General features: G+C 37.4%; 3 protein-coding genes across 5 annotated transcripts; 2 read left to right on the top strand and 1 right to left on the bottom strand.

Annotated features, from left to right (window-relative positions):
* Positions 1 to 4,724: 4,724 nt before the first annotated feature.
* On the top strand, positions 4,725 to 13,484 carry LOC110299155 (vomeronasal type-1 receptor 4-like). Of its 3 annotated transcripts, XM_085842234.1 has the most exons (5): positions 4,725 to 4,825; positions 5,071 to 5,127; positions 5,865 to 5,958; positions 10,051 to 10,132; positions 11,219 to 13,484. In XM_085842234.1, the coding sequence occupies exons 4-5, from the start codon at positions 10,096 to 10,098 to the stop codon at positions 12,160 to 12,162; spliced, it is 981 nt and encodes a 326-aa protein (XP_085698360.1). In that variant the 5' UTR covers positions 4,725 to 4,825; positions 5,071 to 5,127; positions 5,865 to 5,958; positions 10,051 to 10,095; the 3' UTR covers positions 12,163 to 13,484. The 3 variants fall into 3 exon arrangements, with proteins under 3 accessions (XP_085698360.1, XP_085698358.1, XP_085698359.1); XM_085842232.1 differs by lacking the exon at positions 10,051 to 10,132; XM_085842233.1 differs by lacking the exon at positions 10,051 to 10,132 and having other exon boundaries at positions 4,798 to 4,934.
* Positions 13,485 to 29,769: 16,285 nt separating this feature from the next.
* Positions 29,770 to 36,351, bottom strand: LOC110299496 (vomeronasal type-1 receptor 4-like). The gene is made up of 2 exons (XM_085841037.1): positions 36,255 to 36,351; positions 29,770 to 33,000 (listed from the first exon to the last, which is right to left on the bottom strand). The coding sequence occupies exon 2, from the start codon at positions 32,133 to 32,135 to the stop codon at positions 31,221 to 31,223; it is 915 nt and encodes a 304-aa protein (XP_085697163.1). The 5' UTR covers positions 32,136 to 33,000; positions 36,255 to 36,351; the 3' UTR covers positions 29,770 to 31,220.
* Positions 36,352 to 69,178: 32,827 nt separating this feature from the next.
* Positions 69,179 to 70,114, top strand: LOC110299205 (vomeronasal type-1 receptor 3-like). The gene has a single exon (XM_021168842.2). It carries the CDS (start codon positions 69,194 to 69,196, stop codon positions 70,112 to 70,114), a length of 921 nt encoding a protein of 306 aa, XP_021024501.1. The 5' UTR covers positions 69,179 to 69,193.
* The last annotated feature ends 1,975 nt before the right edge of the window (positions 70,115 to 72,089 follow it).

The following is a 72,089-nucleotide window of genomic DNA, read 5'->3' on the forward strand; positions in this document are numbered from 1 at the left end:
ATGTCTCCTTTTTCATGTCTGATTTTGTTAATTAGGATACTGTCCCTGTGCCCTCTAGTTAGTCTGGCTAAGGGTTTATCTATTTTGTTGATTTTTTCAATGAACCAGCTCCTGATTTGGTTGATTTTTTTTTGTATAGTTCTTTTTGTTTCAACTTGTTTGATTTCAGCCCTAAGTTTGATTATTTCCTGCAGTCTAATTCTCTTGGGTGAATTTGCTTCCTTTTGTTCTAGAGCTGTCAGGTTGCTAGTGTATGCTCTGTCTAGTTTCTTTTTGGAGACACTCAGAGCTATGAGTTTTCCTCTTAGGACTGCTTTCATTGTGTCCCATAAGTTTGTGTATGTGGTGGCTTCATTTTCAATAAAATCTAAAAAGTCCTTAATTTCATTCTTTATTTCTTCCTTGACCAAGTTATTGAATAGAGTGGTGTTCAGTTTCCATGTGAATGTTGGCTTTCTATTATTTATGTTGTTATTAAAGACCAGCCTTAGTCCGTGGTATCTGAAAGGATTCATTGGGAAATTTCAATATTTTTATATCTGTTTTAGCCTGTTTTATGACCAATTATACGGTCAATTTTGGAGAGGGTACAATTAGGTGCTGAGAAGAAGGTATATCCTTTTGTTTTAGGATAAAATATTTTGTAGATATCTGTTAAATCTATTTGTTTCATAACTTCTGTTAGTTTCACTGTGTCTCTGTTTAGTTTCTGTTTCCAGGATCTGTGGAATTGATGAGAGTGGGTTGTTGAAGTCTCCCACTATAATTGTGTGAGGTACAATGTGTGCTTTGAGCTTTACCAAAGTTTTGTTTTTTTAATGAATGTGTATGACCTTGAATTAGGAGTGTAGATATTCAGAATTGAGAGTTCATCTTGGCAGATTTTACCTTTGATGAGTATGAAGTGCCCCTCCTTGTCTTTTTTGATAACTCTTTGGGTTGGAAGTCAATTTTATTTGATATTATCATGGCTAATCCAGCTTGTTTCTTGGGACTGTTTGCTTGGAAAATTGTTTTCCAGCATTTTACTCTGGGGTAGTGTCTGTGTTTTCCCTGAGGTTGGTTTCCTGTAAGTAGCAAAATGTTGGGTCCTGTTTGTGTAGCCAGTCTGTTAGTCTATGTCTTTTTATTGGGGAATTGAGTCCAATGATATTAAGAGATATTAAGGAAAAGTAATTGTTGCTTCCTGTTATTTTTGTTGTTAGATTTGGGATTCTGTTCTTGTGGCTATCTTTTTTAGATTTGTTTAAGGATTACTTTCTTGCTTTTTCTAAGGCATGATTTCCCTCCTTGTGTTGGAGTTTTCCCTTTATTATCCTTTGAAGGGCTGAATTGATATTGAAAGATATTGTGTGAATTTGTTTTTGTCATGGAATACCTTGGTTTCTCCATCTATGGTAATTGAGAGTTTTGCTGGGTATAGTAGCCTGGGCTGCCATTTGTGTTCTTTTAAAGTCTATATAACATCTCTCCAGGATTTTCTGGCTTTTATAGTCTCTGGTTAGAAGTCTGGAGTAATTCTAATAAGCCTGCCTTCATGTGTTACTTTACATTTTTTCCATACTGCTTTTAATATTCTGTCTTTATTTAGTGCATTTGTTGTTCTGATTATTATGTGTTGGGAGGAATTTCTTTTCTGGTCCTGTCTATTTACAGTTCTGTAGGCTTCTTGTATGTTCATGGGCATCTCTTTCTTTAGGTATGGGAAGTTTTCTTCTACAATTTTGTTGAAGATATTTTCTGGCCCTTTAAGTGGAAATCATCGTACCTATTATCCTTAGGTTTGTTCTTCTCATTGTGTCCTGGATTTTTTGGATATTTTGAGTTAGGACCATTTTGCATTTTGCATTTTCTTTGATTGTTGTGTCCATGTTTTCTATGGAATCTTCTGTTCCTGTGATTCTCTCTTCCATCTCTTGTATTCTGTTGCTGATGCTCACATCTATGGTTCCTGATTTCTTTCCTAGTGTTTCTATCTCCAGAGTTATCTCCCTTTGGGATTTCTTCATTGTTTCTACTTCCATTTTATGATCTTGGATGGTTTTGTTCAAGTCCATCACCTGTTTGGTTGTGTTTTCTTGTAATTCCTTTTGGTATTTTTGTGTCTCTTCTTTAAGGGCTTCTACGTGTTTAGCAGTGTTCTCCTGTATTTCTTTAAGTGAGTTATTAAAGTCCTTCTTGATGTCCTCTACCAGCATCATGAGATATGATTTTAAATCAGAATCTTGCTTTTTGAATGTGTTGAGGGTATTCAGGACTCGCTGTGGTGGGAGTACTGTGTTCTGATGTTGCCGAGTGGTCTTGGATTTTTTAAATAAGATTCTTAAGTTTGCCTTTCACCATATGTTCATCTCTGGTGTTAGATGTTCTAGCTGTCTCTGGCTGGAGCTTTTTCCTCCTATGATTGTATTAGCCTTTGTCTGCTCTCCTGGGAGTCCAACTCTCTCTTGAGACCCAGTGGTTAGAGAACTCTCTGTAGGCAAGCTCTCCTCTTGCAGGGAAAGTGCACAGAAGTCTGGAGCTCAGATCCACCTCTTGAGTCCAGAGGTCAGCGCCCTCCCTGGAGGCCAACTCTCCTCTGGTGGGGAAGGGGTCCAGGGGTCTGGGTCTCAGCTCTGTCTCCTGGCTGAGGATGAAGGCCCGAAGGTACCCTGTCTAAGAATCTTTGTTGCTTTTGTTCCCCACATGCTCTCCTGTGTAGACTGGTCTCAGTGATCCCAAGATCCTGGGTGTGTTAGGACCCCCTGAGTTCATGCCCAAGATGGCTCCGGGCTGGCACTGACTGGAATGAACCCCAGCCACTGGTCGGGCAGGTTTCCTTTGTCCCTATTCCTGCTGGCACAAGACCTTCTGGGATTTTTGTTTTTGTTTTTGTTTTTTTGGAATAGACGTTGCGTTCCACTGACCAGTAATCCCAAGATTCTGGGTGTGCTAGGCGCCTGCAGTGTGGAAAGTCCTCTCAGGACCTGGGGACCCTCTGCCGAGTTCGTGCCCAAGATGGCGGGGAGCTCATATGAAGTCTTCTGAATGGAAGATTTCCTTCAGTGATAAGCATTGTACATTTTTAGGCACATTCATCTTTCTTTCCCTGAGCAGATGTCACAGAAAGAAGGAATTTCTATGATTTAAGCACCTGACACTTGTCAAGACCCTGAATTTAATGTTGTCTAAACTCAAAAGATAAAAGCTGCCCAGTGACTAGTTACTTTTTATTTTTTTAAAAAATATTTACTTTTATGTGTTTGAATATTTTGCCTTATTCATGTATGTGTACTATGCATTTGCCTGGTGCTCATGGAGGTCAGAAGAGGAAGTGGAATCACCTGGTATGGCTACTATGTAACAAGTGGATACTGAGAATGCAGATGAGTCCTATGCAAAAGCAACAACTGTTCTTGACTTCTGAGTTATCTCTACAGCTCCGGGGTAACTAGTTTTAGGAGAATATCTTTTTTCATGTACAAATATTATAAAGAAAACTTCCATTCATCATGTTTTAGGAGAATGCAGGTGAGAATAGAATTTTGTTAATTTCCAAAACATAGAGTTGAAACAATTTAAAATCCTGCCATTATCAAGAGTCAATAAAGACAGATCAAAGAGCAACCGTTTGGTTCTGCTGCTACAATGTGACTACTATGGATGTGAGTTTTTAAATCTTGTGTCATTATTTTGAGAAAGGCAAATCCCAATAATTAATGGTATTTAATGAAAGCTGTCCTCTTAGAATTCATGACTACATCCAGCTGTATTCAATTACAGCTTTTTACAGTAGCCTTCTTTATCATGGCTCACACTAATAGTATCTATGCACCAACTGTAAATATAAGTTGTTTTGTAGGCATACAATGGCATTCTGTACATCATGAAGGCCAATGAAGTATGACACACAGGACATGGGTAAGTCACTGACCTGGAGGATACAATGTATACCCATTCATGGCCTCTCTCTTTTCTCATACCCCATAATATTTGGAAAATTTTGAATGAAAATGTGGATATGATTACTCCAAGGTATCAATGAGGAAAAGATTTTTATTGTAAAGATGAGGGACATAAGACTCAGGCATCTGGAAGTGTATAGGGCAGGGAAGGAATGTAGTATACAGACAAGGCTAGTAGACTGAACTGTGCCATGAAAGGAGAGATAGGTGGTATAAGTGAGATAATGGAAGAGAGGTCCAAGGGAATCAAGAGAACAATGTTGTCAAGAGAAGAACCAAAAAGAGGAGGAACAAGGGAAAAACCAAGAGCCCAAGAGCACCTGGCCAAAATGCGTTTATAGAAAAAATAAGCAAAGAAAAGAAGTGAAGCTCATGAGCCTGAGAAGTTTAGGGTCAAGAAGCAGAGAGAAGCCAGGACTCTGTAAGAGGTATTTACTATACCGTAAGATTCTGGCAGTCAGAAAATGCAGTTAATTTGGCTTCTCAATTAGCCATTATCCTGAGTATCTTTGGGACCAAACAATTTTAAGGTGTTGAAACTGTCTCAGATGCTGGGTGATAGAGAAATGATCTCCAGAGGCAAGGCCATGCAACTTAATTATATTTTGATAACAATGAAGTTTCTTCTGCATGCCTCTCTGCCATACCCTTTGTTCTCTAAAGGATGACAAAAATGTTTCCATTGTGATTCCTAATTGCTTCCTTGGAGTTGCTGATGTAACTTGCACTTTTTTGTTTTGTTTTATTTTCTTCCAGAAACTCAGGTCCAAGGTGTTTAAAAGTTACTTCACACCCTTGTGGAGATGTTGTCATGAATTTAGGGTTGAGTTGAAAATCACCAATCTTCTGGGATGGAATACCAAGGAATCATGAGCCTTTAAGTCAGTGCAAATATCTCACCATTGTTTAGTAGAGACTCACTTGCCATAGCAGCATGCACCATCATGATATCTTTGAGCACTAAGATAAAGTGACCAGAACATAGATGTAGTAAGACCTAAAGACTTTAAAAAACACTCCTTGGAGAAGCCACACTCCTGTTCTCAGATGCATTTTATTTTTTTCCCAAATGACTTTTTAAAATAGTAGTTGTACTTAAAATGTTTATTATTATTTTTTTCTACAGATATGCTGAAAGGTCGAAAGAAAAGGAAGGAGTAAAGGAAGAAAGAAAGAAGTCAAGGTGGGCAAGAGTAACTTGATTTAAGGAGTGGGAACTTGAATGAGTTTTTGTATGAAATTGAGATATTTCAACACGGGGCAGAGTAGACTTTCTCTAATCCTCCCTAAACTGTGTGAACCCTGTTCCTCTGATAAGCTGCTACTGAATCTTTATCACAGATAAAACCTTGTTTTCTTCTCTCCTTTCTTCCCTTAGCCTCTGTCCCTCATCTCTGTCTTGTCTCTGTATCTTTCTACCTCTCTCCATCTCTTTCTGTGACTCTTTTCCTAAATGTTAGTTTTAAAAGGAAGATTTGATGGCATTCTTCATTGCTCCTTTACTGCTGGCACTAAGGGTCACAGCCAGAGCTTTGCAATGGCTAGACATACTGTGATTCAAAAGTACCTTTGTAGTTTTCAATCCTCACATTCACCTACTTATATACTTCTGGAAGTGATGCATTCTGTTTTTGTGTCTAGGTAGTTAGATTATAGGAATGAGCAAAATACAATACTAATACTAGTAAATTAAATTTTTATCAATGATAGCATTATTTTTTTTCTACTAGAAAAAAGTAAATTTTATGGAAGACTGGGATTGAGAGATAATTGAATGAATCACAAGTAAGGGGTAAATGCATGTTAAATTCATATTTAATGTCTTGGTTCTTTAGCGATTCTGAAATATGATAGATGTTTTTCTGATTCTGTTTCTATGTTTTACTAAATATAACTGAAAATTGTTTTTTATATGGTTAGCTCATGTGTTACCTGCAAGAACACAAACATACAGTGGTCTTCTCATATGAAGTCTGTCCACATATCCCTTTATACTTCTGGAGAATAGACACAGGTATGTTTGACTTTCTTTGTTCCTATCATCATGGCCACTGTCTAGAGTTTCTGAAGCTGTCATATACCTGCTTGATGTTAGAGATTTCTGTTAATACATAAAACTCAAACCAAAACAACAAAACCAGAGCTCTACCACATTATACACCTGACACTCTTCCAATTCTTCTTTATAGACAAAATGCAAGCATCATTGTGACTCTAAATTTGATATCACTAAGCTAAGAGCCCATGTCAGCTATGACTTTAGTTGACTGTCATTTCTGTAGCTCTATATCATACAACATAACCTGAACTTCATATATTAACTATAATTTCCTTACATTGAAGATTAGAACTAATGTCAAACTACAACATTTATCATGTTAAACTTTTTTAGTATATAGTTAGTTCAGTAATGTGAAAAGTGATCTGAATGTATTGCAGGTTATTTCCAGATTTCATTACAACCTAAATCTAGGTGACCATGAGTCAAATGTCTATCACTTTCTCCTTGTAGCCCCATAAATCATCATTCTAGTGTCTTTTAATGTTTCATTACATAAATCATATATTGTTAGGGAGGGAATGTCCACCTTAAACAGGATACAGTGTGGAGGTTAGAAAACATGATTTGTGAACTTGGTCTCTCTTTCCAACATGGGATCCCTGATAGAACTTTAATTATCGGAATAGGTAAAAGCACATTTACCCACTGACAAGTCTTGATGGTCTCATCAATTTAGTTCCTATATATTTTTGTTGATCACTGTAATTACATGAAACAATCATGCAGCAATATAATGGGCCATAGCCCTTAATAGGAGATCTGCTGTGGTTGTCTATGTTGTAGTATGTATCAACCTTCTTTTCAAAGGATAAATGCTTTACCATTGTGTGTACTCATCATGTTTTCTCCATGAGTTTGTTGCTGATGGACATGTGGAATGATTGAATCTCTCATGGTTTTTGAGTGACTCTGTTGTGGAAGAGTCTAAGAAGGTACCTCTCCTAGGCACAGCTTTTAATTCTTTTTAAAATTATACTAAAAATTGGAATTTGTCAACGAAATAGCAATGCCTCTTTCATATGAAAAAGTATTTTCTACCATAGGACATTTATACCATAAGAACTTTTAGAAAGGTATTTATAATATAAACAAAATTAATAAAGCATAAGAAATAGGTCACCAGGCAATGGTGGCACACGCCTTTAATCCCAGCACTTGGGAGGCAGAGGCAGGCGGATTTCTGGGTTTGAGGCCAGCCTGGTCTACAGAGTGAGTTCCAGGACAGCCAGGGCTACACAGAGAAACCCTGCCTCAGAAAAAACAACAACAAAAAAACAAACAAACAAAAAAAAGCTATAAGAAATAGCTTTTAGGAGGACAATGATTACAATTTAAAATAAACTGTATAAAGCACAAGGGGAATGTACATTTATACTATGTTTTTCAGAGAAAATATCAGGGACTCAGCCAATACTTTTTTTCCTCAGATGATTTCATGCTGTGGGTTAAAATGGTGTCCTGCGTCCGGGTTGGGCTGTGAGAAGTCAAGTCGCAGGACCCTGCTCTGGAGGTGGGAAAGCACAGTCTGTGGTCCCTATGGAACTGCTGGAGTCAGGCTCGTGGGTCCCTGGGCCCCTCAGAGGCCAGGAATGGCAGGTTCTAGCTTTTCAGCACTGCAGACACTGCTGAGTAAGGCTGAAGAACTGAGAATGGAGTGGGGGTTGGGGGGCTGCAGGGCTAGATCTAGCCAGGGGCCAGAGGGAAAAGGGGAGTGGAGAAGACAGGATGAGAGTCTTTGGCTTGTTCAGGAGGATAGCTTGGTTTGGCGGAGACTGGCTGAGAATGCAGACAGGCTTCCTGCGTGAGATTAGACATGGCTCTTTAGAGAAGTCCTGCTCCATTGTTCCCCATGGCAGGTTTTGATGAGAAGAGACAGTCCGTGGTTTTAAGGCGCTTATTGTCCTGGCAGAGAGTTGTGATGAGTGAAACCATGCCTCCCTTTATCAGAGTGGGCCTGAGGTTAAATACATTTTGCAGGGAGGAGTGTCTGGGAAGGAGAGCTTAATTGGCTAAGTCCTTCAGGCCTTTAGATACCTCATTAAAATGGAGATGTGCCTTGAGGCTATGTTATCTGTAGTCATGTCCTCTACCTGTGGAGGGGCTTGGGGTGTTGCTCTACAGGACTGATGGCCACAGAATTATGGAGAGCTGAGGCTTCCTATCAGGAGCCTCGTGTCTGGTAGCATGGCAAACGCCTTCGGTTCCTTTCAGGAATACCTGCTGGGTCTTTGGGGTTTAAACCTAGCTCAACCAGAAAAAGGCTACCTTTCATGGTCCCACACCATGCATAAAATGACAACACAGTCACTGTATCACCAAAAAATAGGGATTACAAATATCATTCTTCTACAACTTTACATGCTGATGAACATTTATACAAAAAGAATAGAACTGTGTTCATCTTTCATTCACTACACTTTGGGTTTGATCCCCAGCACTTCCAATATAATAAAATTCCTATAGAAGAGAAGTAAGACAGGATTGATCATGGCAATTTTAAGTATTGAACATAAGACTGTAACATTGCATTGATTATAAGAACTGTCATTAAATAGCAAATTAAAAAAAAAACAAAGCAAAAAAATAGCAAAATTTGCTATGAAACCATAATCTTTTTTTAAAATTTGCTTTGTTTTTAAAAATTATAATTATCATTCATATTGTTTCATTTCATTATGACATTTTCAAACAAATTAATTTTGGAGCCTGTTTTTTACTTTTCTCCTTCACTCTTCAGACACCCTCTTGCCTCTCTCCATATCCTTGATAAACCATTTCAGTTTATTGACACCCTGTCCTATTACCTCCCCTTGATTCTTCAACACCGCTGTTTTCCCCTTACCTTTTTGACTTTTTTTTGCCCTAATCCACTTTTTTCTCAACAGTTACTACATATGAACATTGAGATCTATGCCTTTGTTTGAGAAAGAAAATATTTTTCCTCTGAGTCTATGTCACCTTGCTGAATTATTTGCTATTCCATCTAGTTCCTGAAAATTATATTTCATTTTCATTTTAGAGATGAACAAAATTCCACTGTGTATTGGTAATGCTCTTCTATTATCTGCCTATGTACTCCTAGAATGGACATAATTTCCTTGCTATTGTGAATAAATCAGCAGTTTACATGGATGTATCTCTATGTTAGGACACAGAATCCTTTAGGTATATGGGAAAATTATATAGCTATATTAGATTGTAATGCTAATTTAATTATTTGAGAACTCTTTGTATTTACTTCTTTAATACATGTAGTACGTTACCATCCTACTGGTAGTCATTCTAAAGCATGTGATGAAGTCTCAAACTAGTAATTTGCATTTTCCCAAGAGCTAAAGAAGTTGAATACTTGAGTAAAAAAACAAAACAAAAACAAAACAAAACAAAACAAAACAAAACAAAACAAAACAAAACAAAACAAAACAAAACAAAACAAAACATTCAGTGCACATTTGTGCTTCAGTCTTAAGGAAATCCTTGCCCATTTCATTAACCTGTATGTTAACTGAAAAGTTTGTGGAGTGTTTAATCTTCTTTTCCTTTGTACATCCTAGGTTTTAAGCTCCTTGCTGAAATACTCAAGTCAATGATTTTTCTTTTGATATGTGGATTGTATGTCTACTTGACTGGTAGTTTTCTTTAATGTGCAGAATATTTTTAATGTAGTTCTACACATTGACTCTTGGTACATTTCCTGTGCTATTGAGTTCTGTTGCCTCTCTACATCTTATATTAGTAAAATGTTCCCCTGAAAGTTTTAGCATTTCTGGTTTAGAATAATTTAACATTAATTGTTATGCAAGGTGAGGAGATAAAGAGGCAACACAGTTTGTCTGCATATGGATATCTATCCACTCAGGATCAGAAGGTCTGAGCACCTAGTCACATCAAACGTTCAAGAAAGAAATGATGGTATATTTGCAAATTCTTCCTGAGAACTGCTGAAACTCTAAAGGGCAATGGCAGAGAAAGGCAGATTCCTCTTTTCTCCTTACTCAACACTGGTCATTTACAATGTGATTCCTTATCTTCTCATGTCCCCAGATCCGTCTCCAGCATTTTTCATTAATAACAAGTGTTGATAACTAGATGATTAGAGATGCAGTAACACAACATTTGGAACTTGGTAATTATTTTACAATTTTGTTGAAGAAAAAACCGCTAACTTGCATAATTTCTATATTTTACTTTCCTATAACTCTGCATTAGGGTTCTTATTTCTCCATATGCTCAGCACTTCTGCCTTTATTTATGTGATTTTTCAACACCTGTTTATATTAGATGTGATGATTCCTCCTTGGATGGACCTTTGTTTTGCATCCCATCACTGTAGTCCCTTAATTATTGCTGATGCTAAGCCTCATTTTGCACACATTATGGACATTTCTGAATTGTCTATAGGCAATTAATGCAAGTCATGCACGCATTTCCCACTTGTTTTATATTCTATGTATTTTCAATTTTACTTTTAAATATTCCTTTTAGGGTAAAGAGATGAGTCATGGTTAAAAGTATATACTGCCTCTGGTCTCTGCTCTCACTCACACTCACATGCAACCTTCTCAACATACACACATAATTAAAAGCTTGCAAATAAACACAAATCTGAAAATAAGATATTCTTTACATATTCTGATATTCAATCATTCATCATAAATATGATTTTCAAATATTTTCTGGTTTTTTTGTCTTGGTAAATTTTGAATTCTTTTTCATGTGAATTTTAGAAATAAATGGCATATTTTAAAAATTCTTTCTTTGAAAATTGATCCCAAATTATTGTGTTTAGTCAAAAGCAATAGATACATTAATCTTTTTGCTTTTATTTATTTATTTATTTATTTATTTATTTATTACTTTTTGAGAATATGATTCTTTGCATATAGCTATGACTGTTCTGAAACTGTTTCTGTAGACCAGAGTAAGCTTAGAATTATAGTTCTGTCTGTTTCTGAGTCTTGAGTCCTAATATTAAAGAGTGCACCACTATATCCAGGAAAAACTTTAAACTTTAGTAAACATAGCCAATATTTTTCATTTTAATAATAAGGAAATATCTACTTCTATAAAGAAAAAATGAAATATTCTTCAATGCTAGTGCTATATAAATAAGTGATGACTATTTTATTCTAGCTAACTTTACAAAATAATGCATACTTAATATATTAGCAGGATTTCTTAACCATAATAAATTTATTTACCTTTTCAATAGGGATGAAAATGACATCTGCAAACTTGGTAGTGGGAATATTACTCTTCTCCCAGATTGTAATGGGAATGCTTGGCAATTCCTCAATACTATTTTATTATGCCATTTTGATATTCACTGGGAAGCATTTAATGCCGAAAGACCTGATTATAGAGCACTTGACATTTGCCAACTGCTTGTCTATCATCTCAAAAGGCATTCCACAGACACTGTCAGATTTGGGATTTAAAAATTTCCTAGATGATATTGGATGTAAACTGATAATGTATATTTATCGAATAGTGAGGGGGATGTCTCTGTATGCCATGTGCCTATTGAGTTGCTTCCAAGCAATCACAATCAGCTCCAGGAACTCTAGGTTGATGATACTTAAACACAAAGCCACGAAGTACATTGGTCCCTCCTGCCTAGTTAGTTGGCTTGTGCACCTGCTTCTAAACATTATGACTCCAGTAAAAGTGATAGGCCCCATTTCTAGCAAAAATATGACGAACATGATGAGTTATGGGTACTGCTCATGGTTCACTTCCAACAATGTTGCAACTGCATTGTATATGTTCTTACTGTGCTTCTGTGATGGCCTGTGTCTAAGTCTAATGACATGTTCAAGTGTTTCCATGGTGAGTATCCTTTACAAACATAAGAGACAAGTTAAGCATATCCACAGTGCTCAGCAATTTTTGAAAGTCTTGCCTGAGGACAAAGCCACCCAAATTATTCTCATCCTGGTGTGCACATTTGTCATCTCTTACTCAATATCTTCTATTCGTGTAATCTTTACAACCTACTCTGAGGGATCAGTGCTATGGGGAGTAAGTGTATTTATATTTCTAGAAATATGCTTCCCCATATTTTGCCCCTTTGTTCTCATCAGCAATATCAAGTGTAGTTTCAAACTGTTTATACCCTGCTGTGGTAAGAGATACCTTCCTCCAAATATTACTTGATACATGGTCATCTTTATTATACATTGCCATAGTTATTATATTCTTTTGTAAAATGTAGTTCAGTAACACTGCACTTCGAAAATATCAATCATCTTTTAACTGACTTCTATTAATGTATTTTGATCACTAGGTATTTTATCATAAAGTATATTTTTTACAGAATTAATTATCCAATAGTGAGCAAATTTCAAATACATAGAATCATCACAATATACAAGTTACTATGTGATATTATACAAAAATATAGGAGAATATGAAAAAATATCTGGGGACCAGACCTTATCTGAAGTCTATAGAGTCAAGTAATGATTTCTTGACACCTCCTTTCTGTCTGTCTGTCTGTCTCTCTCATACACACACACAAACATAAATACACATACAAAAAAACACATGCTCCCACATGCTCATATATGTGTATGTGTGTACCTTTATTTTTATGTGTTTGTGATTTTTTCTGCAAGTATGTTTTTGCACCACTTGTACAAAGTATCTTCAATGATCAGAAGATGCATTAAAAATTGTAAATCTGCAGTCACACATGCTTGTGTACCAACACTGGGTGCTGAAATTAAAACCTGCTGGAATAGCATAGTCTTCTGGACTAGCAATCAGTGTTCTTATCACCAATTTGTCTTTTATACAATGAGTTTTTTCATTTAAATTTTTTTAATGTTGTGTATATGTGTGTGCTTCAAAACAACTATGTGCATCACATACAATGTCTGCTGTTGATAGCTGCAAGCAGAGCATGTTGGATCCCCTGCTACTGGAGTTACATGCAGTTGTGAGCTACCTGAATTGCTTGCTGGAAACTGAACTCAGTTTCCTTTGCAAAATCATTATAAGATTTCCACACTTAGCCAGATTACTAGCTCCAAATTGTTGTTTATTACTTCTTATGTATAGGTACTACAATTCTTCAAATAGCATTTGGCCTGAAAATATTACAGAAGAATAAATGTGACAGAGGTCATCTTAAAAATATTGTCAGTCTCAGAAAAAATATTGCATTTTCTTTCATGTAAAATCAAGGGACAAAAAGATATCAGAGGAAAACATGAACTACTGAAAAGAGGAAAAGAACAGGAGAGTAAAAAAGAAGGGGTATACAAATGAGATAATGGAGGATAAATATGATGCAGTCACAAAATGTACAGCCATGAAAGCATCACGATGTAATCCATTTCTATGTACAATTAATGAATGCTTTAAAATATAAAGTAATTAAAACCTGTTACAACCTCCTGTTACATATTTGGTTCCTTTTATAACAACTATTGCCATGACTCTATCTCCTACATGCCATGTACTATAATATCCACTTCATAAAAGGTTCATCAAAATATTTTAATTGTGTGTAAATTATTATTCTTTGAATATATTTGTATCTTCAGGAAAATATACCTCTGGGTTCTTCCTTTCTCCCGAGGAACTGCATTACTAATATACTTAGTTCATAATAACTTTTAGTAAAAAAAAAACAAACATTCTTTTTCTGCAAAGAAGAGATATGCCCTTTAATCTCCTAGATCTAGACATGGCAATAACCCAAGTACTAGCCACTGATCTTCTAAAAGCTCTGTCATCTCCAAGGGGACTGCAACATGTAACACATGGAACTTGGTGGAGAGACATTCAGAATCTGACTTTAGTGCCATTTGCAGTGAGAATTTTGGTTTCTTTAAAGATACAGAAATATTATAAGAATATGTTATCCTTTAATCCCAGGTGTATGACATGGGGCTGCTTCAGATTGTGCACAGCAGCAGAGTATGGTCCATTGTACGCTCTAGCAAGGAGCATCCCATATTTTCTGGCATTGTATAGTGTTTGGGATTCTGGGGACTTTTCAGGAGGAATATAAATGCTAGGGCCCCAAGAGGCATGGAGGGTTGCTGGTTGATTGTTGGTTTTTGGTAGTTGCATTTGGTTGAGGTTTGTTAAGTAGTCATGCACAAAGAAGAAACAACAAAAAAGAAACTAGCCTGACAGTGACAATCAAACTTACCCCAAGGAACTAGACATTCCTAATCAGCAGGAAGTAGTCTAATGATAATGTTACCCCCATTTCCTTCTACCCTTTTTCTCTCATATCTAGTGTACTCTACTTGATTTGAGCCTTTTTATATGATCTGTATATACTTTTAAGTTTATTTCATTTAGATATCTCATCTTTAGTTTTATTTCCATTTGTCTTTCACAAAGCAAGACACTTTTGCTTATTTTTTTTTTACTTTTAAAAAAATGATTTATTTATTCATTTTATGTATATGAGTACACTGTAGCTGTCTTCAGGCACACCAGAAGAGGGCATCGAATCCCATTACAGATGGTTGTGACCCACCATGTGGTTGCTGGGAATTGAACTCAGGATCTTCAGAAGAGCAGTCAGTGCTCTTAAATTAACCACTGAGCCATCTCACCAGTCCCCCCCCCCCCCGCCCCGGAAGTTTATTACTTTTTTTTTTTCTGTATATATATTTTTTTAATTAGGTATTTTCCTCAATTACATTTCCAATGCTATCCAAAAAGTCCCCAATACACTCCCCCCCCCAGCCCCCCACCCACCCACCCCCACCCCTTGGCCCTGGCATTCCCCTGTACTGGGGCATATAAAGTTGGCAAGTCCAATGGGCCTCTCTTTCCAGTGATGGCCGACTAGGCCATCTTTTGATACAAATGCAGCTAGAGTCAAGAGCTCTGGGGTACTGGTTAGTTCAAAATAATGTCCCACCTATGGGGTTGTAGTTCCCTTTAGCTCCTTGGGTACTTTCTCTAGCTCCTCCATTGGGGGCCCTGTGATCCATCCAATAGCTGACTGTGAGCATCCACTTCTGTGTTTGCTAGGCCCCGGCATTGTCTCACAAGAGACAGCTATATCTGGGTCCTTTCAGCAAAATCTTGCTAGTGTATGCAATGGTGTCAGCGTTTGGAAGCTGATTATGGGATGGATCCCTGGATATGGCAGTCTTTAGATGGTCCATCCTTTCTTCACAGCTCCAAACTTTATCTCTGTAACTCTTTCCATGGGTGTTTTGTTCCCCATTCCAAGAAGGGGCACAGTGTCCACACTTTGGTCTTCGTTCTTCTTGAATTTCATGCGTTTAACAAATTGTATCTTATATCTTGGGTATCCTAAGTTTTTGGGCTAATATCCACTTATCAGTTAGTACATATTGTGTGAGTTCCTTTGTGAATATGTTACCTCACTCAGGATGATGCCCTCCAGATCCATCCATTTGCCTAGGAATTTCATAAATTCATTTCTTTTAATAGCTTAGTAGTACTCCATTGTGTAAATGTACCATATTTTCTGTATCCATTCCTCTGTTGAGGGGCATCTGGGTTCTTTCCAGCTTCTGGCTATTATAAATAAGGCTGCTATGAACATAGTGGAGCATGTGTCCTTCTTACCGGTTGGAACATCTTCTGGATATAAGCCCAGGAGAGGTATTGCTGGATCCTCTGGTAGTATTATGTCCAATTTTCTGAGGAACCACCAAACTGATTTCCAGAGTGGTTGTACCAGCTTGCAATCCCACCAACAATGAAGGAGTGTTCCTCTTTCTCCACATCCTTGCCAGCATCTGCTGTCACCTGAATTTTTGATCTTAGCCATTCTGACTGGTGTGAGTTGGAATCTCAGGGTTGTGTTGAGTTGCATTTCCCTGATGATTAAGGATGTTGAACATTTTTTCAGGTGCTTCTCTGCCATTCGGTATTCCTCAGGTGAGAATTCTTTGTTCAGTTCTGAGCCCCATATTTTAACGGGGTTATTTGATTTTCTGGAGTCCACCTTCTTGAGTTCTTCATATATATTGGATATTAGTCCCCTATCTGATTTAAGATAGGTAAAGATCCTTTCCCAATCTGTTGGTGGTCTTTTTGTCTTATTGACGGTGTCTTTTGCCTTGCAGAAGCTTTGCAACTTTATGAGGTCCCATTTATCGATTCTCGATCTTACAGCACAAGCCTTTGCTGTTCTATTCAGGAATTTTCCCCCTGTACCCATATCTTCGAGGCTTTTCCCTACTTTCTCCTCTATAAGTTTCAGTGTCTCTGGTTTTATGTGGAGTTCCTTAATCCACTTAGATTTGACCTTGGTACAAGGAGATAGGAATGGATCAATTCGCATTCTTCTACATGATAACAGCCAGTTGTGCCAGCACCATTTGTTGAAAATGCTGTCTTTTTTCCACTGGATGGTTTTTGCTCCCTTGTCAAAGATCAAGTGACCATAGGTATGTGGGTTGATCTCAGGGTCTTCAATTCTGTTCCATTGGTCTACTTGTCTGTCGTTATACCAGTACCATGCAGTTTTTATCACAATTGCTCTGTAGTACAGCTTTAGGTCAGGCATGGTGATTCCACCAGAGGTTCTTTTATCCTTGAGAAGAGTTTTTGCTATTCTAGGTTTTTTGTTGTTCCAGATGAATTTGCAGATTGCCCTTTCTAATTCGTTGAAGAATTGAGTTGGAATTTTGATGGGGATTGCATTGAATCGGTAGATTGCTTTTGGTAAGATAGCCATTTTTACAATGTTGATCCTGCCAATTCATGAGCATGGGAGGTCTTTCCATCTTCTGAGATCTCCTTTAATTTCTTTCTTCAGGGACTTGAAGTTCTTGTCATACAGATCTTTCACTTCCTTAGTTAGAGTCACACCAAGGTATTTTATATTGTTTGTGACTATTGAGAAGGGTGTTGTTTCCCTAATTTCTTTCTCTGCCTGTTTATCCTTTGTGTACAGAAAGGCCATTGACTTGCTTGAGTTAATTTTATATCCAGCTACTTCACCGAAGCTATTTATCAGGCTTAGGAGTTCTCTGGTGGAATTTTTAGGGTCACTAATGTATACTATCGTATCATCTGCAAAAAGCGATATTTTGACTTCTTCTTTTCTGATTTGTATCTCCTTGATCTCCTTTTGTTGTCTAATTGCTGTGACTAGGACTTCAAGTACAATGTTGAATAGGTAGGGAGAGAGTGGGCAGCCTTGTCTAGTCCCTGATTTTAGTGGGATTGCTTCTAGCTTCTCACCATTTACTTTGATGTTGGCTACTGGTTTGCTGTATATTGCTTTTATCATGGTTAGGTATGGGCCTTGAATTCCTGATCTTTCCAAGACTTTTATCATGAATGGGTGTTGGATTTTGTCAAATGCTTTTTCAGCATCTAACGAGATGATCATGTGGTTTTTGTCTTTGAGTTTGTTTATATACTGGAATACATTGATGGATTTTCGTATATTGAACCATCCTTGCATCCCTGGGATGAAACCTACTTGTTCAGAATGGATGATTGTTTTGATGTGTTCTTGAATTCGGTTAGCGAGAACTTTATTGAGGATTTTTGCATCAATATTCATAAGGGATATTGGTCTGAATTTCTCTATCTTTGTTGGGTCTTTTTGTGTTTAGGTATCAGAGTAATTGTGGCTTCATAGAATGAGTTGGGTAGAGTACCTTCTGATTCTATTTTGTGGAATAGTTTGTGAAGAACTGGGATTAGATCTTCTTTGAAGGTTTGATAGAACTCTGCACTAAACCCATCTGGTCCTGGGCTTTTTTTGGTTGGGAGACTATTAATGACTGCTTGTATTTCTTTAGGGGATATGGGACTGTTTAGATCATTAACCTGATCTTGATTTGACTTTGGTACCTGGTATCTGTCTAGAAACTTGTCCATTTCATCCAGGTTCTCCAGTTTTGTTGAGTATAGCCTTTTGTAGAAGGATCTGATTGTGTTTTGGATTTCTTCAGCATCTGTTGTTATGTCTCCCTTTTCATTCCTGATTTTTTAATTAGAATACTTTCCCTATGCCCTCTAGTGAGTCTGGCTAAGGGTTTATCTATCTTGTTGATTTTCTCAAAGAACCAGCTCCTCGATTGGTTGATTCTTTGAATTGTTCTTCGTGTTTCTACTTGGTTGATTTCACCCCTGAGTTTGATTATTTCTTGCCGTCTACTCCTCTTGGGTGAATTTGCTTCCTTTCGTTCTAGAGCTTTTAGGTGTGTTGTCAAGCTGCTAATGTGTGCTCTCTCTAGTTTCTTTTTGGAGGCACTCAGAGCTATGAGTACTTTTGCTTATTTTTGTCTGTATAACTTATAGAGTCCACCACCAGCAGAAAAACAGGGCATCTTTGGAGGGATGGGGCTGCCATCCCACAGTCAAAAACTCTGACAAAGAATTGTTCTGGTCTAAAAGAACTTCAGGGACAAAGAAGGTCCAATGACAGGCTCAACTTTGGATCCATCTCAAAGGGAGGATCCAAAGGTCTGACACTATTAATGATGCTATGGTGTGTTTACAGACAGGAGTCTAGCATGACTGTAACAACAAGGCCCAACAGACAACTGACTGAGATAGAAGCATACACTTACACCCAATCATTAGACTGAAGTCAGGGACCCCTTTGGCTGTATCAGGGAATAGCTGAAAGAAGCTGAGGAGGAGGGTGACACCATAAGAAGATCAGCAGTCTCAACTAATGTGGACCCCTGAGATCTCTCAGACACTGATCCATCAACCAGGCAGCATATACAAGCTGGTCAGAGGCCCCTGACACATAAATAGCAGAGGACCGCTTGGTCTGGCCTCAGTTGGGGAAGATGTGCCTAGCCCTTGAGAGACTTGATGAGATTTAGTCTGGTTTGGACTCATACAGAATTTGTGCATGCTATAACAGCCACTGAGTTCACATGTACAGCTGCCCTGATGTGTACAGAAAACACCCTTTCCTTATACTCAATCACCATCTGTAGATCTTACACTCTTCCCCCATCTTTTCTGCAACAATTCCTGAATATTTTGGGGGAAAGGGAAGTGACAGAAACATCCTGTTTTGGGAAAATCATTATTATACATTCTTTTTTTCTCTGCACCTGGTCTTTGAGTTAGTCACCATCTACTGCTAGTAGACCCTTGTCTGAAGAGAACTGAGAGATGCATTAATCTATAGCAAGTTAATAGGACTTAGTTTAATACTATGTCCACTTATTAGAGTAAAGGTAATAGGTTCTCTATAACCATAAAACTCATCTAGGCATGAATTCACCTTTTAGAGCAAGACTTAAGCCCAATCAGAAAGTAACTGGTATCTATATCACTGTTATACCCGTAGGCATGTTACAGTACACACTGTCAATGCTCGGTCTGACTAATGATTAATCTGCTTCACCAGCAGTAGAACACCGCTACATTGTGAAAGTTAGCCAGTTCTTTATTGAATAGATAGGGAAAGAGTGGGCAGCTTTGTCTAGTCCCTGATTTTAGTGGAATTGCTTAAAGTTTCTCACCATTTAGTGTGATGTTGGCTACTGGTTTGTTGTATATTTAAGCAATGGGCCTTGAATTCCTGATCTTTCCAAGACTTTTATCATGAATGGGTGTTGGATTTTGTCAAATGCTTTCTCAGCATCTAACGAGATGATCATGTGATTGTATTTGAGTTTGTTTATATAGTGAATCATGTTGATGGATTTCCATATATTAAACCATCCCTGAATCCCTGGGAAGAAGCCTACTTGGTCATGATGGATGATCGTTTTGATGTGTTCTTGGATTCAGTTTAAGAATTTTATTGAGTGTTTTTGCATCGATATTCATAAGGGAAATTGGTCTGAAGTTTTCTCTCTTTGTTGGGACTTTATGTGGTTTAGGTATCAGAGTAATCGTGGCTTCATAGAATGAATTGGGTAGAGTACTGTTTCTATTTTGTGGAATAGTTTGAGGAGAGTTAGAATTAGGTCTTCTTTGAAAGTCTGATAGAACTCTGCACTAAACCCATCTGGTCCTGGGATCTTTTTGGTTGGGAGACTATTAATGACTGCTTTTATTTCTTTAGGGGATATGGGACTGTTTAGATTGTTAATCTGTATTAATCCTGCCAATCCATGAGCATGGGAGATCTTTCCATCTTTTGAGATCTTCTTCAATTTCTTTCTTCAGAGACTTGAAGGTCTTGTCATACAGATCTTTCATTTCCTTAGTTAGAGTCACACCAAGATATTTTATATTATTAGTGACTATTGTGAAGGGTGTTGTTTCCCTAATTTCTTTCTCAGCCTGTTTATCCTTTGTGTAGAGAAAGGCCACTGATTTGTTTGAGTTAATTTTATATCCAGCTTCTGTGCTGAACTCGTTTATCAGGCTTAGGAGTTCTCTGGTGGAATTTTTAGGGTCACTTATATATACTATTATATCATCTGCAAATAGTGGTATTTTCAATTCTTCCTTTCCAATTTGTATCCCCTGGATCTCCTTTTGTTGTCCAATTGCTCTGGCTAGGACTTCAAGTTCTATATTGAATAGGTATGGAGAAAGTGGGCAGCCTTGTCTAGTCCCTGATTTTAGTGCAATTGCTTCCAGCTTCTCACCATTTATTTTGATGTTGGCTACTGGTTTGCTGTATATTGCTTTTATTATGTTTAGGTATGGGCCTTGAATTCCTGATCTTTCCATGACTTTTATCATGAAGGGGTTTTGGATTTTGTCAAATGCATTCTCAGCATCTAACAAGATGATCATGTGATTGTATTTGAGTTTGTTTTTATAGTGAATCATATTGATGGATTTCCATATATTAAACCACCCCTGAATCCCTGGGAAGAAGCCTACTTGGTCATGATGGATGATCGTTTTGATGTGTTCTTGGATTCAGTTTAAGAGAATTTTATTGAGTGTTTTTGCATCGATATTCGTAAGGGAAATTGGTCTGAAGTTCTCTTTCTTTGTTGGGACTTTATGTGGTTTAGGTATCAGAGTAATTAATTGTGGCTTCATAAAATGAATTGGGTAGAGTACCTTCTGTTTTTATTTTGTGGGATAGTTTGAGGAGAGTTGGAATTAGGTATTCTTTGAAGGTCTGATAGAACTCTGCACTAAACCCATCTGGTCCTGGGCTTTTTTTTGGTTGGGAGACTATTAATGACTGCTTCTATTTCCTTAGGGGAAATGGGACTGTTTAGATCGTTAATCTGGTCCTGATTTAACTTTGGTACCTAGTATCAGTCTAGGAAGTTGTCCATTTCATCCAGGTTTTCCAGTTTTGTTGAGTATAGCCTTTTGTTGTTATGTCTACTTTTTCATTTCTGATATTGTTAATTAGGATACTGTCCCTGTGCCCTCTAGTTAGTCTGGCTAAGCGTTTAACTATCTTGTTGATTTTCTCAAAGAACCAGCTCCTGGTTTGGTTGATTCTTTGAATAGTTCTTTTTGTTTCCACACAGTTGATTTCAGCCCTGTATATGATTATTTCCTGCTGTCTACTCCTCTTGAGTGAATTTGCTTTCTTTAGTTCTAGAGCTCCTAGGTGTGCTCTCAGGCTGCTAGTGTCTGCTCTCTCTAATTTCTTTTTGGAGGCACTCAGGGCTGTGAGTTTTCCTCTTCGTACTGCTTTCACTGTGTCCCATAAGTTGGGGTATGTTGTGGCAACATTTTCATTAAACTCTAAAAAGTCTTTTAATTTCTTTCTTTATTTCTTCCTTGACCAAGGTATCATTGAATAGAGTGTTGTTCAGCTTCCACGTGCATGTTGTCTTTCTATTATTTATGTTGTTATTGAAGATTATCCTTAGTCTGTGGTGATCTGATAGGATGCATCAGATAATTTCAATATCTTTGTATCTGTTGAGGCCTGTTTTGTGACCAATTATATGGTCAGTTTTGGAGAAGGTTCCATGAAGTGCCAAGAAGAAGGTATATCTTTGTTTTTTAGGATAAAATATTCTGTAGACATCTGTTAAATCCATTTATTTCATAACTTCTGTTAGTTTCAATGTGTCTCTGTTTAGTTTCTGTTTCCATTTAGGCTCTGTCCATTATTGAGAGTGGTATATTGAAGTCTCCCATTATTATTGTGTGAGGTGCAATATGTTCTTTGAGCTTTACTATAGTTTCTTTAATGAATGCGGATGCCCTTGCATTTGGAGTATAGATATTCAGAATTGAGGGTTCATCTTGGAAGATTTTACCTTTGATGAGTATGAAGTGCCCCTCCTTGTCTTTTTTGATTACTTTGGGTTGGAAGTGGATTTTATTTTATATTAGAATGACTACTCCATCTTGTTTCTTTGGACCATTTGCTTGGAAAATTGTTGTCTAGCTTTTTACTATGAGCTAGTGTCTTTGTCCTGAGGTGGGTTTCCTGTATGCAGCAAAATGTTGGGACCTGTTAATGTAGCCAGTGTGTTTGTCTATGTCTTTTTATTGGGGAATTGAATCCATTGATATTAAGAGATATTAAAGAAAAATAATTGTTGGTTCCTGTTATTTTTGTTGTTAGAGTTGGGATTTTGTTCTTGTGGCTATCTCCTTTTAGGTGTGTTGAAAGATTACTTTCTTGCTTTTTCTAGGGCATAGTTTCCCTCCTTCTGTCGGAGTTTTCCCTTTACTATCCTTTGAAGGGCTGAATTGATATTGAAAGATATTGTGTGAATTTGGTTTTGTAATGGAATACTTTGGTTTCTCGATCTATGGTAATTGAGAGTTTTGCTGGGTATAGTTGCCTGAGCTGCCATTTGTGTTCTATTTTGTCTGTGTAAACTCTGTCCAGGATCTTCTGGCTTCCATAGTCTCTGGTGAGAAGTCTGGAGTAATTCTAATAGGTCAGCCTTTATATGTTATTTGACCTTTTCCCCTTACTGCTTTTAATATTCTATCTTTATTTAGTGCATTTGTTGTTCTGATTATTATGTGTCAAGAGGAATTTCTTTTCTCATCCTGTCTATTTGGAGTTCTGTAGGCTTCTTGTATGTTCATGGGCATCTCTTTATTTAGGTTAGGGAAGTTTTCTTCTATAACTTTGTTGAAGATGTTTACTGGCCCTTTAAGTTGAAAATCTTCTGTCTCATATACTCCTATTATCTGTAGGTCTGGTCTTCTCATTGTGTCCTGGATTTCCTGGATGTTTTGAATTAGGATCTTTTTGCATTTTGCATTTTCTTTAATTGTTGTGTCCATGTTTTCTATGGAATCTTCTGCTCCTGTGATTCTCTCTTGCATCTCTTGTATTCTGTTGCTGATGCTCACATCTATGGTTCCTGATTTCTTTCCTAGGGTTTCTATCTTCAGAGTTGTCTCCCTTTGGGTTTTCTTCATTGTTTCTACTTCCATTTTATGATCTTGGATGGTTTTGTTCAGTTCAATAACCTGCTTGGTTGTGTTTTCTTGTAATTGTTTAAGGGATTTTTGTTTCATTTTTTTTTCTTTTTCCAATTTTTTATTAGGTATTCTCTTCATTTACATTTCAAATGCTATCCTGAAAGTCCCCTATATTCTCCCAACCCTGCTCCCTTACCTACCCACTCTCATTTCTTGGCCCTGGTGTTCCCCTGTTCTGGGGCATATAAAGTTTGCAAGACCAAGGAGCCTCTCTCTTCTCAATGATGGCTGACTAGGCTATCTTCTGCTACTAGAGACACGATCTCTGGGGGTACTGGTTAGTTCATATTGTTGTTCCACCTATAAGGTTGTAGACCCCTTCTGTCCTTTGGGTACTTTCTCTAGCTCCTCCATTGGGGGCCCTGTGTTCCAATAGATGACTGTGAGCCTCCACTTCTGTGTTTGCAAGGCAATGGCATAGCCTCAGAAGAGACAGCTATATCAGGGTCCTTTCAGCAAAATCTTGCTGGCGTATGCAATAGTGTTTGTATTTGGTGGCTGATTATGGGATGGATCGTTGGGTAGGGCAGTCTCTGGATGGTCCATCCTTTCATCTCAGCTCTAAACTTTGTCTGTGTAACTCCTTCCATGGGTATTTTGTTCCCCATTCTAAGGATGGACAAAGTATCCACACTTTGGTCTTCCTTCTTCTTGAGTTTCATATGTTTTGAAAACTGTATCTTGGGTATTGTAAGATTCTGGGCTAATATCCACTTATTGGTGAGTACATATCATGTGAGTTCTTTTGTGATTTGGTTACCTCACTCAGGATGATACCCTCCAGATCCATCCATTTCCATAGGGATTTCATAAATTCATTGTTTTTAATAGCTGAGTAGTACTCCATTGTGAAAATGTACCACATTTTCTGTATCCATTCCTCTGTTCAGGGACATCTAGGTTCTTTCCAGCTTCTGGGTATTATAAATAAGGCTGCTATGAACATAGTGGAGCATGTCTTTTTATTACCAGTTAGAACATTTTCTGGATATATGCCCAGGAGAAGTATTGCTGGATCCTCTGTTAGTACTATGTCCAATTTTCTGAGGAACTGCCAGACTGATTTCTAGAGTGGTTGTACAAGCTTGCAATCCGACCAACAGTGGAGGAGTGTTCCTCTTTCTCCACATCCTCACCAGTATCTGCTGTCATATGAATTTTTGATCTTAGCCATTTTTAAGGGATTTTTGTGTTTCTTCTTTAAGGACTTCTACCTGTTTAGCAGTGTTCTCCTGTATTTCTTTAAATGAGTTATTAATGCACTTCTTAAAATCCTCTACCAGCATCATGAGATACAATTTTACATCCAAATCTTGCTTTTTGGTTTTTTTGTGGGGGTGTCCAGGACTCTCTGTGTTGGGAGTGCTGGGTTCTGATGTTGGTGAGTGATTTTAGTTTCTATTAGTAAGATTCTTATGTTTGCCTGTCGCCATCTGATAATCTCTGTTTTTAATGTTCTAGCTGTCTCTGGCTGGAGCTTGTTCCTCCTGTGATTCTGTTAGCCTCTGTCAGCACTCCTGTGAGTCCAACTGTCTTCTGAATTTCAGTGTTCAGAGTGCTCTCTGTGGGCAAGCTCTCCTCTTGCAGGAAAGGTTCCCAGAGATCTGGAGCTCAGCTCTGTGTCCTGGCTGAAGATGAAGCCCTGAAGGGACCCTGTCCAAGAAGCTCTGGTGCTTCTTTGGCATGTGTTCTCTCCTGTGCAGACTGGTCTCTGGAGACTGGGGATACAAGATGTCACTCTCTCCTGAGTTCCGGGGCCAGAGCCCTCTCTCCAGCTTTGTTTTAATTTGCCTTTTCCTGATGGGAGCTTTGAACATTTCTTTAAGAGCTTCTTGGCTATTAGAGATTTCTCTGTTGAGAATTCTGTTTAGCAATATACTCCAAATTTTAATTGGGTTACTTGCATTGGGGGTATCTTTTTGAGTTCCTGTAAAATTTGGATATTAATCCTCTGTCAGATATAGTATTGGTGATGACCCTTTTTCCAATCTGTAGACTGCTGAGTTGTCACACAGACAGTGTCCTTTGCATTATAGAAGCTTTGTAGTTTCATGAAGTCCAATTTAAATTGTTTATCTTAGAGCCTGAGCCTTTTTTATTCTATTTGGAGAATTATAACCTGTGCCAATGTGTTCAAGGGTACTTCTCACTTTCTCTTCTATGAGCTTTAGTGTATCTGGTTTTGTATTGCAATCCTTCATCCATTTGGACTTGAGTTTTGTGCAGGGTGATAAGTATGGATCTATTTTTATTTTTTGACATGTAAGCATTCATTTAGACAACCAACACCATTTGTTGAAGATGCTTTCTTTTTTATATTATGTGGTTTTGACTTCTTTATCAAAAATCCAAGCATCTATAGATGTGTGGGTTTATTTCTGGGTATTCTATTCAATTCCACTGATCAACATGTCTTTTTCTGTATCAATACCATGCAGTTTTTGATCACTATTTCTCTTTAGTATAGATTGAGGTCAGAGATAATGATTCCTGTAAAAGTTATTTTATTGTTTAGAATTTTAGGATTGTTTTGGCTATCCTGTTTTTTTTTGTTGTTGTTGTTGTTGTTGTTGTTGGTTTTTTTTTTTTTTTTTTTGGTTTTCCATATGAAGTTGAGTATTACTTTTTCAAAGCGTGTAAAAATTTTGTTGGAATTTTAATGAGGATTGCATTGAATTTGTAGATTGCTTTTGGCATGATGGCCATTTTACTATATTAATCCTACCTATCCATGAGCATGGGAGATCTTTCCATCTTTTGATATCTTCTTCAATTTCTTTTTAAGGAACATGAAGTTCTTCTCATACAGGTCGTTCTCTGGCTTGGTTAGAGTTGCACCAAGATATTTTATAGTATTTGTGGCTATTATAAAGGGTGTTACTTCCCTAATTTCTTTCTCAGTCCATTTATCATTTGTTTAATGAAGGGCTACTGATTTCTTTGAGTTAAATTTGTATCCAGCTACTTTGCTGAAGGTGTTTATCAACTGTAGGAGTTGTATGGAAGAATTCTGGGGGTCGCTTACGTACAGTATCATATCATCTGCAAATAGCAATACTTTGAGTTCTTCCTTTCCAATTTGTATCCCTCCTTGATTTCCTTTAGTTGTCTTATTGCTCTGGCTAGAACTTCAAGCACTATATTGAGTAGATAGGGAGAGAGTAGTCAGCCTTGTCTTGTACCAGGATTTAGTGGAATTGCTTTCAGTTTCTCTTCATTTAGTTTGATGATGGCTGTTGTCTTGTTGTATATTGCTTTGACTATGTTTAGGTATGTCTCCTGTATCCCAGATTTCTCTAATACCTTTAACATGAATGGGTGTTGGATTATAGTAAAGGCCATTTCAGCATATACTTACATAATCATGTGATTTCTTCTATCAGATAGTTTATATGGTGGATTACACTGATGGATTTTTGTACATTGAATCAACCCTACATTCCCTGGGATGAAGCCTATTTGATCTTGATAGATTATGTCTTTGATGTTCTAACCTCACCCTTCACAGGGGTGACACACCTAGTGAGATAGCCAAATCTTACATCAATATTTGTAAAAGAAACTGCCTGGTGATACATAGACAGTCAGCACATTATCAATAGGTCCAGGCTCACAGTGGAAGCTCTGAGCTGTTATGCCAAAATGTATCTTCCCTGATAGTCTCAATACACGGAAGCTTACATTGTCTTGTTCTCTTTACAAACTAAATATTTATGGTTGAAAAAAAATCAATATTTCTGGTCTTTTTCTTCTCCCTCTCCCCCCTCCTTCTGGAAATATCACTGAGAATCTTTGTTCCATTAAGTTTCCTTAAGATTTATATAGTGTACATTATTTTTCTCATAATGCTTCAGCTTTAACTCCTTGGAGATGTGCAGTTTCTTTTCACTGTCAGTAAGTTATTATAGCACAATTTTGCTCCATATCACACATGTCAGGCTTCTCATACTGCCAGTAACTTTAGCTCCAGAGGAATTGAACTCTTTGGCTTCTTCAAACACCTGCACCCATGGGAACTTAACCACTCAGACATAATTAGAAACACACACACACACACACGCAAAATATAGGTGATTTTAAAAATACTTGTAACACTTTGCCCCATATGTAAAGAGAAAAGATAAACAGTAATCATCTTTCAGATGGAGTTGGCTTCAAACATTATTTTTAAAATAGTTTAGCAGCCTTATTTATAATAGCCAGAAGCTGGAAAGAACCCAGATGCCCCTCAACAGAGGAATGGATACAAAAAATGTGGTACATTTACACAATGGAGTACTACTCAGCTATTAAAAAGAGTGAATTTATGAAATTCCTAGGCAAATGGTTGGACCTGGAGGGCATCATCCTGAATGAGGTAACACAATCACAAAAGAACTCAAACGATATGTACTCACTGATAAGTGGATATTAGCCCAGAAACTTAGTATACCGAGATATAAGATACAATTTGCAAAACACATGAAACTGAAGAAGAATGAAGACCAAAGTGTGGACACTTTGCCCCTTCTTAGAATTGGAAACAATCACCCATGGAAGGAGTTACAGAGACAAAGTTTGGAGCTGAGACAAAAAGATGGACCATCTAGAGACTGCCACATCCAGGGATCCATCCCACAATTAGTCTCCAAATGATGACATCATTGCATACACTAGCAAGCATTTGCTGAAAGGACCCTGATATAGCTGTCTCATGTGAGACTAGGCCAGGGCCTAGCAAACATATAAGTGGATGCTCACAGTCAGCTATTGGATGGATCACAGGGCCCCCAATGGAGGTGCTAGAGAAAGTATCCAAGGAGCTAAAGACATCTGCAACCCTGTAGGTGCAACAACATTATGAACTAACCAGTACCCCGGAGCTCTTGACTCTAGCTGCATATGTATCAAAAGATGGCTTAGTTGGCCATCACTGGAAAGAGAGGCCCATTGGACATGCAAACTTTATATGCCCCAGTATAGGGGAACGCCAGGGCCAAAAAATGGGAATGGGTGGGTAGGGAAGTGGGGAGGAGGGTATGGGGGACTTTTGGGATAGCATTGGAAATGTAATTGAGGAAAATACGTAATAAAAAAATATTAAAAAAAGAAATAGTTTTATTTGGCTTTTGAAAATGTCATACACGTATACAGTGCACTTTGATCCCATCACTTCCTCCTCCAGTTCCCTAATTGTCTCCCTCTTAACTTCTCCTGACTTTGTGTCTTCATTTTTCTTATTGCTAATAACTCCTAGGGTGAAATTAGCTTATCAATATGCACATGGATATGAGGCCATCTGTTGTAATATAGGAACCTACCAGGAGACAAATCCCTAAAGGAAATTAATTCTGCTACCCTTAAAAAGCCATAAATAACAAATAGCTCCTTTGCTAAGGATGGGGGGCTCAGGAGTCCCTCCTTCTATCGCTGCAGGAATATCTCCTGGGACTGGCTTGAGAACTGGAAGCTCCTGGGTAGGTAACTATAGCTCCTGTGAGTTTATGCATGATACACCTAATAAAATGTATTTTTAATTGAAAATATAAAACCCTTTCTTATACAATATATTTTGAGCATGATTTTCCCTCCACCAATTCCTCCTAGATCCTCATCCACATGCCTACTCTCATAATTTCTTCTTCTTTCCTATATATATATATCTTAAAACCAACAAACCAATAAAGAAAAAGAAAAAAAGAAGAATCACACAAAATCTACAAAAGCAGAAATAAAATATATAAGCAAAAGGCCAATACGATAACCAAAATGTCCAGACAAAGAACTTAGACCAAAGTACAAAAATATCATAGAATTCATTTTCTGCTAGCCAAATACTCCAAGGTGTGGGTCTATCCCTGAAGCATATTTATTATACCTAGTACAACTCAAATGGATAAAACCATTTTATCCTTAGCAGTATTAATTGTAGCTAGCTTCTTGATTCAGGATGTGAGCCTGTATACATGAACACATACATGCACACACATGCACATACAACCATACATACATAAACATATACATGAACATATACATGCATACACATAAGGCAAAATTGATACATTCTGTAATATGGTATGTATATTAATTATGATATTTCCACAGATAATTTCTTCTGATAATTTCAGTGTCTTGTATGGCATGAATTGTTCTTATGTCTCTCTCCTTACCTTTAGTTAACCTGAATACTCACACAAAGTGTTGGAAATCCCCTCCCTTCCCTTCCAACTTCCTCTCTCCCTCTTCCTTGGAATATACTTTTTAATATTGGCTCAAGAATTTTTGCCTGGCAGTTTCAGAACTAGGCAGCATCAATTCCCCTCATTCTGTGATTCCAAAGACAAACCAAAGCTCAATCCAACAAAGGAACAACAAAGGACAACAAAGGAATTTATTTGGCTTATTAATAGAGCAGGTGTGAGATGGCAGAGTAGCATACAACCAGCTGAAAGGACAGGTTGGAGACTAAGGACAAGGAAAAGGACCTTCCCCTCCTTTCATTATAGAATGCCAGCAGTCAACAAGCCCATGTGTGATGATATTTTGCAAGTAGACACAGCTGATCTTTTGAAACTGGCAGCTGTTTGGGGGCTTCCAGGAAAGTGCTGAACAAGAAATACTTGTCACTTAACAATCACCCCCAAGAATAGTCACTTCAGAGAGTTAAAATACAGTACTGTGGGTCTGGAGAGATGGATCAGTGGTTAAGGGCTTATATCGCCCTTGCAGAGTACTCAAGTTTGGTTTGAAGCCCCTACGTTGAGCAGGTCACAATCACTTATAACTCCAATTTCAAGGTATTCCTATGTCCCAAGCTCCCATGAGCACTCACACACATGAGTGTATATTTACACACAGATATGTAATTTTAAATATTGAAAATAAACCTGTAATTAGTGTATACTATTATGAAATGCTATCTTGAACCATCAACCAGACCAATGCAAAGCATATATTTTTTTCCTGGCCACCTACATTGCACCTAACTGAAATAATATTATTCAAATTAAGGTATAATTTTTACAGATTTACACTTAAAGTCTATACACTGGCTAACAATGTCCATGCTGTGTATGCAGTTCTGGAATAAAAATGCTGTGAGAAGATGGCTTAAGGATCATTTTGAGAGGACTAAGAATCAGTCATACAAAGTTGTTCTGAAATTGCCTGAATTCCTAGGTCTTTTGCAGTTTTGTTTTCCTTTATTTTTCTCATTTATCTGGAATAGTAGGACAAGGGAAAAGCCTGTGCGTGGAGTGGATTCGATGTCACAACTGCTGCGTAGGCAGCTGAGGTGTGAGGTATGACTCAGTGTGTGATATCTTCTGCAGCAGCAATATTCTGAATGAGTTCAGCAGCTTCTATGAGGCTGAGATGGCCATGGCTTTCTAATTTGCTAATGAAATATCTGAGTTACCTGATAGACACTGTCTTAGTTACATTCAACAAAACACCAGGACTGCAAAGCAAGCTGGGAAGGAAAGGGTTTATTCAGCTTACACTTCCACATTGCTGTTCATCACCAAGGAAGTCAGGACAAGAATTCAAGCAGAGCAGGAACCTGGAAGCAGGAGCTGATGCAATAGCCATGGAGGGGTGTTGATTACTCGCTTGTTCTCTTGGTTTCTTTTAACCTTCCTTCTTGTAGAACTCAGGACTATCAGCTCAGGGATGTCACCACTCACAATAAGCTGGGCCATCCTCAACTGTTCACTAATTGAGAAAATGCCTTGTAGCTGGATCTCATGGAAGCATTTCCTCAACTGAGGCTCCTTATACTCTAATGACTCTAACTTGTGTCAAGTTGACACACTAAACCAGAGAATTACTGACACTGTCCTTAACTTAAATGGTGGTTAGAGGAACAAAAGAATGGATCTGAGAACCCACTGAACGTGAGACAAGTTCATAGTCTATTAATGTTTCCACCAACAGGGAAGATAGAGCCTAGAGGCAGAGCTGTTATTACAAATTAGCACAAAGGAGCAAAATATAGGGTAACAGGTTTCTAAACCTGAGATGATATTGATAACCCACAATCCTGGATTACCAAATAAGGCTGAATATAGAACCATGATGGAAGAGATAGAGTAGAAGGTAACAAAAGTGCATGCAAGGATCAGTATGGTTTGGGTGGCCCTGGCCTCAGGAGAGACTCTCAGGGAATGTTGGGCACCATGGATGTACTGGACCTGCCTCTTGTGCCTGTGGAGGATGCTCAGCATGAAGACACTGGCCCAGGACATGAGACTCAAACACAGAACATCAGTGAAGCTGAGCAAGAGCATATACAATGGAGTTGCAACAGTGCCAGAAACAGAGGCTGAGCAGTACACATAGGTCAGTTTTTTAGTAGCATTCCTTCTGTTGCTAGAGCTTGTCACTGCCACAAGTATCATGACATTCAGAAGCAGATGCATAGGCCAACTGAGTGAGCAGGAAGGACCCATGTACTTGATGGCTTTGTGTTTAAACTTCATCCATTTGGTGCTACTCGAGCTGATTATGGTTGCTTGGAAACAACTCAAAAGGCATGTTGTATATAGTGAACCCCCCCGGGATACTCTATAAAGGTAAAGTACAAGTTTACACCCAATGTCATCCAGAAAATATTTCATTCCAAATTCTGCCATTATCTGTGGAATTCCTCTAGAGATAATTGACAAGGAGTTGGCCAGAGTTAAGTGCTTTACAATTAGGGTTTTGAGCTTCAAACCTTTCCCAGTAAATCCTGGGATTAAATAATGAAGCAGAACTGAGGAATTAACCAGGATTCCTACAGTAGTCTGCAGGATGAAGACTATACCCATTACCATGTTCTCTGGTTTCATTTTCTCACTATCAAAATGTTGTTAGGCTAAACAGATCTAGGAGGGAAATGTGGGTGTTTTCACTGCTTTCATTAAAGAAGCAGATGCTGTAACTCAGTAGTAAATATTTGCCTAGTAAAGCCCTGGGATTCATTCCCAGCACCTGAAAAATAATAACTTGAATGAAATACTCTTTCTTCATCATATTTACGAATCTTTCCAAAAATATAATATAAACATCACATGTATAATAACTGATAACAGCTCTGGTAAAAATACATATTGATAGGATCTAAGAATTATTCTAAACCAGGAGTCTGAATCAACGCATCCAATGCTACTAATGTCATAAATGATATTATGATAGTTATAAAAACTGCAATGTTGCATAACTCTCATCACCCTTCCAGACAGGCCAGTACTGATATGTTAAAAGTGTGTGGAGCACTAAGTCTAAGAACCACATCATGCACATCTGATCCTGTCAATTGCATGGAGACACCACCAGGAAATCCTCATTACAAAGATAGGAATGTCTGTAGTGAGTAGACCCAAGTTTCTTATAAACATGCATTTTGTGGGGAGAAATACAAAGAGCCTGAACAAGGTACAAATCCATACTATCAAGGTTTTAGTACCACCATACAGCTCAGTCAAAGATTCCAAAGAATATTAGTTACAGGTTCAATTGAATTATTTATATCACCTATTCTAGGCTCAGGAAACAAGTTTCTGCTTTCGTTTCCAAGTCAAAAACCAAGATCAAGGTTCAAATCAAGTTATGTTCCCAGGTCTCAAGTTCAACTTTGCTTCAACTCAGGCTCTGAATTATTTATTCAGACATCAAGGACTTTATAAAACGTGAAGTGTGGGGTGCTCTGTGAATCTACATGAAGAAAAAAAATAGCATTATTCCCCAGAATTTCATGTTTCCCCACGCCATTTGTATATGAGGGATAGAAAACATACAATCATGGTGTAAATGGTCAAATGATTTTAAAATAAAACTAAACTTTTGTTAATAATAAAATTAATATTTTCCACATATTTTAAAGAACATCAAACACTCTCCTTGAGGATATGACTGCATTTAATGTAAGACAGAAAAACAGAGAGAGCAAGATAGAGGGGTCTGACATCTCATCTCCTGGACTCAGCTGAGGAATATTTATTTATCATTGTGGCATAAAGGTATTAGCACATGAAAGATGCCACATCTGGAATTGCATTCCAAATATTTCCACTCGTCTCTCAATCTTTCCATTTATAGAAGTTACATTTGAGTCACATGCTTATCTAAAATGTTTTCTATCATTAGGTATAACTATAACCTAGGAAGACAATGAGAAAAATATTCAGTATATAATAAAAAAGTGGGGACAGATCACACTGAGCAGAGAGGAAAAGCAAGAGAAGAAGGGATCTAGAGGGAAAGATAATCACAGGTGAAAAAAATATAATGACAAATTTAAAATTGAACACAGCTCAGTTCTCAAAAATGAAGAACTGCTTGACTAGTGGACTTGGTTTTTAAATGTGTAAAATAGGAATTAGAAACCATTATGATAAAAAATTGATCACATCTTAAGTTATTTACTTCAAAAATTTACAGAGAATAGCTAACCATTCATAAATTTAATTTTCCTAAGCCACTCATTGTCTATTAAGTTATCACATCAACAAAGCTGACAAGGGGAAGCTTGGGAGCACAGTGGACTTATCTAGAGAAGAGGATACCACTGAAAGCTGCCACTCTAGGAACAGGGGGCTACTGTGCTCCAATGCAGTGCTCCTCACTAAGTCACAGGTCTGATGGTTCAGGCCTGCAACTCCAGCAACTCTGGAGGCAGAGGCAAGAGCATCACAAGTTCAGATACAACAAGGCCATATAGGGAGTCCAAAGAAGGCCAAGGAACTTAGTAAAAACTTCTGAAGATCAAAAGGTAACATGAAAGCCGGACGTGATGGTACATGCCTTTAATCCCAGAACTTGGGAGGCAGAGGCAGGCAGATTTCTGAGTTCAATGCCAGCCTGGTCTACAAAGTGAGTTCCAGGAACATCAGGGCTATACAGAAAAACTCTGTCTCAAAAAACAAAACAAAACAAAACAAAACAAAACAAAACAAAACAAAACAAAACAAACCAACAAAAAAGGAGGTAACACGAGGGCTGAGAAAACAGCTCAGAGGTAAGCACATGTAAGGCCCTTGTTCAATCTCTGTACTAAAGCAAATACTATACTAAATGTGATGATGATGATAAAAATACTCCTACTAATAAAAAGAATGGAGAAAGAGGGGCTTTGGGGACAAGAGTGAAAGTCAGACACAAAAACATTCTGATTCTCTAAAGTTTTCAATGAAATGGAGAAAGCTAATAAAACTGCAGAGAAGAAATGGAAGTCAGCATTATCTAAAATAGTAAGAATGAGATCAATTCAAAGAATAGAGAATCACAAAATAAGCCTCATGAATGTTCATCTTCTTAAACCACTCTGACTCTGAGTCCTAATGTCAGGTCAGTGGACAGAGGCAGAATGGAGAGAGAGAGAGAGAGAGAGAGAGAGAGAGAGAGAGAGAGAGAGAGAGAGAGAGAGAGAGAGAGAGAGAGAGAGAGAGAGACAGAGACAGAGAGAGACAGAGAGAGACAGAGAGAGACAGAGAGAGACAGAGATAGAGAGAGACAGAGACAGAGAGACAGAGAGAGAAAGAGGGAGAGACAGAGAGAGAGACAGAGACAGAGACAGAGACAGAGAGACAGAGACACAGAGAGAGACACAGAGAGAGCGCTCCAAAAGCTGTAAATCCAAAACCACTCTTCTGTAATATTTCATCTGCAGTGTTTCTCACTTATTTCGAAGTCATGCCTGGTTCTGAACCTATGTGTTCCCCTCCCATATTATTTTCTGACAGGAAAAGATGGAGGGTTTCATTGATGAACAGAGAAGAAGATGGCTATTTCTTACAGTCTGCATTCAAGTATAATCTTCTTTCATCTTCCCTTTAGAATGCTGGGTGCATGTCCTAACATGATCTGTAGACTCACAACATAATAGAATCATATTAGTCAATGCTTAGCCTTTGACACTGGACTTTAATCTGATAACCTCCTTTATGGTTCAGATAAATTGTAGTTGTGGTGCACTACAATATTGGCCACTTCTTATATTCATGAGCATATATAATATAATACTTACTGTCTTCTTAATTAACCAAAGAAAATCTTCACAACAAACTTGTTTTTTTGTTTTTTGTTTGCATCAAATCTCAGGCATAGTTAGTTGCAAGGGAAATAAGAAATATACACTTGCTATTTATTTTCCCATTTATTTGAAACACGTCTATTTCCTATTTAATTGTGTAGAAGTTGTGGTTAAGCACGAAAATTCTTTTTTTCTTATAGAATACTTTGTATTATTTAAGACATTTAAAATGGATATAAACATTCATATATCAGCATAATATTTCTTACTTATTAAAATATACTTATTATTTGATATTTTAATACAGCATATTGATTTATCATATTCTGCCACATCTCCCAACTCATCTCTAATCTTACTCTGTTACTTCACACATATGGAAATTTATGTTCTTTCTCTCTCATAAATAAAAGCACAAAACAAACACAAAAGAAAGAGGACTAAATATCACTAAATACATAGAGTCAGAGAAGTATTAGCCAACTTCTCCTGAGTATGAGCCTGACTTCCAGTGTGGTTGATATACCCAGTATCACTCGATTGAAGAAAACTGATTTTAACCTTTCCCAGAATTCTATAAATTGCAATTCACTTTTTGATGAGGCGTGGAAATGAAACAAATTTTCATCAAAGGTAGAATGGAAATTCAAGAAGGGAGGAATGAATGAATAAAAGAAAGAAGAAAAGAGGAAATGAGTTGACAAATTTCATTTTAAGGAGGAAAGTATCAAGAATAACCTTTAGGATATTGTGGAAGTAATCAGATTTTCACAGGAGCAGGTAGATGCAATCTATTATGCACCTAGCAGCATCCTTGAGTTACTGTTAAAATATTTTCAATTACCAATCCCAATCACAGAATTATGGTCACTACTCTGTGCCCATGTAAGTCTTAAGTTTATAATTATCTATCTCATGAGATGAAAGTAGCTCTCACCAGGATGCTGTGTGATGCCAGAAGAACAAGTGCTGAGCTGAAAGCCTGAGTCTTTTCTGAGTTGAGATGTGACTCTGGGCTCTGATTTATAGGTATATTATTCCCAGTCCCCCTTTCTACTTCAGGGGTGATTTTCAACTCAAATCTAGATCTACAACTCCATTTACATAAGGGACTGAGAAAACTTTTAAATGACTTTCCAACAATTATGTGTCAGTGCAAATGTGTCCAAAACAAAGGTTCAAATGCAATGAAGCAATCAGGAAGAATTAGGAAGAAAACATCTCTGTGAGCCCACAGTGTCACAGGGAGAGCTGCACAAGGCACAAAGGGCCAATCCTAAGAAAATTAAATTGATGGATATAAGTCAAGTTGGCACCGTTTCCAATGCCCAGACATTCTTGGAGTTTTTTGTTTTTAAACCTTTGAAGAACAACTGAACTAATAAGCATGAAGAAAGGAAATACATTACATAGTCTTTGTCTTCCTTTTTACAAACTACATTTTTTTAAAAGATTGATTTGCCTGCGCCATTGTCATTCATTCTTTTTAAAATAGAGCTTATTTCACTCCATGTATAAAGTAAATCATATGGATAATTAATGGAGAGTCACATATTTAGAGTCATTTCGCTTTAAAGTTCCTTGTAAGTTGATTGTAGTGTACACATACATATTTTTGCCTGTACAGGCTTAAGAAGAAAATGATGGTTATTGGAATATTTTTAAATTACAACATCTTTATTAATTATTTGGGAATGTCATGTATGTGTTCAATGCAGGTTGATTATGTTTACCCATTAAATTATCCTCTAGATCCACCCTCAAACCTACAGCTCCTTTCCGATTCATGACTTCAATTTTTATAATCTACTGAGTCCAATTTCTGCTGTCACACTCATATATGTGTGAGGTCACCACTGGAGCTTGGTTGGTCAACTGGTGACTGTATCTTTAAGGAAAACTGACTCTACCATCTCAAAGACATTAACTATGAAAAGCTCCTCAGTTATGGCTGTGTCTCATAAACCCACCAGTTATGTTAGACTATATTGACCAGCCTGCTCTGGTATAGGTCTTTTGAAAACAACCACAGCTGTTGCGAGTTCATGGGTGCAATGGTCCTGTCATAGTCAATAAAGACTGTTTTTCCCCTTCTTATTCTCCCTGATGTCTGTCCCTTATAATAGTTTCATCCTACTTTTCATTGTGCTACCTGAGTCTTGTATCATAGGTACATATTCTCATGCTTATCTATACTTTGCATATTCTTACATAATAATTTCTATAATATGCTGGCTCTACAGTTTTGAAATTTATTTTTTATTTAATAGTATGTTCTGTAAAAAAATACTATCATGAAATATCTTGTGACCACACAACATGACATATAAGTCAGTTTTAAGATACTCAATATTTTGAAATTACAGTCTTAAGATTCTACAGAAGATAAGAGAGGTGGAGGTGGATTCTATGAGTTCCCTCTCTCCACTGTTGGTCATTTAGGATCCCCCACACTCCAATCTCAAGGTTGCATATTTCCATTCAGTTTGCTAGCCCTCCAGAATTTTCTCCTGTCTCCCTGCCCCCACCATGCCTGATCATGTTCCCCTTTACCTTCCCTCTCCCACCAGATCTCTCCCACCCTATGCCTTCAAAAGGGATTGAAGCATCCTCACTTGGCCCCTTCTGATTGCTATTCTTCTTGAGTTCTGTGAATTGTATCCTATGTATTCTGTAGTTTTTTGGCTAATGTTCACTTATTAGTGAGTACATACCATGCATATCCTTTTCGGTCTGAGTTACTTCACACAGAATGATATTTTCTAGTTCTATCTCCATTTGCCTGCAAAACTCATGATGTCCTAGTTCTTAATAGTTGAATAGTATTTCACTGTGTAAATGAACCAGATTTTCTGTATCTAATTTTCCATTGTGGGACATCTGGGTTGTTTCTAGTTTATGGCTATGAAATAAGGCTGTTATGAACATAGTGGAACACATGTCCCAGTGATATGATGGGGTATCTTTGGATATATGCCCAATAGCTGTATAGCTGGGTCTTCAAGTAGATCTATTTACACCAGATTTTTCACCAGAGACTATGAAAGCCAGAAGAGCCTGGACAGATGTTATACAGACACTAAGAGAACAAAAATGCCAGCCCAGGCTACTATACCCAGCCAAACTTTCAATTACCTTAGATGGAGAAACCAAAGTATTCCACGACAGAAGCAAGTTCACACATTATCTTTCGATGAATCCCACCCTTCAAAGGATAATAACAGAAAAAAAAAACCAATTCAAGGACGGAAACCATGTCCTAGAAAAAGCAAGAAGGTAATCCCTCAACAAACCTAAAAGAGGACAGCCACAAGAACAGAATGCCAACTTTAACAACAAAAATAAGAGGAAGCAACAATTACTTTTCCTTAATATCTCTTAATGTCAATGGACTCAACTCCCCAATAAAAAGACATAGACTAACAGACTGGCTACACAAACAGGACCCAACATTTTGCGGCTTACAGGAAACCCATCTCAGGGAAAAAGATAGACACTCAGAATGAAAGGCTGGAAAACAATTTTCCAAGAAAATGGGATGAAGTAACAAGCTGGAGTAGCCAGTCTAATATATAATAAAATCGACTTCCAACCCAAAGTCATCAAAAAAGACAAGGAGGCTCACTTCATACTCATCAAAGTTAAAATCTTCCAAGAGGAACTCTCAATTCTGAATATCTATGCTCAAATACAAGGGTAGCCACATTTATTAAAGAAACTTTAGTAAAGCTCAAAGCACACATTGCACCCCACACAATAATAGTGGTAGACTTAAACACACCACTTTCACCAATAGACAGATCATGGAAACAGAAACTAAACAGGGACACAGTGAAACTAACAGAAGTTATGAAACAAATGGACCTAACAGATATCTACAGAACATTTTATCCTAAAACAAAAGGATATACCTTCTTCTCAGCACCTCATGGTACCTTCTCCAAAATAGCCACATAATTGGTCACAAAACAAGCCTCAACAGATACAAAAATATTGAAATTGCCCCATGCATCCTATCAAATCACCACAAACTAAGACTGATCTTCAATAACAACATAAATAATAGAAAGCCAACATTTATGTGGAAACTGAACAACACTCTTCTCAATGATACGTTGGTCAAGGAAGGAATAAAGCACAAAATTAAGAACTTTTTCGAGTTTAATGAAAAGCCACAACATACCCAAACTTATGGGACACAATGAAAACATTTCTAAGAGGGAAACTCATAGCTCTGAGTGCCTCCAAAAAGAAAATAGAGAGAGCACACACTAGCAGCTTGACAACACACCTAAAAGCTCTAGAACAAAAGAAAGCAAATTCACCCAAGAGGAGTAGATGGCAGGAAATAATCAAACTCAGGGGCGAAATCAACCAAGTGGAAACAAGAAGAACTATTCAAAGAATCAACCAAACAAGGAGCTAGTTCTTTGAGAAAATCAACAAGATAGATAAACCCTTAGTTAGACTCACTAGAGGGCACAGGGAAGCATCCTTTTAACAAAATCTGAAATGAAAAGGGAGACATAACAACAGATCCTGAAGAAATCCAAAACACCATCAGATCCTTCTACAAAAGGCTATACTCAATAAAACTGGAAAACCTGGACAAAATGGACAAATTTCTAGACAGATACCAGGTACCAAAGTTAAATCAAGATCAGGTTAATCTAAGCAGTCCTATATCCCCTAAAGAAATAGAAGCAGTCATTAATAGTCTCCTGACCAAAAAAAGCCCAGGACCAGATGGGTTTAATGCAGAGATCTATCAGACCTTCAAAAAAGATCTAATCCTAGTTCTACAGAAACTACTCCACAAAATAGAATCAGAAGGTACTCTACCCAACTCATTTAATGAAGCCACAATTACTCTAATACTAAACCACAAAAAGACCCAACAAAGATAGAGAACTTCAAACCAATTTCCCTTATGAATATCGATGCAAAAATACTCAATAAAGTTCTCACTAACCGAATCAAAGAACACATCAAAACAATCATCCATCCTGACTAAGTAGGTTTCATTCCAGAGATGCAGGGATGGTTCAATATACGGAAATCCATCAACGTATTCCAGTATATAAACAAACTCAAAGACAAAAACCACATGATGATCTCATTAGATGCAGAGAAAGCATTTGACAAAATCCAATACCCATTCATGACAAACGTCTTGGAAAGATCAGGAACTCAAGGCCCATACCTAAACATGATAAAAGCAATCTACAGCAAACCAGTAGCCAACATCAAAGTAAATGGTGAGAAGCTTGAAGCAATCCCTCTAAAATCAGAGACCAGACAAGGCTGTCCACTCTCTCCCTACGTATTCAACATTGTACTTGAAGTCCTAGCCAGAGCAATTCGACAACAAAAGGAGATCAAGGGGATACAAATTGGAAAGGAAGAAGTCAAAATATCACTTTTTGCAGATGATATATTAGCATATATAAGTGATCCTAAAAATTCCACCAGAGAACTACTAAACCCGATAAACAGCTTTGGTGAAATAGCTGGATATAAAATCAACTCAAACAAGTCAATGGCCTTTCTCTACACAAAGGATAAACAGGCTGAGAAAGAAATTAGGGAAACAACACCCTTCTCAATAGTCACAAATAATATAAAATACCTTGGAGTGACTATAACTAAGGAAGTAAAAGATCTGTATGATAAGAACTTAAAGTCTTTGAAGAAAGAAATTAAAGAAGATCTCAGAAGATGGAAAGATCTCCCATGCTCATGGATTGGCAGGATCAACATTGTAAAAATGGCTAACTTGCCAAAAGCAATCTACAGATTCAATGCAATCCCCATCAAAATTCCAACTCAATTCTTAAACGAACTAGAAAGAGCAATCTGCAAATTCATCTGGAACAACAAAAAACCCAGGATAGCAAACTCTTCTCAAGGATAAAAGATCTGCTGTAGACTGACCTTTAATATCAGTTTGCAAAAAGTTTAGGACAAATAAGGTGAAGGCAAGATGAGCCTTTGGTGACCTTGGGGGATATGCTCTGAATTAACTTTGCTAGGTAATTTAGAATATAGGAATCTCTAATAATTGGACTGAATATTAGACCAGTCTAAGATTGAGTTAGAATGGCTGGTCACACTGAAGAAAAGTGAAAAATCATTATGACTCTATTAAATGACTAATTTTACTAAGTCTGAATATACAGTCTCTGATGTACTATTGCCATAAAGTTAAAAGGCTAGAAGCTAGTTTAAACTGGAAAAATGACAAGCAAGGATGGATCTAAAACATGAATTTAATCTTTTAGTCCTTTTAATCAGGACACTGAGTTAACTTACCTGTCGGCTCGGCACACGAATTATTAATATGCTTTTGTAGTGTTCTGTGGAGAGAACCTGTTTTTACCTTTCCTAATAAGGTAGCTGTTTTAGGATCATTCTATAAGCCAATAAGTAGATCCTTTTAAGATACTAAAAAGCATTTATTAAATTTGACATTTTAATCTCAAATTTTGAAAATAAAGGTATGATTTAAATAGTGTGCATGGAAATGCACCAAATAGTATATATGGGGATATAATTTCTCTCTTTTGTCTTTTAAGAGGTTAAAGTTTAAAATTTTACAATATTTAACCTTTTAAATTAATAACTTTTTGGACAAAACATTTTAAATATTTGGCTGTAAAGGGGCAGTGACTAATTGCACTTTTAATCATTTTTCTTAAGGAACGGTTGTAACTAGAAAGCTTGAAAAGTTATTAAGAGTTACACGTGCATAATTTATTTATTAACTAGAAATATGTATAAGCAATTGTAAATTTGAGAATTAATAGTATTTGAGGGACGAACAATTTTAAGTAATTATGAGCTCAGAGATATAGCATTGACTATTAATATATAAATTAAGGTTTGATTGTTCAGCATTTTAAAACACCATTTACAGCACACAACCAGATTATTTGTGCTGGAATAGGGGCAACTGTGTGTCTTAAGACTTCGCCCCACAGCAGCTAGTTGGGCCCACGTAGGCCAACGATCGGCTGGGAGGATGAGAAAAATGACTTTACAATAATGTTTTTTCTGGCCAAAGAATTGTCTTGGGCACAACTAATTTTTAATTACCAATTAACAACAATTATAAAAGCTTTTTTTATTTTTTGTAAAACCTTTTGTAGTAAACTAAAATACTAAATAATAAAAGGATACTGTTTCTGAATCTTTTGGGTGAGAGCAAGGATTTAAGGTAAACTTCTCTTGAGAAGCATTAGTTAATAAAATACTTTCCACTTAGTAAACAATATATACTGAAAGATTAAAACTTTTGGCTTCTTGTAAAGAAGCAGAAACAATAAACATTTTTCTTACGTAATGTAAAGCTATATTAGCCATACATAGAGGCAAAATTTTTTAGTGATTACCTGTTTACTAGAAGCAAAAATCTTTGAATTTAAGCATTATTTTAAACATCTGAATAGATCTGTAACACTGTTAAAAAGAAATTTTCTTGAACACAGCGAAAAACTTTTTTAGGAATTGTTTGCAAAACAAAAGAAAGTCCACAAGCCCCTCTGGGGCTGCCCAGAGCCCTGTATTGACTCAAAGGTAAAATACTTTTTAACCTGAGCATCAATCTTAAATTTGCAATCAAACTGCAAGCTGCAGTCAATGGAACAATGACAGTTTTAACCATAATTTTTAAGTTTTTTGTGCAAGGTTAGGATAATACCTATAACTTCGGGAAAGCAAAACCTATGTTTAAAACAATTTATTACCTTTAAAATCAATATTAGAAGCATTACTATCATATTACGAAGTTTGGATGTCAATTAATACCAATGAATACCTATTAAAGCAAGCTTTGATGCTTTAATAAAGAGGCATTGCTTTAAATCTTATCTTAAATTTTACTATTTAGAATAGGAACCACATTAATCATTATCTAAACTAGAAATATCTTTAGAGACCCAGCCTCTAGGGCTGCCTTAGGCCACGTGTCGGAAGGACTCTAAACTTGAGTTATCAAATTTAACATTAACCATCTGTAGCAATGTAACAATTATTAATCTTAACCAACAACTTATTAGCTGAATGCAAAAACATGCAGAACACATTTTCAATAAAAAAAGAACCAAATGAAGCAGTTAATTTTAGACCAATCAGAGAATATTAATTTTTTTGTAGCTACAATCATAGAATAAAAAAGCACTTTACCATTGTCAAACACATTAATCATGAACCATTTATCAGATTCGAAACTAAGAGGCTGTGCACTCGCTGCTTTTTCTTAAAATGAACATTTTTTCCATCAGGGTCTCTCCTGCCACGTGTCTGGTTTTTGGCTGAAACACGTGGCAGCTCTTGGCTTTGCAGATAAAGTTTTTTATACCATCTTTATTATCCAACATAAAACATAGAACATTCATTCATACAGACTGGACACGAACATACATGAATTGAACACAAGAACAGATTGGTGCACCAGACATTAAACAAGACACAAAATGGGGGCAGAGTACTCCTGCTATTTGGGACAATTTCCTCCCTCATGATGCAGTTTTTATAACTGCGGCAATCCGCCTGATTATTAATTTCCTTTTAATAAACCCTTTCCTTTCTCACACCTAACAATGTAGCTTTTTCGAGCCACGACCTACCGCTTGTGCCTAGCTCCTCTTAAGCTTCACTGCTGAACCTAAGTGAACCAGCGCTCGGGCTTAACACTGTCTCAGCTTAGCCCATACCTTTTCCGGTATGAATTTCCTTTATCCTTTAATTATTCCATGGAGCTCCAAACCAGCAGTGTCTCTTCCAAAAATCCTTTGCCGTTTCTCAGCCCCACGTTGGGCGCCAAATGTTGTGTCCAGCCAGCAGATCACAGCCTGGGTTCTAGCCTGGAAAGGCATTTTGGAAACCTGGAAGAGAAGAGGGACTAGGCGGTGAGAGAAGGGAATGAAGCTAAGACAAGATTCTGATTAAAGCTCAATTTTACTATTTCCAGACACTCAGTTATAAAGGAAGGGGGAGGGAACCCGATTTCCCGCCAAACAATCTCGGGGTCCAGTAGCAGGACAAACACGTGTGTGCCTCCAAGCAACAAAGGCAGGGTCCAGCAGTAGGCGTGGCAGGACGAATGAGCAGGAAGCTCCACCCTTGAGCAAGCAGGTTCAAGCAGGTGGGGAAAGGGAGACCACACCAATGGAATAGAATTGAAGACCCAGAGATGAACCCACACACCTATGGTCACTTGATCTGTGACAAGGGAGCTAAAACCATCCCATGGAAAAAAGACAGCATTTTCAACAAATGGTGCTGGCACAACTGGTGGTTATCATGTAGAAGAATGTGAATTGATCCATTCCTATCTCCTTGTACTAAGGTCAAATCTAAGTGGATTAAGGAACTCCACATAAAACCAGAGATTCTGAAACTTATAGAGGAGAAAATAGGGAAATGCCTCGACGATATGGGTACAGGGGTAAAATTCCTGAATAGAACAGCAGGAATGGCTTGTGCTGTAAGATTGAGAAATGACAAATGGGACCTCATAAAGTTACAAAGCTCTGCAAGGCAAAACACACCGTCATTAAGACAAAAAGACCACCAACAGATTGGGAAAGGATCTTTACCTATCCTAAATCAGATAGGGGACTAATATCCAATATATATAAAGAACTCAAGAAGGTGGACTCCACAAAATCAAATAACCCCATTAAAAAATGTGGCTCAGAACTGAACAAAGAATTCTCACCTGAGGAATACCAAATAGCCGAGAAGTACATGCAAAAATGTTCAACATCCTTAATCATCAGGGAAAATGAAAATCAAAACAACCCTGAGATTCCACCTCACACCAGTCAGAATGGCTAAGATCAAAAATTCAGGTGACAGCAGATTCTGGCAAGGATTTGGAGAAAGAGGAACACTCCTCCATTGTTGGTGGGATTGCAAGCTTGTACAACCACTCTGGAAATCAGTCTGGTGGTTCCTTAGAAAATTGGACATAGTACTACCTGAGGATCCCGCAATACCTCTCCTGGGCTTATATCCAGAAGATGTTCCAACCGGTAAGAAGGACACATGCTCCACTATGTTCATAGCAGCCTTATTTATAATAGCTAGAAGCTGGAAAGAACCCAGATGCCCCTCAACAGAGGAATGGATACAGAAAATGTGGTACATTTACACAATGGAGAACTACTCAGCTATTAAAAAGAATGAATTTATGAAATTCCTAGGCAAATGGATGGCCCTGGTGGGCATCATCCTGAGTGAGGTAACCCAATTACAAAAGAACTCACATGAATATTAGCCCAGAAACTTAAAATACCCAAGATATAAGATACAATTTGCTAAATGCATGAAACTCAAGAAGAAGGAATACCGAAGTGTGGACCCTTTGCCCCTTCTTAGAATTGGGAACAAAACACCCATGGAAGGAGTTACAGAGAAAACGTTTTTAGCTGAGACGAAAGGATGGACCATCTAGAGACTGCCATATCCAGGGATCCATCCCATAATCCGCTTCCAAACGCTGACACCATGACACCATTGCATACACTAGCAAGATTTTGCTGAAAGGACCCAGATATAGCTGTCTCCTGTGAGACTATGCAGGGGCCTAGCAAACACAGAAGTGGATGCTCACAGTCAGCTATTGGATGGATCACAGGGCCCCCAATGGAGGAGCTAGAGAAAGCACCCAAGGAGTTAAAGGGATTCACAAACCTTTAGGTTGAACAACAATATGAAGTAACTAGTACCCCCGGAGCTAGTGTCTCTAGCTGCGTATGAATCAGAAGATGGCCTAGTCGGCCATCAGTGGAAAGAGAGGCCCATTGGTCGTGCAAACTTTCTATGCCTCAGTACAGGGGAACAACTGTGGCCAAGAAGTGGGAGTGGGCGTGTGGGTGAGTCTGTGGGGGAGCGTGTAGGGGACTTTTGGGATAGCATTGGAAATGTAAATGAAATAAATACCAAAAAAATTGTTAGCTGTTGGAGAGGGAAAGATACAGATTTCTCTAACATTGTCCCTCATAATAAGACAACATTCTTGAAAGATCATGTATGCAAGAATATTTAGATAGATCCCATTGTTCTTGGTAGGGCTGTTTTTAAAGTACAGAATGTTAGGTGGGTAGTGAATGAATGATGGCATTCAGAAGAATTGGAGAATTCATGAATATTTTAAAAATAGCTCATACCAAACTCCCAAAGAACTATTATAAATTAAAAATTAATTCAGTTTAATATTTGCCTAAAATGTTATTTCTTTTGCACTAATAAGAAAAGATAGATATTTTATTATATGTTTGTTTTCACTGAAAATTTTGTCTTAGTTTGTGTAGAGGTCACAATTTACTTCTAGTATAGAAAGTATACCCCCCCCCAACACACACACACACATACCACTTGTATATGGAAAATCATGTTACCTCCTGTTTTCCACATAATTTTAGCCAAAAATTAAAAAAGCAATTTCTATGTAGTTCTAAAGTATATGTGTGTATGTACTCAATCTTCCACTCCTAACAGCATGGGAATGATGCAGTGTTTCAGTAGCTCCTCCTCCACAGTCTCATATTAGGTCAGCATTTAGTAAATAAGCTCAAACGATAATGGGTTACCACAAAACACTTTTGATCTACCATTATTTTTTAATTTTCCACAAATTCAACATTATAGTCATCTATTCTACAATATCATCCTATGTTCCCAAGTTTTGACATTTATTGTTATTTATAATTACGATTGTAGCTCTCTTATTATATAACAATGTAAGTATTTTTATTTTATCAACAGATACTTGGGTGTTATTTTTGAAAAACTGTATTGGTCCAGTTTGATATTGGATCTTTCACTAGGATGCTTAATTCAATGATTAGGCTGGAGAGGTAGCCATAAATATCAGTCTGTATCTACCCCGTACGCTACCTTTCCAGTCCCAATTTAATGGGTAACTTTAGCTATGTCAACTGTATACATCACAAGTGATGACTTAGCAGTTAAGAACATTTGCTGTATTTTCCAGAGGACCAGAGTTTTTATCCCAATACCCACATTGAGTGGCATATAACCGCTAAACTTCACCTCCTGGTTATTTTATACCTTCTTCTCTCTTCCCCCAAAGAAAATATGAATGTGCACAGACATTCCTTTGTTTGTTTTTGTGACAGGCTTTCTCTATGTATCTCTAGTTTCCTAAAATATGCTCTGTAGAATAGGTTGCCATTGAATTTAGAGATCTGACTGTCTTTGCAACTGGTGTGCTAGGATGAAAGTTCTGTACCACCATGCCCAGATAAAAACTAAATCTTAAAATCTTTTTTTTTTCTCATTTTGTTACTGAAACTTTTAAATTGTAGAATGTTGTAAACCAACTTATACTCATTTCTCCTGTACATTCAGAAAACCTTCATTTTGGTTTCTGTGTCTATGAATCTGACTACTGTGCTGTGCCATGTAGGTAGAATTTTACAATGTTTTTAGTTTTCTTATACTTAACACAGTTCTCTCATGTTAGTCCAAATGTCTGCTTTGTTAGAAGATCTTTCTTTGTGAAGATAAATAATAACTTTATCTATCTATCTATCTATCTATCTATCTATCTATCTATTGAGACAGGTATTTTTTTGTGTACCTCTGGCTATCCTGGAACTCACTGTATAGACCAGGCTGGCCTTGACTTCATAGAGATACATCTGCCTCTGCATCCTGCATACTGGGATTCAAGGCCTGTGGTACTGCATCCTGGCTCCTTTTGTATATTTAAACATCAAGTTTATCCATTCATTTGATGATGGTTTCTTTGTACCTTTGATATTAAATTATGTTTAATAATTTTCAAAATAATCTATAATGATCATTGGTATTTATGTCATTTTGTGCTTTCAGTTTTAGGCATAATTAATTTAAAATTTACATTTTATCATTATTTGTTTATTTGTATGTGTGTGTATGTGCCTCTGTGTGTTCATGCACACAGATGTATCTATGTGTGTTTACTGTTTGTGAGAGACAGTGAAGCAGAGTGAAAGAGATAGAGAAAGAGAGAGAGAGAGTGAGAGAGAAAGAGACATAGACAGAAATATTTTGTGTGTATGTGTGCATGTTCCTTGAGAGGCCAGAAGAGGGCATAGGATCCCCTGAAGTTAGACTTATGTTATTTATTAGCCTAGAAACAAATTCTGAAAGATTGTTCATAACTTCTGGGCCATATCCTCTGTTCAATCACTTATTTTTTGTTATTTTTTTCTCCCATCCTTTTTTGTTTCATTGGTTATTCCTAGTGTTTCTATACTCTCTATGGTCTTAAATTCAATTCTGTCTTTTATTTTATATTTCCTTCATTTGACTTTGGCTCTTTCTATCAAATTGAAGTTATCTTAAACTATGATTTGATTTATTATATTTCTTTAAAGTTCCTAAATTTCTATTTTTATTGTATGTATAGGTGTTTTGTCTGCTCATATTATGTGCACCATATGTATACAATGCCTGTGGAGGCCAGATGAGGACACTGGATCCCCGGGACCTAGAGTTACAGATGTTTATGAACTGTCATGTAGGAGCTGGGAATGGAACCCAAGTCCTCTGTAAAAGTTATAAGGGCTCTAAATCACTGAAGCATCTCCCTAGCCCATACAACATGACTTACACACCACAATTGGTGGCAACAACAATAGCAGTATAGTATGCAAATGCAATTGGTTTCATGTAATAAAATTAATTAAATTATTTGGTCATAAAAAAGTCAAGGAAAATATAAAATATTCACAACACAAAACATCAATAAATTTGGGGCACTATGAAAAGGCTAAACCCAAGAATAATAGGAATATAAGAAGTAGAGGATTTCCAGGTTAAAGGCCCATAAAACATTTTCAGCAAAAGCATAGAAAAAAATTCCCTAACCTACAGAAAAAGAATCCTATAAAAGTACAAGGAGCTCATAGAACACGAAACAGATTGTACCAGAAAAGAAAATCCTCCCACCACATAAAAATTAAAATACTAAATATACAGAATGAGAAAGAGTTTCAAAAGTAGCAAGGGGAAAGGGCCAAGTAACAAATAAACGCAGGCCTATCAGAATTACACCCAATTTCTCATCTGAGACTATCAAATATAGAAGGGCCTAAGCAGAGGTCTTGAAGACCTTAAAAGACCACAGATATCAGCCCAGACTACTATACCCAGCAAAACGTTCAATTACCATAGATGAAGAAACCAAGATATTCTATGACAAAACCAATTTCAAACAATACCTTTCCACTAACTTTGCCCTACAGAGGATACTAGAAGAAAAACTCCAACCCAATGAAATTAACTATACTCAAGAAAACACAAGAAATAAAAAAGTTCATTGTTGGGAACAAAATAAAGGGGGGCCCAGGGAGCCCAGGGGAAAAGTGGGGGAGGAAAGGGGACCTAACGTCCGGCCAGAGTTCCTGTGCTCTGGGCAGGTGGACACAGGCAGAGCCACTTGGCCCCAGGTGAGCATGCCTGACCCATGCAGCAAGGGGCAGAAAAGGGGCAGCCCCCAACCGGAGACCCCGGGGCTACCTTGCTAAAGCCCCAGGGTTGTAGGAGAGAGGGAATAGGGGAAGATGTTCCCAACACTGACCAGAGTGCACAGCAGGTCTTGATGGAGCAGAGACTCTCTATGGTTTAAAAGCTTTATTATAGAAATGCAGGGGGAAAGAGAGAAGGTAGAAAGAGAGAGAGAGGGAGAGAGAGAGAAAGAGAGAGAGAGAAAGGCTAGAGAGAAAGAGAGTAAGAGAGAAGAGAGAGAGGACAGGACAAAGAGAAAGGATAGAGAGAAGACAAAGAGAAAGGGATGAGGTGAGAGAAGGGAGAGAGGTGAGAGGTAAAGGAACAAAGGAATGAGAGTAAGAGAGCTTAAGAATAAGAGAGTGAAGTGGAGGCTGAGCACCCCTTTTTATGGTCACTGTTGCTAGGTAACTGGGGAGGAGTTTAGTCTGAAGTTTGGGCCATTGCTTATGTGACTTCTGACCATGCTTCTCTTGTGGGGGCTGTGGAAGGTGGAACCTTAGGCAGGGGCCAGAGTTCCAGGAGCATGAGGGAACGCCTACCATGTCATGTAGGTGAATTATCATCATCAGGGTTCAGACCTCAGCTCAACTGGATACCAGCCTGCAATTCTCCACAGTTCATACCACTAAAACCAATAGAAGAGAAACACACACACACACACACACACACTTAACCACCAACAACATAAAAATAACAGGAAACAACAATCACTGGTTATTTAAATCTCTCAGTATCAATGCACTAGATTTCCCAGTAAAAAGACACAGGCTTACTGAATGGATGTATAAACAGAATCCATCATTCTGATGTATATAAGAAAAACATCTCAGCAAAAGGCAGTCATTATTTCAGTATAAAGGTATCAAGCAACCTGATCCAAAAAACAAGTTGTAGTAGCCATTCTAATAGCTAATAAAATAGACTGTCAACCGCAAGTAACCAAAAGAAACAGGGAAGAACACTTCATACATATTAATGGAAAAGTCAATCAAGAGGACATTTCAATTATGAATAACTATGCCCCAAATAAAAGGGTACACAGATTCACAAAGGAAACACTACTAAACCTTAAATAACACTTTGAACCTCACATATTAATAGTGGGAAACCTCAGCATTCCACTCTTACCAATGGACTGGTTATCAAGAAAGAAACTAAACAGAGCAATAATGAAACTAACAGAGGTTAGAATTCAATGAACCTAGCAGATATCTATAGAACATTGGCCCAAACACACACTCACACACACACAAATACTGGTTTTTCAGCACCTCATTGAAACTTCTTCAAAATTGACTATATAATTGGTCACAAATCAATCCTCAACAGATACACATAGATTGAAATAACCCCACACATTGTATCATATCACCATGAATTAAAGTTGAACTTCAACAATAACAGAAACAACAGAAAGCCCATGTATTCATGGAAACTGAACAACTTTCTACTCAATGATTACTGGGTCAGGGAAGAAATAAGAAATTAAAGACTTTTTAGAATTCAATATAAATGAGTGCACAATATATCCAAACTCATGGAAAATTATGAAAGCAGTGCGAAGAAGAAAGTTCATAGTACTAAGTGCCCTAATAAAGAAATTGGGAAATTCTCATACTAAAGAATTAAAAGTACATCTAAAGGTTCTAGAAAAAAGGAGCAAAGGACCCATGAGGAGTAGACAGTAGGGGATAATCAAAGCTGATTTCAGGGCTGAAATCAATCAATTAGAAATAAAAAGAACAATATAAAGAATCAATGAAACCAAAAACTGATTCTTTGAGAAAATCAGCAAGATAGACAAACTTTTAGGACCTTTAGCTAAATGGCAGAGAGCTAGAATCCAAATTAACAAAAATCAGAAATGAAAAGGAAACAACGGATACTGAGGAAATTTAAAGAGTCGTTGTGACTTCCTTCAAAGGCCTGTACTCCACAAAATTGGAAAATCTAAATGAAATGGATGATTTTATAGACAGATACCATTTTTGAAAGGTAAATCACCATAAATTCTCTGAATAGTCCTATAACCCCTAAGGAAATAGAAGCAGTCAGCACAAGTCTCCCAACAACAATGACAACAACAACAATTACAACAAAATGCTAGACTAGATTATTTTAGTGCAGAATTCTACCAAACTTTCAAAGAGGATCTAATACAATACTCCTTAAACTATTCCACACAAGAGAAATAGAGCTAATACAATACTCCTTAAACTATTCCACACAAGAGAAATAGAGGAACACTGCCAAATTCATTCTATGACACCACAGTTACTCTTATCATAAACCACACAAAGACTCAACAAAGAGAATTTCTGACCAATTTCCCTCATGAACATTGATGCAAAAATATTAAAATTCTTGCAAACCGAATCCAAGAACTAATTAAAGACACAAGAACTAATTAAAGACAACATCAAGCATCATCAAGTAGCCTTCACCCACAGATGAAGGTGTGGTTCAATATACAAAAACCCATCAACATAATCTGCCACATAAGCAAATTGAAAGAAAAATATATAGCATCTCACTAACTGCTGATAAAGCATTTGACAAAACCCAACAGACCTTCACAATAAAAGTTTTAGAGAAAGCAGGGATATGGGGCAGTACAGTAAGCCAATAGACAACATCAAGTTTAATCGGGATAAACTGAAAACATTTCCATGCTTTCCACTCTCCCACATATCTTCATTATAGAAATAACTGAAGCTCTAGCTAGAGCAACAAGACAACTAAAGGAGATCAATGCAATACCCATCAAAATTCTACCATACATCTTTACAGATTTTGAAAGAATAATTCTCAACTTTCTATGGAAAAACAAAAAAACTCAGGATAGCTAAAACAGTCTTGAACAACATAAGAACTTCTGGAGATATCACTATCCTTGACTTCAAAATATACTAATGAGAAATAGTAATGAGAAGTACATTGTATTGGTATAGAAACAGACAGGTGGATTAAAGGAATTGAATTGAAGACCCAGAAATAAACCCACACACCTAAGGACACTTGATTTTTGACAAGTAAGTGAAAACCATATGATTAAAAGGGAGAGATCTTCAACAAATTGTGCAGGTCTAACTGGATGTCTGCATGTAGAGGAATGCAAATAGATCCAGGTTGTTTACCTGGCTCAAGTTAAAATAAATCAAAGACCTCAATGTAAAATCATACTAATTTAATCCAATAGAACAGGAAGTGGGGAATAGCCTTGAACTTATAGGTACAGGAGACAATTTCTTGAACAGAACATCAATAGTTCAGGCACTAACATCCAAAATTAATAAATGGGACCTCATGAAACTGAAAAGCTTTTGTAAGTCAACAGACACTATCATTAGGACAAAATGACTGCCAACAGATTGGGAAAAGATCTTCACTAACCCTATATCTGACAGAGGGCTAAAACATATATATATATATATATATATATATATATATATATATATATATATATATATATATATATGACCCAAGAAGTTAGACACCAATAATCAAAATAACCCAATTAAATAAGGGACTATACAAGCCAGAAGATCCTAGGCAGATGTCCTATAGACCCTAAGAGAACACAATTGCCAGCCTAGGCTACTATACCTAGCAAAACTCTCAATTAACATAGATGGAGAAACCAAGATCTTCCATGACAAAACTAAATTTACACAGTGTCTTTCCACAAATCTACCCCTACAAAGGATAATAGATGGAAAACTCGAACATGAGGAGTGAAACTACACCCTAGAAAAAGCAAGAAATTAATCTTCTTTCAACAACAAAAGAAGATAGGACACAAACATCATAACACTACTAACAACAAAAATAACAGGAAGTAATAATCACTTTTCCTTAATATTCCTTAACATGAATGGACTCAATTCCCCAATAAAAAGTCATAGACTAACAGACTGGATATGTAAACAGGACCCAGCATTTTGCTGCATACAGGAAATGCTCCTCAGTGACAAAGACAGACACTACCTCAGAATAAAAGGTGGAAAAAAATTTTTTCCAAGCAAATGGTCTCAAGAAACAAGCTGGAGTAACCATTCTAATATCAAATAAAATCAACTTTCAACCAAGAGTTATCAAAAAGATAAGGAAAGACATACCAAGATGAACTCTTACTTCTGAACATCTATGTCTCAAGCATCATATGTAGCAAAGGATGACCTTGTTGGGCATCAAAGGGAGGAGAGGCTCTCTGTCCTGTGAAGGCTAGATGCCCCAGTGTAGGAGAATGCTAGGGCAGTGAGACAGGAGTGGGAGGGTAGGTGGGGGAACACCCTCATAGAAGCAGGTGGAGGGAGGGTGGGATAGGGGGTTTCTGGGGAGGAAACTGGGAAAGGGTATAACAATTAAAATGTAAATAAAGAAAATATCCCCCCCAAAATAGAGCTAAACAGAGAATTCTTAACAGAGGTATCTTAAATGGCTGAGAATCACCTAAAAATCTGCAATGTCCATAGTCATAAGGGAAATGAAAATCAAAAAGATGCTGAGATTCCTCCACCTTATACCCATTAAAATGGCTAAGATTATAAACTCAAAGGAGAACACGGGCTGGCAAGGTTGTGGAGTAAGGGGAACTGTCCTCCAATGTTTTTGGAAGTCCAAACTTGTTCATACATTCTGGAAATAAATTTGGAGCTTTATCTCAAGATCCAGCTATATCACTCTTGGAAATGTATTTCAAAGTGGTCCACTATTACACATGGACACTTGCTCAACTATGTTCATAACAGCTTTAATAATAATAGCAAGAAAATTGAAAGAACCTAAATATCTCTCAACTGAAGAATAGATACAGAAATTGTAGTATATCTAAGTATGGTATAATACTCAGCCATTAATCATGACTTTTATAGTCAAGTGGATTGAACTAGAAAATATCATCCTGAATGAGATGATGCAGGCCCAAAATGCATGTTCTCATAAGTGGATATTGTCATAATGTTCAGGATAACCATGCTATAATCAACAGACTCAAAGAAGCCAAATAATAAGGAAGGTCCAAGGGAGTACTGTTGAATCTTTCTCAGAAGGGAAAACAGAACAGATATTGGAAGTTGGTGGAAGGAGGGAAGTATGTAGAAGAGGGGACTGATAGTGGAGAAGGGCAGAGACAGGGAGATAATATGTAGAGAGAGCAGTGGAAAAGGAAGAACAGTTGGTTGGACAGTACTGTCCTCTGAGAAGCTCCACTCAGCAGCCAAAGAGATGGAGAGGATGTTTCTGTTCTGAGATTTATTTTTCCTAATCCACTGAACCCCAGAGAAGCCAATTTCCTGCCACAAGCTGTCAGAAATGATGGTTTATCTCACTCTTCATCAGGCTGAATCCTCCTTTGGTTTCTTTCTTTTTTTCTTCTTGTCCTGTTTACGTTTATTAAAAGAAACTGGTCTTAAAATCATATGCACAAAATGTTTATGTGCATCTACATTTATCATAATTTCAGTTATATTACGTAAAACCTCTCAATACTTTATTTTAGAGTTTTCCAAAAGATTTTTATTAATTCTTGGAGAATTTCATAAAATATATTCTGATTATATTTGCACCCTTTTCTAACTTTTTTCCAGACCCACCCCTACTTCCTCCCTACCTTCTCAACTTTATTCTCTCTGTCTCTGTCTCTGTCTCTGTCTCTGTCTCTGTCTCTCTCTCTCTGTCTCTATCTCTGTCTCTGTCTCTCTCTGTCTGTGTCTCTCCTCCTCCTCTTCCTCCTCCTCTTTCACCTCTTCCTCTTCTTTTCCCTCTCCCTAACTCAACCTATCAATGAGGATAGGATTTGTGCTTCTCCAATACTGCTGAATATGATGCCATCACCTAGAATGTGGTGGACCTACTATGTGTCAATAGACTTAAAGAAACCTTGATGCTCCCAGAATCTATCATTGACAATTTCTCCTTAGCTCAGGGTGAGAGTTTACTCTCATCTTCATCCTCCATGCTGGGACTTGATCTGTATTGTGCCTGCTCTGGTCTTGTGCATGTTATCTCAATTTCTGTAAATTCACACATGCAACTGCTCTGCTGTGTCCAGAGAGTACTGGTTTATTGTAGTCATTCATCCTCTCTTGCTCTTACAATCTTTCTGTGCTTTTCTGACAAGTTCCAGGCTGGCTTTCAAAGTGATCTGATCTCTCTCTCTCTCTCTCTCTCTCTCTCTCTCTCTCTCTCTCTCTCTCTCTCTCTCTCTCTCTGTGTGTGTGTGTTGGAATGGGGAAATGGGAAGATAGGTATGATCATATTTCACTGTGTACATGAATGATAAACCTCAAAATCAAAGACAAAATTTAAAATAAAATAGGAAAATGTTCATGCTTAGGAACATAGTTATATATAACACTGGTTTTTATTATATTTCATTTTTATTTAGGAAACTGTCTCACTGTGTAGCACATACTAACTCTAAATCCTTGATTCTTCTGCTTCAGCTTTCAGAGTGTTCAGCTGCCAGATTATCACCATATTGACCAGGTCTTTTTTCCCTGTGATCTCAGTGTGGGAGTCAACACTGTTGTCCTAAAGTGGGCCACCTCCATATAACCTCTGATAGGAAGTTAGACTTTTAGTTTTTCTGGAACACCAAAACAAAAAACCAAGAAAATGGTACTAAGAGAGTCCTAGTAAACCACAACTTAGAAATGGAGTTAACAGATTAAAAGTTGCTTTTTATTCTCCAAGGCTTACTGCCTCCATCTGCTAAACCAGGCCTAGTCCTGGAAGCTTTTATCCTCTGTACAATCTAATCTAGGCATATAATGTTTTCAATCCCTGAGACTTACTTATGAATAAGCTCACTCTTGTTTTTTGTTTGTTTGTTTGTTTGTTTTTTTCCTGAACTCTGGCTAGCTGGTTTATCTCAACTATTCTGGCTCAAACTCTTCTCCAAACTGAGTGATTCAATCTGGTTTCTTCCTTGGCCCCTGACTGAATTGCTCTGCATGGCCCCAAACTAACTCTAGCAATATATTCTAATCCTCTGGCTCCTTTTCATTCTATGGCTCATTCTGTCTTCATATGTGTCTAGCTTATTTTCTCTATAATATCTCTTTGTATAATAATCTGTGAATTGCTGAAAATGACACCCCAGACTCAAGTAGTAAGAAAAAGCAAAGAGTGTTTATTTTGCAGAAATCCAGCATCCAGGGGTCTATAATTCATCAAAATAGTGACCTGAAGGTGAGTTCACCTGCTCAATTTAAAGCCAATTAGAGGAATTACAGGAAGGGGTAGGTGTCCTTTATCCTGATTGTTTGGCTTTATCTCTATCGGTATGGGTATTTCTAGGACTGACCACGGTTCCTGGGATTTTCAAGAGCCATCGAAAACTATTTTTGCCTCTGGGCAGATGGCTGAGCAGCTCCTGATTGGCTGCATGTGGGCTGTGGTTTTTCTTAGAACTGGTTTTGTTCAGTTCTAGGAAACAGAAACTTAGGCCTAATCCCCTGAACTGACATTCCATAGCCTGTCATAGAGACAGTCTAGGTTGACCCTTTCATTCCCCCGTTGAATAATGGTCCATCTCAAATCATTGAGATGTTTCTATTTGCTGATATTTCTGCCTGAGAATCATCAATTGAACAGTAGAAAATTCATTCCCTGACAAATTTGACTGAAGCATTAATTATATAGGGTCCACAAGTTAAGGCCAATAGTAAAAGGACAATAGGTCTGGCCAGGGATAAAACAGGGTGGTTAACCAAGCAGATCAGTTAGAGGAGGACTCATAGCAACATTGAGACTGTTCTCTTTCTATTTTTCTGTTATGCAATCTTTTTCTGATTAGAGCCATAGATTATCTGGCAACCCGTAACTGGTTAACATAGAAACAACATTCTTCACCCAAGATTATACAGAGGTCCTCCCTTCCCCCTGTTGGAAGAATAGTAAGTCTAGGTACCTTCTGTTTTGGAGTACTACTTCAAAGGGGAATCTGCAGGGCAAAAATAGACTTTACCATTTCTTCTAATTCAGCATCTATAGCTGTCTTTATTAGAATTTTACTGCTATGAGCAGACACCATGACTAAGGCAACTCTTATAAGGACAACATTTAATTGAGGCTGGCTTACAGGTTCAGAGGTTCAGTCCATTATCATCAAGATGGGAACATGACAGTGCTCAGGCAGGCATGGCACAGGAGTGGCTGAGAGTTCAATATCTTGTTCTGAAGGTAAACAGGAGAAGACAGGCTTCCAGGCAGCTAGGACAATGGTCTTAAAGCTCATGTCCATGGTGACACACTTACTCCAACAAGGCCACATCTATTTCAACATGGCCAAACTTTCAGGTAATGCCTCTTCCTGGGTAAGGCATTTTCAAAACACAACAATAGCCACTTGCAGGACCTTGACATTTCATTCTAAAATATTAGGGCTGAGGCTTCCATACCAGCCATTCCACACAGGATTATGCCTAGGATTGTGGGCAGTAATACAGGGGAGATAGCCACCATGTTTATCTGATCAGTTGAAGGTGCCATCTCATTGAAGACATCCTGCCTTGTGTAATAACCCACCCATGCGACAAGCAGTACCAGAACACAAAGATCATCAGTCTTATTTAAAACTAGGCCATGAATGCCTGGGATGAGCCCTGAGGCAAAGCCCACTAAGCATCCTCTGATATCAGCAGGTATCCCTGCAGTGGTAGGAGTTATGGTGTAGTTGCAGAGGTGGACCTATCATTAGTACATACTTTTAATTCAAAGCAATGAAGGTGAAGTTAGTTTATAGAAGGAAGCACCAATGTTTGAAAGTGATATCTAATGAATGGCAGACAAAGTGATGAATCAGAGAAAGATTTGACAGAATAGGATATGCCCAACTATCCTGAGAAGAGAGAGGAAAGGGAAGCTACTTAAGAGAGAGGACATTATGGGGGAGAGAAGTAGGGGTGGAGGAAGAGAGGGAGGAAGAGGAGGAGGAGGAGAAAGAGGAGGAGGAGGAGGAAGTAGAGGGAGGCAGTTTTACTGGGAGAGATTAACAGATGAGAGGGTCAATCTAGACTGACTCCATGACAGGCTGTGAGATGTTAGTTCAGGGGACTAGGCCTAAGTTTCTGTTTCCCAGAACTGAATAGTTCTGGGAAACTTTTAGCCTGCCAACCACCAGAGTTAGTGGAAAAGAAATGATACATGGCAAGTAGACCTGTTTAGAAATGGTTCTTTAGAACAATTCCCATCTGTCTTGTCAGGAAATCATCAGTTCAGTTCACAGGTCAGCAGTAATAACTCTATCCACTCTCAAACACTTCATGGATATACTAGCAGTCCATTTCGGTAGATTCAGGATAGCATACATGAATCAGCAGCTAGCCTCAGCCAAATCTGCACTTGTCTGCAGAAGTGATTCAGATCACCAGGAACACCAAGAGAAGTTTCAGACTGTACCTCTCCCAGTTAAGTGAAGATCAGTGAAGTTACAAACTACACAAACAACAAGCTAGCTATGTAAGCAAGCCAAGCACAGTCTCCATCACTTTCTGTGAAGTCCTATTTACTTTACCTCCAAACATCATGTGTCCTCCATGGGTCTTGCCTCACCATGTGTTTTGTCTCAGCATATGAGTCTGTCTTAGCAAAACTCCACATGAGTCTGTATCAGCTGACATCACTCTACCAATCAGTCCAAGTCCACAGAAGTGGGAAAAATTCAACAACATACCACCAGAAGTTTTTGGGTGTGTTTCATTCTATGGAGTCCTGACAAATGGAGCTCAACTACATAATGTCTTTCGTGAAGAATCCTTCAGCATGTGTCCATTAATGTGTATGCTTTAGCAAAACATCTTTTTACCCATGGCTGCTTCAGTACATCATTCATTTCTGAGTCTGCCTTAGCCTTTTAACTGTGTCCATTTCAGCAAAATATTTCTTCACATGTTTGCCTTAAGAAACGTCTTTTCACTTGTGTCTACCTCAGGAAAACACTTCTTCATGTGTTCACCCCAGGAAAACACCATCCATCACAATTCATTTTCTAAAGAACCCTTCAGTTTCTACTTCACATGACAGTGCTTGCTAAGATGTTCTCCTCCCAGGGAAGCATCAAGCATAACATTAGATATGCAGAGCTGAGACAGAGTTAGGATTCCACCTGTGATTCAGTCATTGAGAAAAACTTTCCCGTTTTGTTTTTGCTGGTGTATATAGGCAACTGTCAATTAGGGATGCACTCAACTGTGACAGAACTCTTGGTGGATTTTTTACTTTAATTATGTGTTTCTTCTCTTTTTAATCTATAGTTTTAAAACACCCACCAACTTTTGAAAGAGAGAAAGTTGTAAAACAGATACCAAACTGCCATAGTTGAATCTTTCTGAGTATTCTCAGCAAAATGGCTTCAAATCAGAGAGTACTTTAAGCCCAAGTCACTGACATAGAATTGGACACTGCAGAGATTATTCCAACCCAGGATTCTGCCTTGCAGTTAAGAGAAGGCCTTTCACCTTGTAGGTCTCTCATATGAAATTCAGATTCTCAGATTGGGAGGCAATGGCTATTAGGCCCTGAGCCATTTCACTTGCCTCTTTCAGACTTGGGAAATATACTCTAAATAGAAGCAAGTAAATAGGATAATGGCTAGTGATAGAAGCTGTGTAATGCCATGTTATCCCAAGAGAGAGACCAAAAGGGCAAATGCTTCCCAATAATTGATTCCACAATGACAGTAAGAAGGAAAGGAGGAAAATTTGTGGTTTAAGGTGAAGCAGGTTGGAGAAAAGGAATTCTGTGCAGACCGACGTAGTGTGCTTCTGCTTGTCTATAGATTCACTGTCCATTCACTTTCATTGGTAAACTGGTACTAAATAGGCAAAGATGAGGTGTCCATGTAAGAAGTCTTTAATAATGACAGGGGGAAGTCCTTATGCCTGCTTGATGACTCTGCTGTAACCTTAAAACTACTAAGTATATACCTATGAAGTGTGCAGTTCTTGCTGCAAGCAGCAGCTTGCTTCTTCTAGACTATCACCAGGTGTTCCTTTTTATATTGTTATAAAAGCTTCCTTGCAAACAAAAGAGTTACCTCTTTGAATCATTTGCAGTATTTTCATAGTATGAAAGTTTTGTCTGCATGTGTATTTTTGTTGTTGTTGTTGTTAACAGGTTGGTTATTAGATTCACTCATTATACCACTATTGACAACAAAGTCTCCAACGCCATGTTCTATCCTACACTGTCTGGGACATTGCTTAGCCTTTAACCTTTGTGCCATTTATACTTCTTCCTGGAATGCACTGAGCTCTCCAAGGACTTATGGCAAAAGATTCCTCCAAACTATTCCTAATTGCTTTTTTTGAATGTGTTTCTGTAATTTGTTCTTATTTTAACTCCAAGATGATATGAGGGCAAAGTAATGTGAAAGTAATTATCAATACTTTAGGTAAATATGGTCAGGGACACACAGTGGTTATAAAAATAACAAATGGTTTGTTTGTAAAGAGGCCAGTGAATAGAATAATAAATTCATAATTTGGGCTGAGTCTAATCAGAGTCTGATTGCAATCCCAGGATTGACTTAGCCACTCACACCAGACACCCAATTGTGTTTGCATGGTGTATAGTAGTTGAATATTTTTCCCTTTCTATCAAGACACTGGAGAGTGAAGAAGTAGATGGAACAGAGCATGTTGGCTCGGTATCCATTTCTTTAATTGAGACCCTAAAATATATATTCATGTGCAATATGAGATACTTACTGCTAAGAGGGCCTGTTTCCTTCTATGCAAAAACTACTTCTTGCTTTTTGAGGCTATGCCCTGCTACATTCAATGCCCCTCACACTGTACCCTTTGCAATTATGATTCAATATGTAGCCAGAGTAGCTCTTTGATTGCTTTGATTTTTAAGTCTGTAATATTATTTTCTGTCTCTTTTCTCATTACAACTTACATTCAGGAAATACCCTATGCTTCAAATCCTTCATACAGAAATAGTAGCTTAATCACATAACTACAGTTATAGTTAAAGGATTTTTAACAGCATATATAAAAGGCTTATTATGTGAGAAGAACCAAGAGCCCAAGAGCACCTGGGCAAAATGTGTTTATAGAAAAAATAAGCATGGGGAAAGGAAGTAAAACTCATGAGCTAGAGGGGTTTAGGGTAGGTGGCAGGGACAAGAAGCAGAGAGAAGCTAGGACTCTGTGAGAGGCATTTGCTATGCGAAGAGTCTGGCAGTCAGAAAATGCAGTTGATTTGGCATCTTAATTATCCATTTGTCCTGAGTATCTTTGGAACCAAACAATTTTGATGTGTTGAAACTGTCTCAGATGCTGGGTGATAGAGAAATGATCTCTAGAGGCAAGGCCATGCAACTTGATTATATTTTGATAACAATGAAGTTTCTTCTGCATGCCTCTCTGCCATACCCTTTGTTCTCTAAAGGATGACAAAAATGTTTCCATTGTGATTCCTAATTGTTTCCTTGGAGTTGCTGATGTAACTTGCACTTTTTTTGTTTTGTTTTATTTTCTTCCAGAAACTCAGGTCCAAGGTGTTTAAAAGTTACTTCACACCCTTGTGGAGATGCTGTCATGAATTTAGTGTTGAGTTGAAAATCACCAATCTTATGGGATGATCATGAGCTTTTACATCAGGGTAAATATCTCTCCACAGTTTAGCAGAGACTCACTTGCCATTGCAACACACACCATCATAATATCTTGGAGAACTAAGATAAATGACAAGAGCATAGAAGTAGTATGAACTGAAGGCTTTAAAAAACACTCCTTGAAGAAGCCACACTCCTGCTCTCAGACACATCTTCATTTTCCCCCAAACGCCTTTATTAATGTTAGTTGTACTTAAAATGTATATTACAATTCTTTTCCTACAGCTTTGCTGAAATGAAGAAAGAAAAGAAGGAAGGAGGGTAGGGAGAAAGAGAAAGAAAGAAAGAACTCAAAGTAGAGAAGGGGACTCTAGTATTGATTTAAGAAGTGGATACTTGCTTGAATAGGATTTTGCATGAAATTGGGATCTTTTAACTCAGGGCAGAGTTGACTGTCTCCAATCCTTCCTAAGCTGTGAACCCTGTACCTCCCATGAGCTGCTACTGAGTCTCTCTTACCACTGAGATCACCTCATTTTCAGGTATGTTTGACTTACTCTGTTCCTATTGTCATTGCCACTGTCAAGAGTTTCACAAGCTATCATATATCTGCCTGACGTCAGGGATTTTTGTTAATACATGAAACCCAAATTAAAAGAACAAAGCAGAGTCCTACCACATAATACACCTTTCCAATACCCTTCCAATTCTTCCTTATAGACAAAAAGCAAACTCATCATTTTGACTATAAATTTGATATATACTAACCTAAGAGCCCATGGCAATTATGACTTTAGTTGACTGCGATTACCATGCAACATAACCTGAACTTCTTATATATTAACCACAATCCCATTACATTTAAGATTAGAACTAATGTCAAACTACGGACATTTATTATGATGATCACTGTGAGTGTACAGTTCAGTTAAGTGAAAAATAATCCTAATGTACTACAGCTGGTCTCCAGAAGATTTCATCACAAACCCAAATCTATTTGCCCATGAATAGTTTTCTCCTTGCATCCCTGTCAATCATCATTCTAGTGTCTTTTGAAATTTCATTACATAATTAATATTTTGTTGGGGATGGCATGCCCACCTTAAATAGAATACATGTGTAGAGATGAGAAAATATCTTTTGGGAGCTGGGTCTCTTTTTCCAACATGTGGGATCTTAGAAAAAATTATAGTATTTCCAGTGATCAGAATACAAAAGTACAAAGCACATTTACCTGCTGAGGAGTCTTGCTGGCCCTCATAATTTTAGTTTCCAAATATTCTTTGTCGATCCCTATAATTACAAGGTGGAATCATGTGGTAGTATAACTAGTCATAGGACTTATCATGAAGTCTGCTATGTTTATCTATGATGTAGCATGTATCAACATTCTTTTTTTTAAGATTTATTTATCTAGTTTTAAATATTTTTATTAGGTATTTTCCTCATTTACATTTTCAATGCTATCCCAAAAGTCCCCCATACCCTCCCCTCCACTCCCCTACCCATCCACACCCACTTTTTGGCCCTGGTGTTCCCCTGTACTGGGGCATATAAAGTTTGCAAGTCCAATGGGCCTCTCTTTCCAGTGATGGACAACTAGGCCATCTTTTGATACATATGCAGCTAGAGACACGAGCTCTGGGGGTACTGGTTAGTTCATATTGTTGTTCCACCTATAGGGTTGCAGTTCCCTTTAGCTCCTTGGGTACTTTCTCTAGCTCCTCCATTGGGGGACCCTGTGATCCATCCAATAGCTGACGGTGAGCATCCACTTCTGTGTTTGCTAGGCCCCGGCATAGTCTCACAAGAGACAGCTATATCTGGGTCCTTTCAGCAAAATCTTGCTAGTGTATGCAATGGTGTCATGGTGTTAGCATTTGGAAGCTGATTATGGGGTGGATCCCTGGATATGGCAGTCTCTAGATGGTCCATCCTTTCGTCACAGCTCCAAACTTTGTCTCTGTAACTCCTTCCATGGGTGTTTTGTTCCCAATTCTAAGAAGGGGCAAAGTGTCCACACTTTGGTCTTTGTTTTTCTTGAGTTTCATGCGTTTAGCAAATTGTATCTTATATCTTGTGGAAAAATGCTGTACTATTTTACATGTTAATCATCTTGTCTTCTTGAGATTTTTTGCTAATGGATGTGTGGAGTGACTGAACCTTTAATCTGTTTTGAGTGATTCTACTATGAAAGTAACTAAGGAGATACCACACCAGCAAATAGATTTTCTTACCAGTTGGAACTTCTTCTGGGCATATGCCCAGGAGAGGTATTGCTGGATCTTCCAGTAGTATTATTTCCAATTTTCTGAGGAACCTCCAAGAAGTTCCAACTGGTAATAAGAGCACATGCTCCACTATGTTCATAGCAGCCTTATTTATAAAAGCCAGAAGCTGGAAAGAACCCAGATATCCCTCAACAGAGAAATGGATACAGAAAATGTGGTACAGTTACACAATGGAGTACTACTCAGCTATTAAAAACAATGGATTTATGAAATTCTTGGACAAATGGATGTATCTGAAGGATATCATCCTAAGTGAGGTAACCCAATCACAAAAGAAGTCATTAGATATGCACTCACTGATAAGTGGATATTAGCTCAGAAACATAGAACACCCAAGATACAATTTGCAAAACACAAGAAAACCAAGGAGAGGGAAGACCAATGGGTGAATACTTTGTTCCTCCTTAGGAGGAACAAAATGCCCATGAAAGGAGTTACAGAGAAAAAGTTTGGAGCTAAGACAAAATGATGGACTATCCAGAGACTACACCACCCGGGGATCCATCCCATAATCATCCACCAAACCCAGACACTATTGCATATGCCAGCAAGATTTTGCTGAAGGGACCCTGATATAGCTGTCTCGTATGAGGCTATGCCAGTGCCTGGCAAATACAGAAGTGGATGCTCACAGTCATCTATAAGATGGAACACAGGGCCTCCAGTGGAGAAGCTAGAGAAAGCACCCAAAGAGCTGAAGGGGTCTGTAACCCTATATGTGGAACAACAATATGAACTAACCCGTAACCCCCAGAGCTCGTGTCTCTAGTTGCATATGTAGCAGAAGATGGCCTAGTCGGCCATCACTGGAAAGACAGGCCCCTTGGTATGGCAAACTTTATATGCCCCAGTACAGGGGAATACCAGGGCCAAGAAGTGGGAGTGGATGGGTAGGGGAGGAGGGTGGGGGAAGAGTATAGTGAACTTTCGGGATAGCATTTGAAATTTGAAATGTATATAAAGAAAATATCTAATAAAGAAAGTAAAAAAAGAAAAATAGATTTTAATTATTTTTAAAATTATACCAAGAATTGGAATTTGTAGATGAAATAGCAATGCTTCTTTTCTGTGATAATGTATTTCTATGCATAGAGCATCTACACCATAATAACTTTTTAAAATAACTTATTTTAGAATGGTATTTATAATAGCAACAAAATTAATAAAGCATAAGAAATAGGTCACAACAAATCCATTGGTTTTAGGAAGAAATTATTACAATTTAAAATGAATTCTATAAAACACAGAGGAATGAAGATTTATGTCATGTTCTTCAAGGAAAACTTTAGGGATACAAACTTCTTTCCTTAAATAATTCCATATACAAAATGACAATACAGTCACTGTATCATCAGAAATAATGATTCCAAATACCATTCTTCTGCAATTTGACATGCTGATAAACATTTATGCAAAAAGTGTAGAACTGCCACTCCATGGCAAAGTGTTTGTCTTTCATTCATTAGCCTCTGGAGTTTTATCCCAAGTACTTCTAATATAATAAAATTCCTATAAAAGAGAAATAAGACTAGATTGACCATGGCAATTTTAAGAATTAAGCATGAGATTGTAACATTGCATCGCTTATAAGAACTGTCATTATTAAATAGAAAAAATTTCTATGAAACCAGAATCTTTTTTTTAAATTTGGTATGTTTTTTAAATTTTAATTATTATACATAGTATTTGATTTCATTATGACATTTTCAAAAAAATTTATTGGTGAGCTTCTTCTTTCATTTTTTCCTTCACTCTCAAGACAGCATATTGCCTTTCTCCATATCCTTCATAATCCTTTTCAGTTTATTGACACATTATTCTATTACCTCCCCTTGATTCCTCAACACCTGTTTTCTTATCTTTGCTTTCTTCTGGTTTTGTACCCCAAACCACTATCTATCTATGTATCTATGTCTCTCTCTCTCTCTCTCTCTCTCTCTCTCTCTCTCTCTCTCTCTCTCTCTCTCTCTCTCTCTCTCTCTCTCTCTCTCTCCCTCTCTCTCCCTCTCTCTCTCTCTCTCTCTCTCTCTCTCTCTCTCTCTCTCTCTCTCTCTCTCTCACACACACACACACACACACACACACACTGTGATCTCTCTTTGTTTGAGAAAGAACATGTTTTCTCCTGAGTCTTTGTCTCCTTGCTGAGTTCTTTGCTAGTCTATTTATTTTCTAAAAACTATATGATTTTATTTTCTTTCATAGATGAATAAAATTCCACTGTATAAGGATTGAACTTTTCTATTATTTTCTTATGTACATCTCGTATGAACATCATTTCCTTGCTATTGTGAATAATGCAACATTTTACACGGATACATCTCCGTCTTAGGGTACGGAATCTTTTAGGTATGTGGACAAAATTATATAGCTCTATTATATTGTAACTCAATTTTAATGATTTGATAACTCTGTGTCTTCGTTTCCATAATGCATGTAGTATTTTACCCTCCTACCAGTATAAAATGAGAATTTTGACACATCATTGTCAACATTTGTAATTGTATATTCTCTTAGTGTTAATTATTCTAAGGAATGTGATGAAGTCTCAAAGAATTTGTAATATACATTTCTGTGAGAGCTAAATATGTTGAACACTTTAAAAACATTTACTGCATATTTGTGCTTCATTCTTAAGGAAACACTTGTTCATTTCATAAACTTCTTTGTTGACTGAAAAGCTTATGAAGTGCTTAATCTTTATTTTCTTTTATACATTTTAGGTTTTAAGCTCTTGAGTGAAATATAGAAGTCAATGATTTTTCTTCCACTAAGTAGATGATATGTCTACTTGGCTGATAGTTTACTTTAATATGCATTAATTGCCAATGCAGTTATACATTAATTTTTGGTGCATTTCCTGTGCTATTGAGTTCTGTTGCCTCTTTACAACTCATATTACTAAAGTGTTCCTCTGAGAGTTTTAGCACTTCAGGTTTAAAATAATTTAACATTAATTGTTATGGAAGGTGAGGAAATATAGAAACAATGCAGTTTGTCTCCATATGTATATCAATTTTCTATTAATCTACTCAGGATCAGAAGGTCTGAACATCTAGTCATAACAAATATTCAAGTAAGAAATGATTGCACCTCTGGAAATTCTTCCTGAGACCTTCTGAGACTCTGCAGGACAATGACAGGGAAAACCAGACTCATGATTTATCCTTACTCAACATTGGTCATTTCCTGTGTGACTTCTTACTGTCTCCTTGTCCAGCATTTGCTATTATTGATAAGAAGATTTGATGGCCCAATATGTTAGAGATGCAGTAACACTAAGATTGGAAACTGGTATATTTTTTCAATTTTGTTAAAGAAAAAATTCTAATATGTATAAGTTCTATAGTACTTTATAATTTGTATAAAGTCTTCATTATGGTTCTTACTTCTCCCCATGCTCAGAATTTAAACTTTTGCCTTTATTTATGCTACTTTCAATACCTTTTTATATTGTATATGAAGATCCCTCCTTGGAAGTTTGATTTGCCCCCTGTCACTCTAGTCCCTTAATTACTGGTGATGTTGAGCCTCGTTTTGCACACATTTTGGAGACTTCTGTATTGTTTAGAGGAAGTTCATGCAAGTCATGAACACATTTCTCATATGTTTTATATTTTAGCTATTTAAAAAAAGTTTTCATAATGTTTATTAATTCATTGAGAATTTTGTACAATTTAGTTTTTGATGACATCTACCCAACTAGGTATTCCAAGTTCCATCCCTAATTCTAGGTCCACCCACCTTAGTGTCCCTTAAACATTTAATATACTGGGTGTTGTCCATATACATTTGGGTGTGCTTCTTTCATTATCTACAGGAGATCTCATCTCATCTTCTGGTATCTGCTCACACTCACACACAACCTTCCCAACATGCACATCATTGAAAACAAGACAAATATTTTAAAAATTCTTTAAATATTCGGAATATTTAATCACCCAATGTAAATATGACTTTCAAATATCTTCTGTTGTTTCTCTTGACGAAAATTGAACTCAACTTCATGTGAATTTCAGAAATATGGCATACTTTAAAAATCCATTCTTTGAAAATTAACTCCAAATCATTGTATTTAGTCAAAATCAATAAATACATACATCTTTTTTGTTTGTTTCCTTTTTATTTTTTGAGAAAGCAATTCTCTGTGTATAGCCATGACTGCACTGGAACTGCCTCTGTACAGCAGATTATTTTTAGATTCATAGATCTGCCTGCCTGTGTGTTTTGAGTCATACCATTAATGTGTACACCATGACATCCATTAAAATATTTAAACTTTAGAAAACATATTTTATATTTTAACTGCAATAATAAGAAATATCTACTTCTATAATGAAAAATATTAAAAATTCTTTTTTTTTCAGTGAGAGAGCTATACAAATACAGTAACATCATGAATGTTTTATTCAAGATAACTTCATGAAACAGTGCACACTTAATTTCCAGGGTCTATTGAGTATAATAAACTGATTTATCTTTTCAATAGGCATGAAAATGACTCCTATAAACTTGCCAATGGGAATATTCCTCTTTTCCCAGATTTTAATGGGAATCTTTGGCAATTCCTCAATACTATTTTATTATGTCATTTTCATATTCAGTGGGAAACATTTAATGCCTAAAGATATCATCATAGAGCACTTGACTTTATCCAACTGCTTGTCTCTCATCTCAAAAGGCATTCCACAGACATTGTCTGATTTTGGATTTAAAAACTTTCTGGATGATATTGGATGCAAAGTGATAATGTATATATACCGAGTAACAAGGGGGATGTCCCTGTATGCAATGTGCCTACTGAGTTGTTTCCAAGCAATCACAATCAGTCCCAGCAACTCCAGATGGATTATGCTTAAACACAGAGCCACAAAGTATATTGGTTCTTCCTGTTTAGTCAGTTGGCTTGTGAATTTGCTTCTAAACATCATGACGCTAGTAAAAGTGACAGTCCCCACTTACAGCAAAAATGTGACAAATACGAATAGTTATGGGTACTGCTCATGGTTTGCTCCAAGCAATCTGGCAACTGCACTGTATATGTTCTTACTCTGCTTCTGTGATGGCCTGTGTCTGAGTCTCATGGCCTGCTCAAGTGTCTCTATGATGAATATCCTCTACAAACATAAGAGACAAGTCAAGCATATCCATAGTGCTCAACACCTTCTGAAAGTCTCGCCTGAGGACAGAGCTACACAAACTATCCTCATCCTGGTGTGCACATTTATCATCTCTTATACAATCTCTTCTATACGTGTAATCTTTACAACCTACTCCAATGTTTCAGAGATTTGGAGAGTAAGTGTATTTATATTTCTAGAAATATGCTTTCCCATATTTTGTCCCTTTGTTCTCATCAGCAATATCAAGTGTAGTTTCAGACTATTTTTACCCTTCTGTGGAAAGAGATAGCTCCCTGGGGACAAGGTCCCAACTTGCTCAGAGGAGAAGGGGAGGGAGATAGGGGAAGAAGTGAGAGGGTGACTGGGAGAGGGACAGTGAGTGGGATGTGAAGTGAATAATTAAAAGAAATTAATTAAAAGTCATCTTTAAAATAGTTTAAAAAAATCTCTAAAGGGTTTTTTTGTTTGTTTGTTTGTTTGTTTCCAAGACACGGTGTTTCTGTATAGCCCTGGCTGTCCTGGAACCAGGCTGGCCTTGAACAGAAATCCGACTGCCTCTGCCTCCCAAGTGCTGGGATTATCTCTCAAGGATTTTAAGATGTATTTTAAAATCCATGAGAGATAAATTTTAAAAGGATTTTAGCTGAAGGGGTCTGCAACCTAGAGGTGGAACAACAATACTAGCTAACCAGTATCCCCAGAGCCCATGTCTCTAGCTGCATATGTAGCAGAAGATGGCCTAGTTGGCCATCATTGGGAAGAGAGGCCCCTTGGTCTTATAAACTTTATATGCCTCAGTATAGGTGGGACTTTTGGGATAGCATTGGAAATGTAAATGAAATAAATACCTAATTAAAAAAAAAAAGAAATTCGAGTGGGTGGGTAGGGGAGCAGGGTGGGGGGAGGGTATAGGGGACTTTCAGGATAGCATTTGAAATGTAAATGAAGTAAATACCTAATAAAAATTGGAAAAAGTTTTTAAAAAGACGTAATTTTAGGTAGTACTCATGGACTATTTTCAAAAAAGAAATCTTAAAAGGGAATATTTTGGGAAATTATCTATAGATCCTGTGTAACATGTTAATGCAAGCTGCCAACTATTATCAATGTGGAACAAATATTATTTATTTAATACATTTTATTTACTGGTACAATAATCTTTGTATGCTCTTTACCAGTGTCTTAGTCAGGGTTTCTATTCCTGCACAAACATCATGACCACGAAGCACTTGGGGAGGAAAGGGTTTATTCAGCTTACTCTTCCACATTGCTGTTCATCACCAAGGAAGTCAGGACTGGAACTCAAGCAGGTCAGAAAGCAGGAGCTGATGCAGAGGCCATGGAGGGATGTCTTCTTGTTCTAGGTAGAAATTCAAGTAGTATATTGATTAGATAGGGTAGATAGATAGTGGGTAGCAGTGTTTTGCTCCTGATTTTGATTTTTATTAAAAATTTCTCCATTTATTTTGATGACAGTTATTGGCTTGCTGTATATTGCTTTTATTATGTTTAGGTATGCACCATGTATCCATAATATCTAAGATTTTAAGTAGAATAGATGTTGGATTTTGTTAAAGGCTTTTAAAGCATATTATATGATCATATGTTTTTTCTTTCAGTTTGTTTATATGATGGATTATGTTGATGGATTTCCATATATTGAACCATCCATTCATACTGGTGATACTTGATCATGGTGGATGATGTTTTTGATGTGTTCTTGGATTTGGTTTGGGAGTACTTTATTGAGTATTTTTTTTACATCAATATTCATTAGAGAAATAAGTCTGAGGTATTCTTTCTTCGTTGAGTCTTTGTTTGGTTTAGGTATCAGGGTGACTGTGGCTTCATAGAATGAGTTTGGTAATGTTTCCTATGTTTCTATTTTGTGGAATAGTTGAGTATTGGTATTAGCTTTTTTGATGGCCTGGTACAATTCTGCCCTAAAACCATCTGGCCCTCTGCTTTTTTTGGTTGTGAGACTTTTAATGACTGGGTTTAAATAGTTTACCTGATGTTGATTTAACTTTGGTAAGTGACATCTGTCTATAAAATCTTCCATTTTGTTAATATTTTCCAATTTGGGGAGTTTAGGCTTTTGAAGTAAGACCCAATATTTTTGTGAATTTCTTGTTTGTCTCTTGTTATATCTCCCTTTTCATTTTTGATATTGTTTATGTGGATACTGTCTTTTTGTCTCTTGGTTAGTTTAGCTAAGGGTTTGTCTATCTAAATGGTGACTTGATATGAGACTGCCATGAACT

Source organism: Mus caroli, unplaced genomic scaffold (assembly GCF_978045245.1).
Source record: "Mus caroli unplaced genomic scaffold, Mus_caroli_1 scaffold_8, whole genome shotgun sequence".
Classification (NCBI taxonomy): domain Eukaryota; kingdom Metazoa; phylum Chordata; class Mammalia; order Rodentia; family Muridae; genus Mus; species Mus caroli.

Bases quoted from the DNA above. Each gene is read 5' to 3' on its own strand.
- LOC110299155 (XM_085842232.1), top strand. From the start codon at position 5,868: ATGTGTTACCTGCAAGAACACAAACATACAGTGGTCTTCTCATATGAA. The intron at 5,959-11,218 runs GTATGTTTGACT...CCTTTTCAATAG, and splicing joins CTTCTGGAGAATAGACACAG to GGATGAAAATGACATCTGCA.
- LOC110299496 (XM_085841037.1), bottom strand. From the start codon at position 32,135: ATGAAACCAGAGAACATGGTAATGGGTATAGTCTTCATCCTGCAGACT.
- LOC110299205 (XM_021168842.2), top strand. From the start codon at position 69,194: ATGAAAATGACTCCTATAAACTTGCCAATGGGAATATTCCTCTTTTCC.